Below are 72,089 nucleotides of genomic sequence, written 5' to 3' on the forward strand. Positions count from 1 at the left end.
ATGTCTATTCTATTCTATTTTATTCTATTCTGTTATATGTATGTTCTATCTCTATTTTATTATAATCTATGCCTATTCTATTATATGCATATATCTATCCTATTCTATATCTATTTTATTCTATGTCTATTCTATTTTATGCCTATTTTATTCCATGCTTATATCTATTCTACTTTATGCCTATTCTAGTATATGCCTATTCTATTATATGCCTATTCTATGTCTATCGTATACTATGCCTATTCTATTATATGCTTATATTTATTATATTCTATTCCTATTATATGCCTATTCTATACTATGTCTTTTATATTATAATATATGTCTATTCTATCTTTATTTTATTCTATTCTATGCCTATTCTATTCTATTCCTATTATATGTTTATTCTATATATCTACTCTATGGCTATTCTATTCTATGTCTATATGTCTATTCTATTCTATTTTCACATTAGTAAAGATTCTGAGACTGATTCTGTCATCAGCCAATCACAATCAGCAGAGACATGAGGTCATTTCCTGCTGCTTCAGAGTAAATTGGTTACATGACATTTCAAACCTGTTTCTGGTTTTAGACCATGAGGAAAGATAGCAGCAGGTAGGATGTGTGCTTCGCTGAACCAGTTAAACAAGTGACACTGAGATTAATGGAAAAGCTAACAGACACAGAGAATAATGAGGATGTTTGTCTAGGAACGTGTCCTACTTGGATAAATAGCACTAAACAAATTACAACAGATAATGAATCTGGAACATATAATTTGAAGGTTCGCTTTGTAACATTTAATCCCCAAAATATACGACTTTCTAATGTGAAAAAGAGTATGACATCATACATTAGTCACATGTGTTTATTTCAGCAGTTCAATCAAATCTAAAGTGTAAATAAACTCAACCAATCAATAATAATATATAGTCAATAATAGAGAAAGAACTGCATAACAAAACCGTTATAAAACACACTCACAAACACACGCACTCACATTCAAACGATGAAATCTCGTCTGATCTTCAGAGCAATAAATACAATAGAAAAACAAACAAATTGAGAAACGTTTGCTACCTCACTGATTCTCACAATTGAGAAAAATATCCTAATCACAACAGTAGTCAAAAACAGATACCCTTTACTCTTAATAAAGGTGCTTAAATAGTTTTTCACGCCAATGCCATAGAAGAACCATTTTTGGTTCCTCAAAGAACTATTCAGCCATTTATTTCATACATTTGTATAATATAAATAATTCATCAGATGCTAAAGTTTCTTTACAGAACAGTTCAGCCAAAATTGGTTCTTCTATGACATCATGAAGCATAAGTGTACATTTAATCTCAGATATTATTATCTGCAGTTACTGTAATATTTACTGCAAAACGGTCAGTTATTAGAGGAATGATGGGTAGTGAGAATGCTTGATAACTTCCATCCATCTCCTGATACTTCTAGAAGATCTCCTAGTACCTAGTTTCCTGTCTATGAATACATAAACATCACACAGCTACACATACTTTTTTCCTGGCAAGCTCATGAAGCGGCAGAAATCGAGTCGAGTGTCCGTGGGCGAGTTCTGTGCCGATCAAGTTTTGGTGCCCATGAGTATCTCACATCAATAAGAAGTCCAGTCCTGGAGTTCCACATATCCATACAACTGCTGTTTAGAAGTTCCCGTCTCCTGATGGATTCTCTCTAGCTCCTTAAAGCTTCTGTGGTGGTTTTGAGTTGAGGTTCTCAATTTGTAGAGGGGTTGAAGCTTGTGCTCACAGATTTGGATTGAATATCTTGGGGCTAACAGACCCACACTTAAATCCATGTGGTAGGGAACATGTGCTACATTTCCAATGATGCACTTCATCACTGGGGGACTCCAACGTATTCGGTCTTTCTGTGAAATAAAGAGAAATATTGGAATAAATATGTGATCTGGAAAGTTTATTGAAAAAGATCTGCTTAAGTTGTATTATTCATTTAAAAAATAAAGGTGCTAATAAGGATTGTGCTTTTTGATGCCATAGAAGAAACCATTTTTTGGTTCCCCAAAGAACCTTATTGCAACCTTTTGATATTTTTTATGGAACCATACAGGCAGATAAAAAACATTTTAGGAGTGCATGGTGTGGAAATTATATATATTAATTTTTTTCAGACCATTGCACATTGGATCTATCACCCCAACTGGCAGATAATAAGCTCACCATATGGACTGTGTTTCTGAATTAATTGGACAAGGCCTAGACAAGCCACCTGCCTGGAAACTGATTTCATTATTTAACATCTTATTGCAAACGCACACAGACACACACACAAACCTCAGTGTTGCATAACTTGACTGTCGGTTTAAATGCTGATTTACATCATAGCTTAAAGTCGCAATGAAAGAAAAATAAAAAACTGTAATTTGTTTTGTAATATTGTGGTTTTTTTTTATACAAATGACTTATCTGTGAGCTTCATTATTTAAAAAAAAATTCATGTGCCCTCATAACCTTCAATCAAAAACGCAAATCTCCTCCCCTCCTCAAAACGATCTCGCTGAGATTAGCAATTAGCAACACAACCCAACTTTAAATGATGCAATCAGATCTCGATGGAGAAATTCAAATCCAACCCTGCCTTATTTCATTTCAGAGCCCGGTTTTACTCGGATACACGTCACCACAGGGAAAATTAGGCAATTGATACTTCCGTTTCATGGCGACTTTAAATCGTGGAGCCATATTGCTTAGACGTTAAACAGTCCTTCCAGAAAAACACTGTTTTTTTTTGTGATTGTTGCAGACAAAAATCCTTGATTTTACAACAAGTTTTTTTAAAAAATGCGATGAAATATGCGGGATTTTTATGCAATTTTATGTGATGAAATTGCGTGAACTTGCAAAAACTGTGTGAACTTGCAAAAAACTGTTTGTAGTTTTTCATTGATGTTCGCGTCGTTTAATTACGTAACTTCCTAACATTCCCATGACAACAGGGGACATGGCTGCACATGTGTGAAGTAAATGCAAAACATTTCAACTTTCTGCTAAGATATATATGTTTTTTTGTTACGAAAATGCGGGGATTATGAAATCATATTTTGCGTGCAGAAATATGCAATTTATGCTGCAAAAGTGCGGTGTATTTAACAAATGCGGCCCCCGCATAAATATGCGGACTTTGGCTGATTATGCATTGAATCATGCAATCGCATAATCGTGTTTTTCTGGAGGGGCTGGTTAAAGCTATTTTATACAAACTTTTTCGCAAAATCCGTGGAGATCGGCATTGTATTTGTATCTGAAGGGTTGGACAAACACAGCTCTTCTGTTCACATGAAAGTGACAGGATGTTAATCGCCGTATGAAGAAAGAAAAGATTTGCGGACCGTCTCCAATACTATTCTGTGTGACGCCTCTGGGATCGTCTTCTGAATTCAGGTCATGTCTCTTGTGTAAAATGGGCATATGTAGGCCTACTCCTGGCCAGACTGGAGCCGAGAGCATGCTGGGAGATCGGTCTCAAAGCGGCAGGAGACGGATAGGTTAGCCAATCTTAACATAAGCTCAGTGTTAAGCTAGAACTTCAGTCTGCACTTGAAGTCAGGCGATATTTCATCCCCTGCAGAACAAACCAATTTTGTTTTGTATTTTCAGCTAGCCCCGATTTGCATTTATTCTGATAAAATAAAGTATAATTTCAAGCAACACATAAATAGCAGAAATGTCAATAATAAAAATGTTTTACTAGACTCTGTATGGACATGAGAGCCAGATGGGTCTCAAACATGTCCATAAAGAAATAATGCTCAAAAGTTTCATATCAATTGACTGGAATTATTCTCGTGATCTTAAAAATGGTTCAATTTGCAGGTGTATGCTTAAATGTTTGAAATGAGTTTTGTAGACAAAAATACAATTGTGCAAACATATTAGTGTCTTTAATTATAAAAAAACAAAGCGATAAAAATGTTTTTGAAATGGATGACTTGAATAATGTAGATAAAGCTGTAAATATTCAGAATAGATCTGAACTTTTCAATATTGTTTAAAAATTCAACTCAGAAACAAACCTCAAAAAGCAGAATGATAAAATGACAAAAGTACATAAATATACTTCATCCATATAAATCTGGATGAAGTGAATCGCACAAAAACTTACAATTATCATAAAAAACAAAAATGAAAACCCACTTCTAACCCAAACGTCATGCGGCGAATGCGAAACCTTTCTTTAACAGAAGGTTGCATCCTCCAGAGGTCGCATTTGTAGGCTGCATACTTTCATGATTCTGCCCTCTTGTCTTTGTTTACTCTAGTCTTGAGGCAGGATCAAGACAGTACCATGTTTTGTGTGGTAGCACTGAGGGGCAATCTTCCGATCTCTCTGATGAAGCCAATACGGAAGTGTTTTAAACTGTAATTCATCGACTGGCCACTAGAGGCAGGCTACAAAAGGGAGTCAATTCTCATAGACCTCCATGTTAAAATGGCCAACTTTACAGTAGAAAATATGTTTACAGCTTGGTACAAAAATAGTTTTTTGTCTGTATAGCTAATTTTTCCTTTGACAACTGTGAGGAGGGTGATTTTTTTGTAACTCATCCGTTTAAATGATATTAAGCCTTAAAGTTCTGCATAATTAAGGGCGTGGCCACTTGAGTGAGGGGTGAACAGCCACTGCGGTCACTAGAATCGAGCTAGGCGGGTGTGGTTTCAGCAACCAGCCACCTCATCTTCACCCACATCCCGCCTCTATACCCATTTTTGGATATACGCGAGTAATGCGCGGCCAAGATGGTGACGGCAGGCAACACCTACTTTAAGCTTCAAAAACGATATTCAGAAACCACTGGGTGACTTCACGGACACTACGTCCATCTTTTTTACAGTCTATGGGTAGCACATGGCCTTTTGTTTGGGCTATGTGCTTCCTGTCTCGTCTCCTGACCCCGCCCCCTTGTCTCCTCGTTAATTATCCTATTATTGTTTTTTAATGATTGTCCACTGTTCTCCTCTTGATTTGCTCCCTTATTTAATGCCCTTGTGTTTTTTTGTATTGTGCAGATTCATTTTCTAGTTACTTTAGTCACATGCCTGTTAAGTCCTGTGTAGTGAATATTGTCAAGAGAAAGTTTTGTCAAGGTCTTTGTTTTGTTAGTAACTATAAGTTAAGTTGTTGTCAAGTTCTTTTTGTAAGTTTTGTAAGTCCAGCCTGTTTAGTATTGTGTTTGTGATTATCCTGTTTTGCTCCCTCGTGGGTCTTTTCCCTGCTGAAAAAAAAACAATAAAACCATTACAGAAAATTCTAATGGTTTTATTGGTTTTGTTGGGAATTTTATTGGTTCTAATGGAATATGGCCCGAAACACACTACAGTGTAGTGGTTTTAATGGTAAAAGCTAATGGTTCTATGTATTGGTTCTTATGGAATGTCTTAATAAAGTGTGTATGTCTATGTCAATGTCTATGTATTGGTCCTTATGTTTTGTCTTAATAAAGTCTGCTAGTGTTCATTTAAGACTGCGCCTGGGTTCTCTCTCTCTTCTTTCTGGAGAAACATGACACGTCATAAAGACGGTCTTATTTCTGAATATTAATGATTATAAAGTTGATTATTATTCTTAGTAAATCGTAAATTGTTGTAATATGATTATGACTTGCGTATGTAATGCTCAGTAAAGTTACCAGGTTTGATAATATATGCATCATGTGCAGTGTTGGGTGTAACTAAGTAATTAGTTACTGTAAATGTAATTTAATTACTTTTTCTTGAAAAGGTAAAGTAAGGAATTACTCGTATTTTTCCAGTAATTTAGTTAATTACTTTTTTTGAGTAACCTACCCAACACTGATCCTGTACTGTACAGTATATGCGACCTAAGGAGGCTCCAGCCTTCTGTTTGAGAAACGGCCGAACGAATTTATATGAATTAGCTACCTTGTAAAGTATTTAAAAACTGTCATGAGATTGTGTTGGTATTGATGAAAATAATTAGAAATATTGATTGAATACTTGACAGATCTGAGTTCAGTTTGTGAGTTCAGTTCATGGAAACATTTGTGAGATTTCACAATCTTATTTTAAATAAAAAAATCTGTGATTTTTCATATTGAAATTTGCTATAGATTCGTGGTCACAACCCTGTTCCTGGAGATCTCCAGAGTTCACCTCCAACCCTAATCAAACCTGAACCTGCCAATCATGCTTTTCACGGCTACCCAAAAATTGGAGGCAGGTGTGCTGAAGCAGGATCTAAAGTAGGCAGGAGGGTAGATTTCCAGGAACAGAGTTGGTGACCACTGCTATAGATGAAAGCATCTGCCATATGCATAAATATAAAATGTTTTATCAGGGACTTTTCCAAAAAACTTACTAATAAAACAATGAAAAAAGCAAAATGTGTCTTTAATGAACAATAAAATCACATCCTGTTTACATTATAAAAGTTGATTCCCATGCACAACATGTCAGTCAAGCCAGCTGTTGCAGACCAAATACTGATGCCCCACTTGCCCCATGATTCCCCTGGGCTTCAGTCTTTTACTAGATAACAAACTATAAGAATCACATGCCATTTAAAGACACTGACAGCATTTCTTAGGCCAGCAGGAAGGAAACTGCACGTAGCTGTCAAATAAAAACACACTAAATGGGCAGAGAATGATCTGACCCGTATAAATGCCTTCATAAAGGGACTGAAAGCAGTCCCTTACTTCTATTTTAGTAAGGGAACCCAGTTTGGTGTTTTCTTTTTCAATCTTTCAGTCTTTCCTTTCTTCTTTCTTTAACAGATGTTCCCCTCTGAGCAGGGGCCAATTCTGCCATTTCCCACAATGCTCTTGGGGAAAGGAGATTTATAAATCTCCACCAGCAGACTTTGAACCCTCACACGATGGCTTATTCATGTCTGCAGCCAGTCTTAATATCACGCTGTGCCTTTTGAATGGCGACTCTTCGCTGTAAAGAAATGTCTGATTTAGAATAAACTGCAGAAGATGAATGTTTTGAAACTGGGAGTGTTCCATTCTTTTTGGCTTAAAAAAAACTTTTTATTAAGTCTATTTATTACCCACTATTGATTATTTTATTAGCAAACCTAAAGATAATGAACCTTAAGGCGTATGGATGAGGTCCCCACCCGACTGGTCGGCTTTAATGATGAATTTTATGCGACAGAACTCCGATCATCCACGACAACAATGCTGCATGCTGGAGTAAACATGTTAATTTCATGCATCTTGGAGGTATTATTAAAAGCTCAGAGCTCTTGAAGATATTTTATTGTCACTAAACATTTTAAAACTCAAGCATATGGATTTTTTCCAGCATGCTTGATGGACCAAATGTTAATGAGGCTCTTTACCTCTTCGTTGCCCACGTTTGCCCTCTGCTCATTTAGTTTGTGCAAAATCAGGGTCGCGTCATCATTCATCTTGCTGTTTCTGGTCCAAGTGTGTTTACATATCAGTTGAACCGCACCAGAGTTTGTTCTCGGTTCGCTTGTTTTTATGCAGACCAAAGTTCAGGTGCACTCAAATCGGACCAGAGTTCATTTAAACGAAGCATGTCAAGTAAGAGAAAAACTAAGAGACTGACTCTGTATCTTGTGGCACATCACTTGTTGCTGGTCGGTTAAACTCGGATTAACACGGAAGCATGGTAGCATGCACGTGTCAAATCCCAGCATCTGTCTGTTCGTCTCGCCGTGAGGTTGAACTCTATTCTCCTCTCGGCAGAGTTTCCGACTCCCCGAAGCTCTCCGAGACTCCTGTGATTGTTAATGAGAGGGTTTAGCAGAGACGACAGGTTTAATTAGACGGCTTTTCACTCAACTCACAAAGCTACAGTGTCTTGTTGTGACACTATAAGAGAACAGTGTGTGTGTGTGTGCACGCGCGCTTCAGTGTTGTCTTAGCTCCCGGCATCACACCCACAGATCCTCTGATGCATACTGCAGTCAAAAATGGCACGGCTGATCGAATCTAACGTTGCCTTTATCACAGGTTTATATCAGTTCACCAAGAAACTTTGGTTCCTTCATGGCATCACATCTTAACATAAGGGAATAGTTCATAATAAAAAAAATGTCGGCATATTGGCTCCACATTGGTACGCAAGACGTTTTTCGTTTATTGCGTGTCTCGTGCATAGTTATCATGTACGTACAAGGGCGTAGATTTGATTTTGACATCGGTGGGGACCCAAATAATGTCATTATATTAAAGGTGCCATAGAATAAAAAACTGTATTTATCTAGGCATAGATGAATAGTAAGAGCTCCGTACATGGTAATGTAACATCACAGTTCGACGTACCCCACAACATTAAATTAATTACAAAGTTGTTAAAATGCTAAAAACAAAGTTTTGACTGCTGAGTTAGTGCTACATGCTAATTAATGCTATATGCTAGCGTTAAGCTGAAGTTCTATTAGTTAACAATTAGTTGTTAAAATACAAGGCCTATTCTATTTGTTGTTTGTGTGTAATCTTAATAAATAGACACCTAAGATTAAAGGTGCCAAAGAATGCATTAAAATAATCTGTTAAATTGTTCTTTGATACATAGAAGGTATGTGGCTTTATTAAGTGCAAAAATTATCCAGAAACGTTTTACACGTCCATTTACAACCCTAGGATTTGTTATTTGAATGTAATGGTCTATTTTTGCCCTATTTGGAAGGGTCATGAATAATAATGTTGAGCTCAGCTCAGTATAAAAATGCTCTCTTTCTCACTCACTTACCGGTAGCATGCCTGCATAATCATGCAAATCGCGCCTCATTCAGTCTGAGCTTTGGCGCTTTTTACAAGCGCGAATGCAGCCTACATCAGACGTTAAACAAGTAAAGACAAAACCAATCATTAAGCGATGTAGATTAGAGAGGTGGGACTTAAGAAAGATAAAGCTAATCATATTAGCAATATGAGTTATGGAGGTGGGACTCATCCTGAATAAATTCACGTTATATTAAATAAGTAATAAGTAAAAAACACAAGAAACAGACAGACATCAGTTGTTATTTATAAATAAAGATCTTTTGTTTGGTTGAAATTATTGTTATTCAATGTTCCCTGTATATTGGTAGGTGTCCCTAGCGTCCCTACCCAAATTGACGCCCCTGATCATATACATTATGGCAAAATACTGTAGTCACAAGATTCGTAAGAACCAATGATCGTCTTACGTAACCGGTGTGCCACTGTTTTTAAGACTTTAAAACTTGGTCTTGAGACCGGTCTCGAGAACTACAACACTAGAAATCTGTGTAGCTCACGGCCCCCTCTGCTGGTGAAAATAATCATTACATGATTGCTCCGGTCTGGTCCTACAAAGACTAGATGTTGATCAGTTTTTTTGTGTGTATTTGCTGGTTGTTTTGGACGTGCTGTAAACAGGGACATTTACGGGGACGTCTGGTCACCTTACTCAGTAGAACAGTTTTTTGACTAAACTACGCCGACAAGAATATGTCAGTCACCAGCTAATCTAGCGGCAAGCTAAGCTGCTATCGAATCACAATGCACTAAACAAACTACACAATCAGAACTCGTTATGTTATTCTGAAGGAGGGACTTCAGAACAAGGACAGTTTTTAGGATAGTGAAAATAGTGCTATAAATTGTAAAGTAAATTGTGTGAAAAATACCGTGTTTTTTACACATGAAAACATGTTATATTGCGCACAGTAAACACAATCAAAGCTGCAAAAACACATAAAGAACGGGACCTTTAAAGCACTGTGGCTTTAAGTCCCAAAAATACCTATACTGATAAAAGTTGTGTTTGCATGTGGCTGTGCACATACAGATGTTGGTCTAGAGATGAGCTAAATGTGTAAACACCCTGATACATGTATACATTAAAGCACAATCACTAAACATCCCATTATCACTGAAAATAATACAGTAGACTATTGTTCCTGAATTCAGCATACATTTTTCCTGTCTGAGCGGGCAGCTCTAAGCCAGGATAATCTGTAATGTGGAGCACACTTGAACTTCATTCTCTGTCGGAGAATCTGTGTGTATGTCATCTTTTGATCATATCTGCCTTCACCAGAACACCAGGTCATTATTTTACACTTCTCTCTCATTATATCTCCACACAGTGATGCTCGACTTATTCAAATGCCCTCTTATTTGTCTCACAGATTTGCGATGCGAGCCCCCTTAGCCATTTTTAAAAATTCTAAGGTGGCAAAGTGGCTCAGTGGGTAGCGCTTATGATCCTTGGTTCGAGCCCTGGCTGGGTCTGGTGTGGAGTTCACTGTGTGTCAGCGAAGGTATGCTTCGGTTTCCTCTCACGGTCCAAAAAACATGCAAGTTAGGTTAATTGGATGCGTTTGGATATTAACTCATGTATGGATTAACTGGTTCTTGTCATTAATATAGCCATATATACTAGAATGGCGATAAGAATAAATAAATAAACAAAGATAGAAAGAAAGGTGGTGATTTAGGTGACATAAACAGAACAGCAAAGTTGAGCAGCGTTATGTAAATGCATAACGTCATAATACGGCAACTAGCGGTGCAGGTGCAGAATTTGGTACTGAGACCCTGTGACCTCCAGTGATTTAATCACCGTCAGTATTAATACTTTTGAAATGTTATATCCTGATCCTAAGAACTCGATGTCAGTAACAATTAATCAAAACTAATGTTCTTTAACATCTTGGGTGTAAAGTCAATGCACGTTTACAGATTCAATTACAGAATTTCATCATACCGATGCAGGATATTCTTAATTTTATTTTTACTATAACATTAAATTAGGACATTCATCCAGTTTAATACATTTGTCATTTTATTTATTCTGAAATGACCCAGATATGTTATTATGTTCACTTACTTGTGTGCTTGTTTATGGTTTTAGCCCGTAGCCTACATATCAGAATCAAGGACAAAACTGTAATTATTGTCAACCCAGTTCTGCTAACATATCTTGTATTTATGTGTTTGTTTTATACTACATGTTGGAGGATATATGTCTCATTGCCAGTTATGTATTAAAGCATCGTGGCGTTTCACCTGAGAGTTTATAACCATGGGTATCATGAATATTCACAATGCCAAAAAAAAACTACACTGATTTCTGTGTCTATTATAAGGATGTTAAGTAGTTTATATGGCGTATATCCAGAATGAGAAACTGGTGAACTGCACACTACACAGTGCGTAATATACACTCACCTAAAGGATTATTAGGAACGCCTGTTCAATTTCTCATTAATGCAATTATCTAATCAACCAATCACATGGCAGTGGCTTCAATGCATTAAGGGGTGTGGTCCTGGTCAAGACAATCTCCTGAACTCCAAACTGAATGTCAGAATGGGAAAGAAATGTAATTTTAGCAATTTTGAATGTGGCATGGTTGTTGGTGCCAGACAGGCCGGACTATTTCACAATCTGATCAATTACTGGGATTTTCACGTACAATCATTTCTAGGGTTTACAAAGGATGGTGTAAAAGGGGAAAAACATCCAGTGTGTGGGTGAAAATGCCTTGTTGATGCTAGAGGTCAGAGGAGAATGGGCCGACTGATTCAAGCTGAAAGAAGAGCAACTTTGACTGAAATAACTACTCGTTACAACCGAGGTATGCAGCAAAGCATTTGTGAAGCCACAACACGCACAACCTTGAGGCAGATGGGCTACAACAGCAGAAGACCCCACCGGGTACCACTCATCTCCACTACAAATAGGAAAAAGAGGCTACAATTTGCACAAGCTCACCAAAATTGGACATTTAAACACTGGAAAAATGTTGCCCGGTCTAATGAGTCTCAATTTCTGTTGAGACATTCAGAATTTGGCATAAACAGAATGAGAATCATGCCTTGTTACCACTGTGCAGGCTGGTGGTGTAATGGTGTGGGGGATGTTTTCTTGGCACACTTTAGGCCCCTTAGTGCCAATTGGGCATTGTTTCTGACCATGTCCATCCCTTTATGAACACCATGTACCCATCCTCTGATGGCTACTTCCAGCAGGATAATGCACCATGTCACAAAGCTCAAATCATTTCAAATTGGTTTCTTGGACATGAAGTTCACTGTACTAAAATGGTCCCCACAGTCACCAGATCTCAACCCAATAGAGCATCTTTGGGATGTGGTGAAATGGGAGCTTCGTGCCCTGGATGTGCATCCCACAAATCTCCATCAACTGCAAGATGCTATCCTATCAATATGGGCCAACATTTCTAAAGACTGCTTTTAGCACCTTGTTGAATCAATGCCACATAAAAATTAAGGAATTTAATTTTTATTTATTTTTTAATAAAGCTTAAAACTAATTTTGGCACCATGCATGTTCTGGTACACTTTTTGGCACAGTTTGCCTACTATACACAGTAACACAGCTGTTTGTGTGTGTTTGCTCACCAGGCCGTTGCCGTGTTGCGTGTGATCTGTGTCGAGCCCTGCGTTCCCTCCGTCAGGCTGTGTCTTGTCAGGCTGTGTCCACAGCTGAACTGATGATGGGACTCCTGAGGTTCTGAAGGTGCCGCGGGTCGGGTCGCTCCCGCTTCTTGTTCCTCTTGGGCACAGGCGTGCCATTGACTTCGGGCCTTTTTCAACCACCGTCCCCCGAGACCACACTTCTCCAGATACACCCTGCACACTTCATAGTTCATAGCAGAGTAGTATAGGAAGTCCACCGCTAATAGCACCAATACGAAAAATCCATAGATCCACACGCCGATTAATGCGGAGTAATTGCTGCGATGTGAAGAGAAGATAAAAGAAATTTAGAAGCACTTTATGTTTTATGTGGCCATAAACATAAGTGTCATTCAGCTATATAGAGTATTATCAGAAACTTGTTAACTCTTTCCCCGCCAGTTTTTTTTTAAAAAGTTGCCATTATCTTTTATCTGTTGCTAAGCATTTGATATTTTGTTTAAATGCAATTTTCTCTGAGTGCATGTCTGCAAGTTAACGGATCAAAACATTTTTTAACTCCCAATTGCAGACACCAGTCTTAGTTCATTGACTTCCAGCGTGCCATTATGAACCAGCTTAATGCACAATAAATCATATCAGCATCAGACTGAAAGCCATAAGCAGATGTGCTAATATATGCTGTTTCATGTCCTTGACTGTTGACTGTCTTTGACTCTCTAAAAGCATTTTTTAACCTCAGGCCATTAGTTAAGATCACTGGCTACATCCGACTGACCACAGATGTGAGTTAAATGGCTAAATCTCACCGGGGTCTCTATCCTTTCGATAACTTCTTGAAACGCTTCAGAGCGCAGTGCCACACCACGCCACTAATATATTTCCACATCATTAACTGGCATGAGACAATCTTACAAAGATGTCGTGATCTAAGACCAGTTCATATTTGACAAGCAGCGTGAGATGTTTGTGAATAGTAAACACAGAACAGATGTGATCTGCATCTTTGTTCCCTAAAGTGCTGTCAATAAATGTTGATAGTCCAGACTGCTTTGTGGGTACCAAGTGTAGGGGAGAGCGGGGTATGTTGTCACACTTTTCACACTGTCTAACATTTACTGAGCACCATACATCAAAATGGTATAAATCTCATACCAAATGAAAGAAGGAAGTCTTGGGCACATATGTTGTATTCATAACATCTTTATATCTTATCTCATTACAGAGTTGTAGACTGTTGAATAGTGACTGTGCACTTGTGACAATTTGCCCCATCGGAGGGTAAGTTGTCACACTAGGGCGGGTAAGTTGTCACACTAGATTATCTAAAAATAAGAACACAACTACTTAATTGTGAATATTGATTTTAATTTTTAAACTCAAACCAAACTGGAAATATAAACATCCGTGCCTGGAGAATCTGGAAAAACAATTATTTCAATCCAAATAATGCACATTTCAATTAAGTGGCAAGACCACTTTACTTTGAACTTTGGTTCAAATGTTCTATGGCTTTCACATAAAACCAGATAACTGAATGGAACGCTGCAGATAACTTGCTTAACTTAACATGTTTAACCTCTGAACAAAACAGATGCCCTGTATGACTAATAGGACTCATCTTCAGAATCACAATTCTGACACACATAAATTGCCTGGCCTGAGGTGCAAGCATCATGGGCCCAATTGTTGCATTTTACACATTTTACCCAGGTCTCCTTTGGACGACTCTTTGAAAATGGCTCTACACAGACGAGGCAGAAGCACTCTTCATCATCTGATGATGACTCTTGCATGATTTTTCTTCTTTTAGCTGCCTTGTTTTTCATAGGTCCAGATTTCTGCTTCCCTTTCTTTTGAAACAGCTTTTTGCTAGATTGAGGCTTATTCTTTTCTATATCATGTTTTCTGAGCATGTTCGATGTGTTTGTTTGTACAGGGGCAAGTTGTCAGATGTGACGACTTGCCCCAAAGTCATTGAGACAACTTGCCCCATACTGTACTTACTTGTGTGCTAATGTTGTCTAAATCTCAAGTTTAGCTCATCATATCACTTTAGCTAAAGTATCAAAAGACACTTTACGGTCTCCTCTATTTTGTGCAAAATAATCATTTTAAACATTCACACCTAACAAAGTTGTATTGCATAAAATGTAAAGTGATTTTTTTTTACTTTTTAAGCAGAAAAATAAGAAAATTGTGCTAACCTCAGATTACAGTGATCTTGACCACATGTGAACAGGAAGTTCACTATAGAAGAAGAAGTCACATAAAGTGGCTATTTGATTTTTGAGATAGAGCCTCTAGTGTTGGAGTTATTAACAGTGTGACAACTTACCCGTGTGACAACTTACCCCGCTCTCCCCTACTTTGTGGTGTACTGGCGGATCTGTAATACATTGCACTACAAATATAATAATTAGTCAAGTTTTTAGGCAAAAGTAAATAATTTTCTTTATGTTGTTTTTTTGTATGATAAACAAGAATCAACAGTACAATAAGATGTCAGAGAACTCACTTATGTGCGTAACCGTCCGGAGAGGTTGTTAGATTGACACCCATGACCGTCTGAAACTCGGTTTCGTTGCAGCAATATTTAAAGTCCGTATTGTTATGGTGACAGCAGAACATGTAGGTCTTATTATCCGAGAGACGGGGACAGTGGAATCCAAAGTGATAGCCTTTGTGGTCGGAGTACGGTTCACACACCCGAAAGTGCGCAGAGAAAGCTGCAGTGGACGAGAGAAAACACACAACATCATGACTTGTACGTTAGCTAGCACTTAAGACAGGAAATAAATCTTTAATGACTTTTCGCAATATATATTCTTTAAAGGGACATTCCACTTTTTTTAAATATACGCATTTTACAGCTCCCCTAGAGTTAACATTTGATTCTTATCGCAGTCATATTACGCACTGCCCCAAAATAGTCCCCTGCCATTAAAAGTTACTAAGGGGACTATTTTCGGCTGCTGCGTAATATCACTATGCCTGCTGCAGCCATGTTACAGCTGCAAATTCCTTGATTATTACGCCAGAATGAAAGTATAGTTCCTAACCATATCGGCCTAGAAAATTTGTTGCGTGAAAATTAACTTTTTTAATTTTCTTAGTACACGATGTAACTACAGAAGAGTCAAGTTTTAAATAGGAAAAACATTGAATCTCTTCGGTTATGTTTTAGCGCGACGCTAATGATCTAATCAGATTCTATAGATTGTGCTAAGCTATGCTAAAAGTGGTAGCGCCAGACCCGGAGATCGGCTGAATGGATTCCAAACCGGTAAGAATCCAATGTTTGACTCTGGGGGAGCTGGGAAATTTTTATATTTAAAAAAAGTGGAATGTCCCTTTAAAGGAAAATGCAGACATTTAGCTTATTCACAGTATCCCACAGAGTTAGATAAGTCCATACACACCCTTTTCATCTCCGTGCATCCTGTAACTCTGTCTGACGCACCCACTGCATAGTTTAGCCCAGCACAAAGACCGGAAGCAAATGGCTCCAGCCAGCACACTGCTCCCAATAAGTGACAAGATAACGCAAACATTTTCCTATTTAGGCCTACATGTTGTGATTTGTGTGGTCACAGTGTGTTCAAATGAAGGGTCATATGAGACCAATCTACACAGATAATCACTCCGCCCAAGTAGGATAAAGTTCCCAGTATGTATACGGTTTAAAGATGGCTTTGTCTCATATGATCTTGTTATTTGTAAATGCTATTACAATACAAATCACAACATATAAATAGGAACATTTTGGCGTTACTATTGGGAGCAGTATGCTAGCTGGAGCCATTTACTTCTAGTCTTTGTGCTACGCTAGGCTAGCGGTGCACTGAAAAAATGATTCATTAACATTTTTAAGGTAAGTGGTTGCAATCAATTTATTTAAAGGTGCAGTGTGTACATTTTAGAAGGATCTTTTGACAGCACTGCAATATTATATAGATAACTATGCTTTCAGGGGGTGTTTAAAGACATGACAAAACAAACTGTATGGTTTTTATTACCTTACTGTGGGTTTACACCAGATGCGAGGTCAACGATTTGCGCGAGTAGATTATATAGAAAGTCAATGCAAAGACACGATCAGACGCGTCCTCGCGTGGGGCGATGCGAATGACGCAATATGGGAGGTGCGATTGACGCAAAAACACGCTATTCGCCTCAAACGAATGATATTCAACTTGAGCAAAAAATTTACATGACACGAAGTTAAATCCCGCGAGTAATCTAGAGCGAGCAACGTGATGCGATTGCACGATTCGCGTTTGGTGTAAACCCATAGTTAGAATGAGACGTTTTTATCTACATACACTGCAGGTCCCCTTACATGGAAGCCGCCATTTTGTGCCATCATGTTTTTACAGTAGCCCTAAATGGACAAACTGCTCTACAAAGGGCGTTCATTACTACGTTGTCTCAGACGATGGCATGTTTGTCTTGTGACAGCTACCATATAGCTTCTCTGTGCAATATGCAACCTCACCTAGATGCCGCTAAAATCTATACACTGCACCTTTAAGTTACATTTAAACAAAAGTTTTTTTTTTATTTAATTTTTCTGTTTTCTTTTTATGTAGTTTAAATAAATTGATTGCAACCACTTATCTTAAAAATATGAGTAAATTAAATGAAATTTTTTTTTTTAATTGTGGGTGTGTCAGAGATAGGGCTCAGTCACACCAAAAGCGCTTTAAACGCTTGCAAACGCAAGGCGCGACGCACTGCCTTTTTTAAAAAAGAGCAGTGCAGCGCGGCTTTTCATAGTGCTAAGCAACCACCGAGTCAGCTGTCTTGTCAATCAAATATTGAAGCGTGAGGGCTCTTTTGCTGTTAACTGTCATATTAGCAGAAACTTTAAAAAGAGGGCGCTTGCTCTGACCTTGTTTGAGGATAAGAGGAGCACAAACACGCAGGAGAGAGTGAGCGAGTGGAGTCCGGTTCTTCAAAGCAACTGTAAACTTCCCTCGCCACAACGTAAGGCCCGCCTCTCCCCTCATTCGATTGGACAATGGAAGACGCGAATGACGTCAGGCGCTCCTCCGCTCTCAGCGCTCCTTCAAAAACGCGTGCGCGGCAGGCGGCAGAAAACCGCAAGGCGCTCGGCGCGCATAAACAGCGCGCAAACGCGACCTGCCCATAGAATATCATTCAAAAAAGGCGCCTGCAACTGCCATAAACGCTTTTGGTGTGACTGAGCCCTTACTTGACGCACGGAAATGAAAAATTAACTCTGGGGGATAAGGTAAATAAGCTAAAATCCCAAAAAGTTGGCATGTTCCTTTAAAGGAATATAGAGGCACATAGATAACTTTGAATCTAATTGGTCCTTGCGTGTCTTGTGACTAATTGTCATTTATCCATAATGTACTGTGTTTCATCATGACAAACGCAAGAACTTATGCTTAAATTTACATTGATCTGTGTCTACCCTTTGAAATATTAATGATAGGGTTACATTTTTGTGTGTGATTTACTATTTTCCACATAAAATCATCTTACGTAATGTAAAGAAGATGAAAATATAACCTTGGATAGTAAAGATTCAAATTGAAATCCAATGACTGAAATCAAACTTTGATATGCATCCAAGCCTTTTAAATTGCAGGTCACACATTTTAGTAAATCACTAAATATTAGTCATAATTTGTCCTCTTTTTTGATGCTCACCTATATTTAGTGAATCCCTTGAGTGGAAAAAAACTTAAGGAAAATTATCCTTTTGTTGTTAAAACATAAAACCAGAACATAGACCTGTCTGTGTTTTTTTTATACAGTATGACAGCCATAATTCTGGTTTATTTGTCATCTTAGAGCTGAAAACAGTGACAGTTCGGTCTGAGCGGCAAACCCATGTGAACACAGTTTACCCCAAACAACCAAAACAGAACAGCATGACATCAGCGTGTGTCTTAGGGAGACATCAAAATCACACTTTTCTTTCCCGATACGCTTGTCTTAAATTTCAGTCGCTGTAAGAGTTTCAGTCCAATTACTTCAGATACAATCAAAGTCCGTGAAGATGTAATGAGAGAAACAGTCATTTCCTCTCAGATGAAAGATGTTTATAAATCTGTGCTGCTTGACAAGACTCAGGTAGATCAATTGAGTTTAAGTTTCTATTTTTGTCGGAGTAAATGTGCAGGGAAAAAATATAACTTTGATTTAGTACCCTGCTAAAAACAATAGTAACCATCACAGAAATTCTATTGGGTTTAATGGTTTGAAAGAGAATTTTATTGGCTGTAATGGAAAATATAATGGTCTCTGTGGGTCTCTACCGGTATGTGTTGTCTTCTATTGGTGGGACCATTAAATCCCACTGGAATATGTCCCAAAACGCACTACAAAAATAAATGTTGTAGCTAATGATCTCTCTAATGCTATTTTAATGGAAACTATTACAATTTCAATGATGGTTTCTATTGTTTTTTCAGCAGGGTAGTTAGCTCAGTGGTAAAGCTATTGTGTTACCAGCGTAAAAGGTTGTGAGTTTGAACCTAGGGAATACACAAGAAAATGCATACCTTTTAATGCAATGAAATTCACTTTTGATTAAAGGGTCTAGCACAGGGGTCGGCAACCCGCGGCTCTAGAGCCGCACGCGGCTCTTAAGCGCCGCCCTAGTGGCTCCCTGGAGCTTTTTCAAAAATATGAAAATGGAAAAAGATAATGTGAATTTATAATTTTTTTGTTTTAATATAATTTCTGTAGGAGGAAAAACATTGTAAAAATGTGTATAATAAAGTTTTAATTTTAACATTTCGTTCAACGAAGATTTACGTCATAGCCTGCGACACGCGTTTCTGTCAGATCGGCGTGATACCAACACGTGATGACAAAAAACAAAAGGTGTGTTCGACATCGGCTGTGGCTGGATGTAACCGATCGGCGAGATTAGCCGCGTGCAGGCGGGGAGGAGCTGAAAACGGAGACGTGAAGTCGGACGCGCTGTGGTTCCCGTAGCTTGCTGCATTTACGTCAGGCATGGCTGATCACGTGCCGTTTGCTTGCTTAATCGCATTAAACATGATTTGTAAGATGTAAACTACATAAAAAGTTAATTATACTGTTTTGAATGTCCGTGTATGAGCATGAGTGGAACTGAAGAGGCTGTTTTTACAAGAATAAAGTTCAACATAAGCATATATTATTTAAATACCAATGTAGTGGGGTCTACGTTTTTTATCCATTTTATTTTGATGAAGATGACACAATATAACATCGCGACTACATGAAAAGAGCTTTAACTGTTATAAAAATACAGATTTGTGAGCATTTGTGGAACTGAGGGCGTGAAAATAAACACGAAATACACGTGATTGTTGTCATGTGGTGAATCCGACCAATCTTGAAACAGCTGTGTCGTCATTACAGCCCGTGCAGCTCCTCTTCGCGAACTGCGCTGGCTTACTCAGGCGGCTGATCTCGAACCGCTCTCGCGGTACTTAAAAACCATATGACACAATCACGTGCCTGCAGCGCCAGCTGAAGTCGGACAAAAATACTAACCGGAATGCACTGCTTCAAGTCAGCCACCGATTGGTCTGCGCAGCGCCGCATGAAGTCGAACACACCTAAACAAACCGGCGGGTGTGTCATGGGCCATGGATCCCAAGGCCACGGGGAAAAAGAGAAAGATAGCTGAGGAGAATAGAGGATTTAACAGTTCTTGGACCGAATCATTTGCTTTCATTGCCAATGCGGAAGGATTGCCTGCATGTTTGCTTTGTAATGAGAAGTCTCAACATCTTACATGCCCGATGTTGAGAAGCTGTCCAGTGATGTCCGAAAACAGAAGTCACATTAAACGGGTAATAACATAATCCTGTCATAGGCACATATTTAGGAACAAATTGGCGGTTTTTATAAAGTGATTTCTGATTTTTGTCAGTGAATGACACATACAGTAAGGATATTATTGTGTTTTGTTGCTCGGGTCCGAGGATGACTGCATTGTATTGTGCGTGTCAAAAGAGAAGAGGATGATGTCGCTTGCTTTATACGGTTTTAATGCACGTTTTATGCATGTTTAAAAGACTTTTCCAGCTCGATTCAAAAGGCTGCTGTTTTATTGCACTCTGTCTGTTGCCCAGATAAGGGGGAAAGAGAAGAGGATTGTATTGTATTATTTTGAATTGAAGAGGACTGCATTTTCTTTCCATGGGGAGGTCCGAAATTACAGTGCATGTTGCACATTGTGTAGTTTTTTCAAATCCTAAAATAAAAATGACATAAAAAATCTGATTTCTTTATTGCATTTCTATAATTTCATCAATTCAACGAAACATAATACATCAAAATTATAATGGAAGTTAAACTTAAAGCATCATACAGCCGAGTAGTCATTGGGTGGGTGCGTCATTCTCTTCAGGATGCGCTGAAGGAAAAATAAACATTTAATCACAAATGCTCCTTATGTATTTGTAGCCTACTTATCATTTTGAAAGGCTAATAATGCTAATATAGACACTAACAGCATGTGTTGCCTTCATTATAAGGCTTTTAATTTTTTGCGGCTCCAGACAGATATGTTTTTTGTTTTTTTTGGTCCAATATGGCTCTTTCGACATTTTGGGTTGCCGACCCCTGGTCTAGCAAATGCATAAATGTAAAAAAGTCTAAAAATTAAGGCTTAATACCCAAGAGGAGGTCAAAGCCAATATTATGGTCTTGATAAGTACCTGAACTAGAAATATAAATAGATTTTCACAATATGAATGTAAATAAATTGAAATTTCGGTATTCAAATTAAAAGTTGACATCAAACAGACCAAATTAAACACAAGATGTTCACCTGAATAGGTAACCATAGCAACGATATGTCTTTCCAGTATATTACACCTCAGTACAGATATACTTATCACAGCATTTAAATTCATATTCTAATAAGATGCCAGCTGCAACAGACAAACAGCAAATCATGATATAGCAGCATGTAACAAAATCCTATTGGCTATTAAAAAAACAGTATCAAATGTGATAAAATAAACAACGTCAAAGGTAAAAATTACAACTAAAACTGCACCTGTCAAGCAAATTTAAAGGGGCCTTTAAAGGGTACCCTGACTATAAACACGTATGGTTTAATAGATTAACAGTGGGATATGCTATGTAAATGTAAAGTTCAAAACAAATGTCATATTTTAATAAACTTAAAAAAATATTTTCACTTGTAGGCCGCCATTTTGTTGATATCACAATACATGACGTCAAAACGTTGCAATCAAAACGTGTTCTATTAACACTACAGCAAGGTAAACATGGTTAACAAGTCTTCAATCAGTAGTAAAATGATGTGAAACTGAAAATGAGAGTTATAAATGCACACATACGGTAGGTGGCCGTAGGCTATGTGGTCTTGACATCTGCATGCCATTAAAAATACAAAAGCATCAACGCCTTCTGTTCTTTCAATATGAACGGACAGTAATAAATGAAGGCATACAAATGAAAGATGATCAAAATAAAGACTATCTGAAGTAGGAGTGAAGAGTAAAACATTCTCACATAAAAAATATTGTATAATATTTACTATAGGAAACTATTGTACTATTTTGCGACAACCTTCACATATCGACCCAGAATGCACTATGTTTGAAACAAAATGGCGGCCTCCACTGGCTTGGGGGCGGAGTCCACGATGTTTGAAAAAATGCTTTGGAAAAGGAGACGGGCCGACTACCAAAACACACTTATAGCCAATCAGCAGTAAGGAGCGTGTCTACTAACCGACATCCTTGCCGGGTTGTGTATGTGTGGGGCGGGCCTATCAACAGAAGGTCCAGATTCTATTGGGGTAGGGGCGTGTTTGTTTAGGTGATTTCAAATATCAACATTGGCTTTCAAACATCGTGGACTCCGCCTTTAAAATGAGTATTACATGTTGGGTAGACGCATAAGTCGCATAAGTCATCAAGGTTTAATATTTCGGGTTTCATTTCAGAAAAGCAACCGTTACATTTCAAGGTAAGAATGAAACTACAATGCTTGTAAGTCTTAAAATAAATAAATCTTAATTTTCTAATGTGTTTTAACTGAAATGTGAGAACCTCGATGACGTTTGCGGTCGAGTAACGCGACTTCCGGAGAACGCACCCGAAAACATGTTCTGTACGTGTCCGACAGAACTGGCACGAATGGTCACCCTATTTTCATCAGTGGATTTTAGTAGCCAAATATAGCCTTAAAAAAGGCTTAGCTATAGCCAGTACCAGGCCTTAGACTAGGGATGGGCAACTTCGGTCCTGGAGGGCCGGTGTCCTAAAGAGTTTAGCTCCAACCATAATTAAACACACCTGAAGCAGCCAATTAAGGTCTTACAAGGCATACTAGAAACTTTTAGGCAGGTGTGCTAAGGCAAGTTGGAGCTAAACTCTGCAGGACACCGGCCCTCCAGGACCAAAGTTGCCCATCCCTGCCTTAGATGATGTGCAAACTAACGCTTTTATGTCGGGTCATGTTTTCAATTGTTTCCATTGGAAGCGCAGTGTTTTCAAAAAAGCCAGCAGCTGGCATTTTTTTGTACTGAAAGCCGTTGAAAAATATTCAACTTTGGGTGAAAAGCTCGTCAATGTCAGTTCTCACACGCCCGTCCAATCACAGTGTAGGAGGGGGCAAGACAAATATCACAACAACCAACCGGCGCATTGTACAACGACTGATAAACAAAGCAGAAGTATCACAGCAATCAAAGTGCTCAGCTGAAGAAAGCTGTCAGTCAGCTGATAAAAAGCTGGAATGTACCTATGGTCATGTAATTTTTTTATTTTTTTCGTGATACTGTCACAAATTCCCGTGTTTTTTTGTGATCGTATCACAAATTTCTGTTTATGTGTCGTTGTCGCGTGTTGGTTGCTCAACTGTTTTTTCCTATTTTCTTACCGTTTTCGCTTCGATTTAGGGTTAGATTTACTTAAATGACATCCTTACCCAAACCCAACTCTAACGCCATGCGACAATATTTTAAAATTTTGAAAATATAAAAAATAAATTAGAAAAAATTGTATAAACCAATACTTCAAGTGACATCCTAATGCAAACACCAAATCTAACCCTAATCCGAAGCAAAAATAGTTTGAAAATAGGAAAAAGCAGTTGGGTGACCAATACGTGACGGTGACACATAAACAGAGGTTCGTGATACGATCACAAAAAAACTTGGAAATTCGTGACAGTATCACGTAAAGAATAAAAAATTATGTGACTATAGGTACATCATTTTGTGAGACTGGGTAGGTTTTAAGATCTGTCAGTGCAAGTTATTTTCAGTTGAGAAAAATCTCAAACGTGTTTTATTCTAGCCTAAAGCCTGGTCTGTGAAGCCGTGGGACAAAGTATTAAAGCTTACAAGTCTTTAAACAAGTCTAGGTACCCTTTAAAGAAAGCAGACCCAAAGTCATTTTATAGGTCACACATTGCATGACTCTCCCATTTAACAAAAGTTACAGTAAAAGCGTAACTACAGTAATAACTGCTATTACCTTAAAAAAACAAATTAGTCACAGACATCAGACAAAGACTCGTGACATCATCCTTTTGTTTTTGATTTTTGTTTCAGTGCTGTCTGAACTTTACCCTCCACAGCAGACAGAATGACTCACACTTGTCTTTAATAATTCATCAGATTTCTCGCTGTGATCCGGCTTTATGACCTTTAATCCCATTCAATCCTGCCACCCGATCAATGTTATGGAATCTTTAGTCTCCGGCAGGAGTGAGAACTCACAGTTTGACGCCACCTAAAGCTCTTTGAGACACATATGGTCAATACAGGAGATGGACAGGATAGCTTTGGGATATGAACCGCCATATGGGAATAGTTTCTGATAAGTTGGAGCTAGGTGAAGCATTGGAGCTTTGTTTATTAAGGGAATTGTTTTTATTAAAATGTCATCTTTTTATTTTTATATGTAAGTTCCATTAAATTGGTTGTGTGTTGATGAATTCTTTAAGCTACTTTTCCCTACTTTGTTGCAACTTCAAACTGTTCAACTGTACAACCGCACAAGACAAATTACATTAAATTTGGCAGATGTTTTTATACAAATAATAGCAAACCATTTAAAGACTTGTAACTTCTGGTTAAACAATAAAAAAATCAGCTACATGAATTTTTTTGTTAAAAGTCTTTACCCCAATTTGCAAGGGTGAGAGAAAGTTATGGATTGCAACTTTAAAATGTATTGAGTAAATATATTTCATTTTTTTTACCAAAAGGTAAAACACAGATGTGGTGTCTTTTTGGTGTCTGAAAGATTGAATATTTCTCATCTGCTCATATCAGACAGTAGATGCACAATTAAATCGGTTACACCGGTAAGTACAACCAGAACATCTGGCCATTTCTTACCTGCAGTGGACAGGAGGAGGATGATCAGGATGTTGAAGGAGTGATGGTTGGTGACACTCATCTTCTTGTCCTCCCTCAGGGGAGGATGGAGACATGAAGCCTGACAGCTTCAGCTGGTTCCAGATGTCATGTTTTACCTCCAGCGTCTGTCCATGGCTCTGACAGTCTGACTGTACCCCTGTAGTTGAAGAAGGCAGGTGTTATGATCATGGAGAATCTGGTAAACCTGGTCTGTTCTATTATTAATGCTCATGTGTTTTGCCCCTAGACCGGTGTAGGTACTGCATACCAGTAGGGGCAAACTGGGTAATGTTTCACATCAGGTGCATGCCATTTCAGGGGCTGCAGCCTTCCAAGCCCACATGGAAAGAACCTATATGAGGATATATGCCCATATATGAAACCTATATGCAGCTTATATGCACATATATGCTGCATATATATACACAACATATATGCACATATATGATAATATATGTGCATATATGAAACCTATATGCAGCTTATATGCACACATATATATATACAGCATATATGCCCATGTATGATAACATATATGCTGCATATATGCTACATATAGGCAAAATTGAGGTGCATATATGTGCATATCCAGGCCATATAGGTCTCCTGTATTGCTTCTTTATATCCACATATAAGCCCTATACATACAAGATATGTCTACTATATAGTACAGGGGTGGCGAACGTCGGTCCTGGAGAGCCGCAGTCCTGCAGTTTTTAGCTCCCACCCTGATTAAACCTCACCTGTCTGAAGGTTTCTAGTAACTCTTTAGACCTTGATTACCTGTTCAGGTGTGTTTGATTAGAGCTGGAGCTAAACTCTGCAGGACTGCGGCTCTCCAGGACCGACGTTCGCCACCCCTGATATAGTACATGGCAGGATCTGGTCATTTTGTAGCTCATATATCACTTTGGCAACTGTCATACACGATGCCTAGCTAATATTTTCTATTATCAAGGCAATAACTAAGAACTAACAAAAGAAAATATGCAAGAACGTATGTATGTGCGTGTAACGTGTGGTGCTTTAAAGAAAGTGAAGGCGAGTAGAATCCATGTGCGAAAAGAGGTTTATTAATGTAAATCCCAAAAAGGGCCAGCAAACACATCCAAAGAGGGCAATCCACAAACGTAATCCAATATCATGCAAAAGGTCTGGGCAGGCAGAGAACAATCACAGAATCCAGAAACAGGCACGGGTCAAAAACAGGAACAGATACAAAACAGGATTCAGAACAACAGAGTAACAGGTCATAGGGTGCGCATACAATGTATTAATCAGCAATGCTATGGTGAACAGGAAGTGACTATATACAAAACAGACAGGAAGTGGGAAGTGAAACATGGCATGATGTATTTCAAAATAAAAGCCGGAACAGAACAGGGTGTCAAAATAAAAGTACAAAACACAACCAAACACAAGACATAACCCTTACACTGCGAACACGTGAAATTGGTATAACATGTAATTGGCATGTTATAAACATGGCAATTAGAGGAGATGAAAAGCTATGATGTCTACACATTTTCCTGAAACATTTACAAGGACAATTCTTTCTTATACGAAGATAGTGGAAAAGATTACATTAGACATTGGTAACTTATTCTGATAAATCAACTGGGGACAGCAAGTGTTGCAAAAAATTTGTACACACTCACGGGTTTGCTTAAATGCCTTATTTATAAGTGGATTTGGACAGAAGCCTCTCCAAAATAATTAAATAGCTACATTGAGAAACTGAACAAAAAAGTAAAATGTTTAGTTTTTTTGTTCTTTAACTTGGCTTTCCTGTAATTCACTACAAGCCTTGTTTGGCTATGGAGGCAGGCAGCTATGTGTACTTCGGCTTCATGGCAACGGTTCGCAATTAAAGTCCCTATGAAATCAAAACTGACAATTGTTATTATTTAATGGAATAATGCAGTGTTCATTATGAACTATTTATCTGCTTGGATCATTTAATAAAATTGTATGTGCCCTCATAATCTTTAATCAAAATCTGAAAGTGTGCTTCCACCCTCTTGTGCCGATCCTTCTTTAATAATATCAGCTAGATGGCTTGGCATCCGTTAACCCCACGCCTCCAACCCTCAGTTGGCTGCGAGTTCTTTTTCCTGAATAAAATGCCTACTTTTCTATATCCAATCAATTCACAGAAAACACAAGCCGCAACTGCTATTTTTCTCATGTGATATTCATTCTGACTCGGAAATGTGTCAACATATGTAAGTAAAAATGGATTGCGACTTCCTCATGTTCATGCATGGGGACTTTAAGTTAGATTTTGTCAGAGAAACCAATTACATAAATCTAATGGATTTAATGGTTATAATGTAAATTGAACTTGTATGTGAATTGAAGATGAAAATACAATGATTATTATATTCAGTGTTTACATGGGTTTACCTTTGATGAAGTGGTCACTGTAATTACTAATGTTTATTGATGGCTGCATTTGTTTCCCCTCACTAGGGACAGCACATACGTTTATGGCACATAATTCACAAATTCCTCCCTTTTCTGTTTTCTACTGATGGTAGCACAGCCCAGGCTCCTTGTCATTTATTGCTCTTTATTGCACAACAACTATTGAGAATCTAAAGGGGTCATGTTATTGAGATTTAAAAAAAAATGTAAAATAAGTCTTTGGTGTTCCCAGAATGCGTATGTGAAGTTTTATCTCAAAATACCCCACAGATAATTTATTATAAAATATTAAAATTTACACGTTGTAGGCGTGTGCAAAAATGTGCCGTTTTTGGGTGTGTCCATAAAAATGCAAATGAGCTGATGAAATGCAAACACTGATGGTGGTTTAAAATTGAAAATCAATTGTGCTGTCTATTATCTTTGCCTTGCCTTGCCTTGCCTTGCCTAATTGGCCTCCCTACCTCTGTCACAAAACAGGTGAAATCTGAACAACCTAAATTTCCACATGCTTGCACAGAATGGATTACCAAAACTCTGTTACTGGGTTGATCTCTTTCACATTTTCTATCTTGATAGAAGCACTGGGGAATAATAATAGCACTTAAACATGGAAAAAGTCAGATTTTCACCTCTGACCTCTGCATTTTACCAATCCCAGTGAGTAGTGAACACACGCAGTGCAATTCACAAGCACATACACACCTGGACCAGTAGGCAGCTATCACCGATCGAAGCACCCAGGAAGCAATACATAACCAATATAATATCATATATGTAGCCTTTCTCAAGCAAGCCAGTCTAAACATCCAAACTGCATTTGAAATCTGAAAGCAGTAATGTGTAAACAAGATATAAAGTGACTACTTTTGCCTGTGTGTGAGAGACGAGAGAGAGAGAGAGAGAGAGAGAGAGAGAGAGAGAGAGAGAGAGTGAGAGTGAGAGTGAGAGAGAAATGGCTTATATTTTTAGGTGACATAACTGAAGGAATAACTAAAACATTACATAATGATTGTTTGCCTGCAGTTAATATGATGGATTCGTGACATTTTTCTTAAGTTACTGCATTGTTTATTGAATTTCAGTGTTTTTATTTTTATTTGAAATGAAATGTTGACATTTATCGTTATGAATTGTTATTTGAAATAAAGAGACTAGGAGTTCTTGAGGTCAGAAAGGTAATAAAATGTGTGTTGAATGTTGTGTGTGGTATACAGAAAGTGATGAATGTTTTCACAGGTCTAGTAGTTTAAATCCCTGCAATTTTTAGCACCAAATTTGAATAAAGCCTCCAAAAAAATCAGGCCTTTGCCAGAGAAATCGTGAAAAAAAAATCCTTTGGGGACTGAAATTAAATGACAGTAAAGAAAGAACACAGGCAGTGGACCAAAACACTGTGAGGCAAGCGAGGGTGGACTCATAATTATTTAAAAACTTAATACAAATGCAAACAGGGCAGAAAAATAGGTTTGTTTTACTACTTTCCCAATTATTTAAAGTACATACAGTACCTTTAGATTATTTATAATACACGTGGTGTGTAATAATAATTTTAGAGGGGCAACAGATGGGGGGTAAGTGTCCCCCGATCTCCCCAGGATGTTTGCATATGTGTAAACCACTGGAATTTTTTTTATTTTTATTCATCAGGGAACATAAGTTAATGAACAGTGAACTTGCATGAACAATGAAAAACTTTATTACAATTAAAATGCTGTAAATTGTTTATATAAGCTAATGCATTAACTAATATTAACAACTGATGTTACCAATGTTTCATAAAAAAATTAGACTGACATCAACAGGATTTTGTCTAAGGGACCGTGTCTAATTTTACGGCAAAGTGCTGCAGGGATTCGTTTATCATGGTTTTTCTTTGATGTTAACCGAGAGTGTTGACTGTTTGTGGAAATGTTTGCACTAAATTACTCGCTCGCAATTGTTTCGCAGCAGATCTTAAATGAGTCTCATCGTGCTAAATCTTCATGCTGTGAATGGTTATTTCGAGTTGGTGATGAACGCGATGTTTTGTTGTTGAAAGTGTTTGATAATTTTGTCTCATTTAGATTAAGACAAAGAAAATATAATAAGGCTGAAGATGAATTCACATTTTGTTTTTTTCTGTCAGCGTGTTCAGGATCGCACTCTTTGTTGTCTTTCAGTGTTTCTGTTTTTCTTTTTTCTTTTTGTTTGATGATGGTGGATCTATAAAAATCTGGTTGCAAGACAAGGTGTTGCTAAATATGGTTCTTAAAACACTATACAGCTGCTTGTGTTATTGTTACCGTCAGATTAAGGTACTTTGGCTGGAGGCCTGCATGAATTTCATTGATTTAAGGTGCATTCCCAGCTTGACAATCTGAGTTTTACATGCTAGGCTTTAGTTTGCATTACAAGTCTGATGCGCTAAATGAAATTGAAGTCAAATTCAGCATGAAACGCTGTTTGGATGCTGTTTAATTTCTTTGATCTAATGCATTTCCATGTGAAACATGATATTCATGAAGAGTTTTTAGGTATCCTTTAAGTTTTTGATGAGACCGGTGCCAAATCGACAGTTTTAAAAAGTTTCCAGTGTCTATACTTTATACAAGAACCACAAAACCATAGGGAATTACATAAAAGAACAGCTTTTATATTGAACGAAATATCTGTATGAATTTTCTGACACCACATGAATGCAGTATATTTTAAAGAGCACCTATTTCTTGCAAAAAAAAACAACTTTATTTTGTGTATTAGGTATAATAAAATGTGTTCGGGTATGGTTAAAAAACACATTATTTTCCACATACCGTACATTTTTGTAACTCCAGATTTCCCTCTCTTCTTAAAACGCACAGATTTGAAAAGCTCTGTGTCGCTGATCGGCCAGCTAATCCGTACGTTATGATTGGCCTGAATACCTCTGACGTCAGCTGGAAATGTGACGCTTCTTATCATGTTTGAAAGATTCTGTCAAAATGCAATGCTAACAGGAGTTTACTTACAGGCTGTGAGTCAGAAGTGGGAAAAATTATGATAATGTCGGTCTTGTCTACATCACCAATCCCATGAAGTAAACTGTTGCCTACAATGCGTGTGTTTGTTGTAGTCCAAGAAAAGAGATTTACGTTGGAGACGATCACTCACGTCATCGTTTACTTTGGGGTTTGTACATTTTGCATATCGTTAACATATACTAATACACACTTACACACCAAAGGAAATTTAAAGGGACACTCAACTTTTTTGAAAATAGACTCATTTTCTAGCTCCTCTAGAGTTAAACACTTGATTTTTACCATTTTGGAATCTATTCAACCGATCTCCGGGTCTGACGGTACTACTTTTAGCATAGCTTAGCATAAATCATTGAAAAATCACAACATTTAATTTTCCATCAGTCTTAGTATGCGATGTAACTACAGAAGATTCAAGTTTTAAATAGGGAAAATATTGAAACTCTTTGGTCATTTTTGAGCGAGATGCTAATGGTCTAATCAGATTCAATGGATTATGCTAAGCTATGCTAAAAGTGATTCCGCCAGACACAGAGATCGGCTGAATGGATTCCAAAATGGTAAAAATCAAGTGTTTAACTCTAAGGGAGCTGGAAAATGAACCTATTTTCAAAATATGCGTTCTTCAGTGATCTTGCGTCCTCGTGTTCTCGCTCTACGTCATCATTAACAGTCGAAGTTCATTCCAATTCTCAATAACGCAAGTACAGAGGACGTGATATCGAGGATGCATCGAGTGCAGCCTTGCACGCTGAAATCGCTTCACGCCCCAGAAGTCATTGCTGCAAAACAATGGCGGAGGTCAGGTGACCAACAGGAAGATCGCACACATCTCAATTCTCATAAGTGCGTTCTGTGTTCTCGCGACCTTCTGAGTTCGTTCTTCCGAGGTCGCCTGGCAAGTTCGATCTCCAAGTGGACGCAAGTCCGTTCTTTGCGTTCTTGGAATTGAGAAACAGCCATAGTGTCCCTTTAACTAACGATTATTAATTTGGGGTGCTGTGATGATGCTTTTTACATCCGTTTTGGAGCACCAGAGGGAAATATTTCAATTGACAGCTTAGGCATTTAAGTGGCACCGAAATGAGGCATCAAAATCTGCATTCTGATTCGGTCCGATACATACCAGTCATTTAGGTATGGTTCTGGTACCCAACCATAGTTTTATTGTTTGAAATGTGCTCATTACATTCTAGAACACAGATCGATGGATTCAATAAAGGGTCAAAAAGTCGTTTCAGATGTTTATGATGCAAACGTCTCAAAGCCGAGATATACAAAAATGTAGCACAGTAAACAGAAATGCCAGGGAATTGTACCAAAAACCATTGTATGTGTTTAAAATGAACTTTAAGGTCAACAAATTCCTGAGTATTCATCTTTAATTTAGCCAGAAATAATTATAAAAATCTTGAAAGAACATTCAAATCATCTCTTGAATAGTTAATAAAGAATCTATTAAAAAACAGTGACTTATTTTGCAAACTTTTATCTCAGTGGCAGAGTTTAAATGTTAACATAAAATATTAGACTTTGGTTGTCAGTGCGTCCGCTGTCTCCATGAGAACATTTGTGCAGAGAAGCTCACGGCGTCTTTCCGCTGATTATGAACAGAGCAAGAACAAGACAAGAACGTCATGTAATATTTTTAGCATTTTAATTTGGTGTCGAGTGTCAGAAAGTGGCATTTCTCTTTTGTACAGAATTCATAACTAGCTTTCTGTTCCTCTTCCTCTGGCTGTGATATTTTTGTTTTACACATTACTGTAAATGTTCATCATATGCATCCATAGTTCCATACGAGTATGAAAATATGGGTATTTTTACCACATGTATGTACCATAGTAATAATTGTTTTTCCTAAAATGTCAAAAGTGATGGGTACATATAGATGTTACAAATGAAAACTGTTTTGGCTATTTTAGGATGGTTTGCAAGTTTGTCTCCCAGCCCAGTGAAGCCTAAACCAGCCAAGTGGTTAGCTGTTTTTTTATGCTTTTTCTGCAATATACTGTGGTGTTTTGTTGAAAGGTAGTAAAAACCTTCTTCGGTTATGTGTTTTTTCATTGTTTTTCAGTGAGCAAATTAGCCCCCCACATCCATTTAGTCTCTTTTCCGGTTCTAAAATTGGTCGGTTCCACCCCCTTCCTCCAGTATTACAGCTTCTCTGTGCATTGTTGATAATTTTGTGTGATTCAGCACCGCTTCTAAATATACAATAATTACATCTCAGCATAAATTGATTGACTTCAGTCTAATGTAACACACGAGCGACAGCCGCACGTCACAAACGCTTTTAAACCACCTCTGTCACGATGATCCAAGACACAACATCCCTGTTGACTAACCATAATATCACGCTTTACTAAACTCCAGAATAAACTTGTAGAAGTAAGCGAGACACCCACCCACTCATGCAAGACTCTGTAACCTCATGCTTGTTTTTTTATTTGCGGCTATATAAACGGCTGACTTACAGTGATGTGCTTAATCACACTTTCTTAAGTTGGTGTCACGGGTCGGATTTGTAGATGTGCCCTCTATTTGTCAGCAACCCGGGCGCTGAGCTTCCCGATTAGCATTCGGTGTATGAATTATCATAAATTGTCTCTATTATACACTAGTTCATGTGCTTGTTTTCTTGTTTTCCTGCATAGGCAGAGCCAAGGAGGTAATCACAGCTTAGCATTGGTTTGTGTCAATGCATGGGCGATAATTTTCATTAAAGATAGACGGTACTTTATGCAAACCTGTTGTTATGTAACATTATTATAATTAATTTTAAGAAAGGTTCTTCAACACTTGACAGTCACATTTTTTATTTCCATATGACTCTTACGTAAGAAAACAAACTTGCTTTTTTATTCATAATGCACACTTTTAAAATGGTACAGGCCCTTCAGTAATTTTTGTATGTGGGCTGAAGTACTGTAAGACTACGGGTTGTCTAGCCGTGTGAAATGCCGACGTGTTTAATGAGAGTAATTTTTATCAGTGGTGTCAGGCAGGTCCCTCTCATTATTGAGCTCAAAGCAACGCCACATTCGTCTGGCTTCTTATCTGGGCTGTGTGTAGTACACGCGGTTGCAGGTTTGATTTGGTCCGTAGCCAGCACAGGATGGTCGGCCGTATCCTGATTAATGACCGTCTGGCTCATCGGGTTATTTAAATATTTAGGCTGTGCTCATTCAGGGTTGACTGTTAATCTGTTCTTTTCATAGCAAAAGTCGTGACTGTGAGAACTTTAAGTGTTCTTATATGAGGCATGTCAAGCTACTTAAACAATGTATAGCGCTTACAGGTTACAAAGAAACACCCACGCAACAATTTAACAAGTCAGAAAGTCTTGCCTGAGACAAAAAATACTTGCAGTAATAAATTGGATAAAGTTCAACCACTTTTCATGGTCTACCATGCATGTTTGCAAGACCCACCCTTCTGAGATATCTAGTATACAATTTAAACACAAGAAACAAGTGGTGAATGGGACGTGTCCTGTTTTTCCAGCTTACATTCTTACTTGTGCTACTTTGTTATACTTTTATCAAAAGAAAGTTACTGGAGAGAGCTGCCATGCATGGAGCTATATGGCTATTAGCGTGAAATGTCTTCTGTAGTTAGTGTTTTAATTCAGGTCAACTTGTGAAAGTATAAAGAGAATCTATTCAGGTTAGATCTTTTATTTAAAATCATCATTCATGAATAAGACACGGCACACATGTGAATCTCACAGACAGATGTGTATTAGGTGTTTGATGTAGCTGACACGAATGGACTATGTTTCCATCATCATGATTTGATGCGCATTTTGAAGTATCGCATCAAAAACGAGTGACGGAAATGCAAATTTTTGATTAAAAATCACGTAGCCCCTTATGGAACGACTGAAATTCCAAAAGGGGGGGCCTATTTTTTCCTCAGACGTTGCACAATAAATGTGACATCCGAATATATCATTATAAATCGTGAATGAAAAGTGAGATTCAAATGAATGTCTGGTACTGTAGTGAACTAATTGTATACAGTATTTATATCGTAATTCGGTCAGAAACGTCAACATTGTGAGGCGAACATATCGTTTTGGATTAAAAGGCTTGGATATTCCATTTCCTTGGACTTTTGGGGAATTATGAACAATTTGTTTTGGACAATTTCACCAAAGCGGATAAAGGGAAGATTTTGAAGGTAAGTAAATATCCTCAATCGGCCCCGCCCGGGTTCAGGTAACTAATAACTAGATTATAGTTTTATGACTACTATAAATCATATTATGCTTAGTGTGTGCGCTTAATGGAATCCTGAGAGTCTAAGCTTTCAAACGATGTGCCGCATGACCGTATATTTTGAAGATTTAATGCTTCAAAGTTACAATGATGTTTATGCAGCCACATGTCCGAGGAAGGGGGTGTGCCGTGTACGGCACAGTGATCCTTATCAGGTTAATTCACAAAAAAATGTCACGCTTGGAGAAACGCTGGGAGATGGAAACGCATTTGCTGAATTAATTCTGACGTAGCGAAAACATTAAACCCACGGGACTAGCCATTTAGCTGTTTCTGCTGTTGTTGTCTTTACCATATATGGGGCTCGACGTCTTCTTAATGTCCGTGCTGCTAGTGCCTTCATCAAAAATGTTGCATTACTTCTTCTATGCACACCATTCAGTTTGACAATTACAGGTTGCACTGCTAATAAATTAATAACTTGCCCCATGGTGACTACATGTAGTCCTGTTGGGCAATTTTAACGTGCCTTGTTTTGTTAACTGTTGGTTACTACCAATGTCAACGTCATTCGCTCAAACAACTTGATGGAAACGCACCTAATTCGCATTTATTTGTTTTTATATTTTGCGAATTTTGAAAAGATTCGTTTCACGTTTGGATGGAATCCCAGCTAGTGTTATGAAGAGCACGTGCTGGGCCGAACCCACAACCTCTGGTAACCAAAATTCAAGAACACATCCAGTGCATACTTTTCCCATCATATTTGCATTTATATAGCGTCTGAATGTTAAAAACATTATGAATAAATGCACTGCGGAGTTGAGAACATAATAGAATACAACCTTGAGGGTATAGCATTAGTAAGTTTCAGCAAGATGTTTTTGCCAAACAAAACTAAATCTTCAAAGTTTTAAGGAATTCAGTAGGGGATTATTTTAATTTTAGTTTACTTTGCAAATTGGAACCTGTACAACTCGTTTTGCAACATTTATTTCCTATACAGTTTTAAATAGCAACAGAGACCGTCAACAAGCTGATTTTAAGGTTTGGTTTTCAGCACCATTAAACTATTTGTTGTTACTGCCTTCGTTCTTCTATTCTCTGGAGCCTGAGGCAGTTCACAACATTTATAATTATTTCAGAGAGAAAATACTGATCTGAAATAAAGAATGTTTCTTCTCCAGTAGAGTTAGTCTGATATCAGTGTTTGGAGATTAAAAATATTTAATGCCTTATTACCCAATGCTTTATTGTTTATCTCTAAAGAATATTTTGGGTTACTTTAAACTTCGTGTATTGGCACATCTGTTTATGAAGTCAGTAGTTTTTAGTAGTTTTTTTTTTTTTGTAAACTTGCAATGTTATTTGTTGTGTAATTTATTGTTTTTATATTGTAGGTAGGGATGCACGGATATTTTCGTCCAAAAATGGCATTATTTGTAAGCGTGATGCGCCACTGCCTGTGATTTTGCTGTAATGTGTCTCAAGCGTTAAGACAAATCGATTTGCATTCATGAGGAAAAAACAATGTTATGGATGTGACATTTGTAAAATTATGAAAAATTATATTTAAAAAATGCTTTAAAGAGCACCTATTTCATTGCTAAAAACAACATTGTTTTGTGTATTTGGTATAATACAATGTGTTTGAGTGGTTATTGTTAAAAACCACATTATTTTCCACATACCGTACATTTTTGTACGAAAAGTTTGTGCCCCGGATTGGTCAGCTAATCTGTACGTTGTAATTGGCCTGAATACCTCTGACATCAGCCGGAAATGTGACGCGCCTTACCATGTTTAAAAGATTTTGTCACAATGCAATGCTAACAGGAGTCAACTCACAGGCTGTCAGTCCGAAGCGTGAGGAACTATGATAATGTCAGTCTTGTCTACTTCACCAATCCCAGAAAGTAGTGATTTGTCTTGTCTTGGCCTCAGGCAAGATAAATCGATATGGTATTTTCCGGACTATAAGTCGCACCAGAGTATACCAATCAAAAATGCGTAAGTAAGACGAAATAACATATATAAGTCGCAGTGGACTATACATGGCATTTATTTATACAATTATTTCACAAAATCCGTGCCGACGAACACACATTTCATCTGGATAGGCAAGTTATTCAACTAAACAATAGCACACAGAACAGCAGGCTGAATAGATGCCTGTATGTAATCGTAACATTATCAGATATTTACGCGATAAATAGCATCAGAACATACTTGGAAGGCTGAAGAAGATAAATTAACCGAACAAGCCGACTAGCATTAAGTTTGCGGACTCGTCATTCAACATCACTGAATCCACTGAATTGCATAAATACAGAAGAAGCATATAGCGGACAAAATTAATTCATTCTGATTTACAAGGCGCTCCTGAGAATAAGACGTAGCACCAGCCAAAATATGAAAAAAACACGACTTATAGTCTGGAAAATACGGTAACTAAGATAACACAAACTATTTAAGAACTTTTTATGTAGCCTATTTTTTTGTTTTGGTTTCAACCCAGAATTTTCATTTTTAGTGCATCACTAATTGTATGCATTGTTCAGTCTGTATGCAGTTAGCAGCAGTACATTATTTTTCAGACAGATCCAGTGCTTTACAGATGGTTACATCATGTCCCTTCCTGTTTTGTTATTTGTAAAAATGTCCTGTGAAAGTTAATGGCGTGTTCAGTTTCAGCTGATCGTGACATGAGTTTTGCACAGACATTGTTAGTCCCAATCTATCATGTGTTGTGGTTATACAGTGTTGTTCGAAACACTAGTTTAAATGTTTACTGTACTTCTGGTGTTAGCCACATGTTATTAGTGGATGAGTTCACATTGTTTTTATGTTGTTAATGTAAATAACTAAGAATATTATGGAAAACCTGTATATGGTTGAGTATGGAACTTTTTTGGTCATAATCCATTGTTGCGCAAATACATAAAACAAAACAGTTCAAAACTGTATTTTACCTAAGCATGATTTACAATGGTAAGCTTATGAGAATTTATAAATTTGCAATTCTACGCAAATGTCAATCTTATCATTAAAACGAAAGTTTTTAACTATACTTATATCTCAGATGTCAATATTTGGTGGTTTAAATTCCCATGGAATGTCTCTGTTTTTAGATTTCAGCTATTGTCCGATTCACGTTTTTAGATTTCCTTTGGTGTGTAAGGGCCCTATTTTTAAGATCTAAGCGCATTGTCTAAGTCGCACGGTCTGAATGGGTGTGTCCGATGTCACTTTTGCTAATTTAACGATGGGAAAAATGGTTTGTGCGCCATGCACACGGTCGAAAAGGGTTGTTCCTATTCTCCTAATGAGTAATGGGTGTGTTTTGGCCATAACGTGCAATAAACCAATGAGAGTCTTATATCTCATCCCCTTTAAAAGGCACTGGCGCTATGCCGAATCCCTATTTAGATGACGGGGACTTTGTAAACTGAAAAACTAAGCAGAGGAAGAAGACCCCCAGTTTAGGAATAATGTTAAAAAATTTGTTGTTTTCATTTTTATTGAAATTTTATTTTTTGGATTAAACCTTTAAAAGCCTTTTTCTTTCAGTCATAGAAGTACAAATAGCAGGATTTTAATTGCTGTAAATGTATAGATATCCTACATAAAATAAAACAATCATAAAATAATTTGCAAATATGCAAGAAAAGGTTTAACGCTAAAAATACAAACAAGAGATAAAGAATTTACAAACGTGCAGAGAAACTTTTCAGCACTCGGACAGCACCATGGGATTTTTAAAAAGCATTACTTAAAATGTTTCTCATCTCACCATATCCACAGGTATCCATTCATGTATGTGATAAGCAAACCCGCGTTGTTGTCCCGTTTATAGGCGCATATTACTAATGCCCTCTTTAAATAACAAGAAACTTATTTTAGTTGCCTCGAAATAGCAACCGCCAACAATGCGCCTGAACACACCTCGTTTTCAGACCAGAATGCCCATGGGCGCAATATTGGGCGCAAATGCATTTGCTATTTAACCATGTGGCGCTAAACGTGAAAATTATTATTTAGCCGGGTTGAAACTAGCAAAAGACACTTACGTCGCGCATTGTCCTGCATTGTGCCGAGTGTACAATAGAGCCCTAAGTGTGTATTAGTACATGTTAATGGTATGCAAAAGGTACAATCCCCAAAGTAAACTATGACACGAGTTATCGTCTCCAATGTAAATCTTTTTTTTTCTATTATATATCTGGCGGCGTGATGTGTGGCCGGTTCCCGCAGCCCGTTGGTCAAACTGTGTAGCCTCTCTGATCAACAAAGTATATAAAAGTGCTCAACCTGTTCGGCAGGTCCAACCATGTACAGGATTTATAAAAATACGTTGATCAATGAGCAGTTCCTCCTCAAATGGCATAGCCTGTCGTCCTTTGATGTAAAAAGCCGCCGAACACCTGTTTATTGCAGTATGTATGCGGTCGAATCTGAGTGCACTGCAGCTGACCGCTGCTTCTGCGTGTAAAATGATCGTGTGATTTGTTATGATCGCATAAACAATATCAAAAAGCATCCTTTTATTTTACAAAACAATATATTTTAGATATTTTTTGATAGACTGTATTAAGGATGTTTAAAAATCTTTAGCCTGGTGGTCAGGACATGAATGGATCAAATCAGCAGATTTGCAAAGTTTTATTTATCTCCAAATATATCACAAATAATAATTAGCATGGTAACTTTGTAGTATACCACATTATTTATTTCCTACGATGTATATATGATTTCCATATTATATATGTAAGTATTAAACGGCAATAAATGTCTCATCTATCTCTATGGCTCTGGCTGAGTCTTTCTCCACTTCTCCCCAACGTGACGTCATCGCCGGATTGCATAAAAAACGTTAATACCAAAAACGTAAAAAAAGTGGTCTTTAAGACCATTTTTGAGACATTTTAAAAATGATATACATATCTTGAGTGATTTATGTACCCATTAATCGACAGTGGTGGTTAACCTGCAACACGCCCTTTAACTCCTTTTAGCATTGCATTGTGATCAAATCTTTCAAACATGGTAAGGAGCGTCACGTTTCCAGCTGACGTCAGAGGTATTCAGGCCAATCCCAACGTACAGATTAGCTGGCCAATCAGGGACACAGAGCTTTTGGAATTAATGCATTTCAGGAAGAGAGTGAAATCTGGAGCTACAAATATTTATAGTAAATGTAAACCACGCGAACACATTGTATTATACAAAACAATAACTTTGTTTTTAGCAATGAAATATGTGCACTTTAAGCATTTGTTAATATCATATTTCAAGTCAAATTTCACAAGTGCCACTTCCAGGTTTTCTCATAAATGCAAATCCAAAAAATACAATTAAAATAAATTAATAACTTGATAAAAAATTTAACTTCTCTTTTTAATCTTGTATAGCTAAAGTAAAGACCACCATTGGTAGGCTCCTGTCTGTAAACTAGCGTACACCCAATAAGGCAAGTTTCTTCCCTTGGATACTAAATTTAGGTTTAACAAGTCCCTTGTGATAGTGGATGTGCTTTACTCAGGAGGAAGTTTAGAGTTTATCTACCAGTCATCACACATACAAACTGAGCAGGACAGTAAAGGTTAATGTGATCACAGATGATAAACCTACACTCCTCAAATCTCAAACTCTTGTGTAGTTTTGTTTTAGGCTCTGGGTTTCATCTGGTTCTGTTTGTTTAGTTTGTGCAGTTGAAGTGTTTGACTGCAGTTTTTATCGCTGACACAGTGACACACCGTCTACGCAGGTTGTCGTCTACACAGCAATATTCTATCTGAAAATTTCCTTTTAATGTTATCAAAAAAGAAACCAAAGGGAAAAACAGTGATTATAAGTAAACAAACGTCGATGACTCATAACAGAGCTGTGATTAATATTCAAAAATGAATCCAGGCAGACATACAGGGGGATGTTCTGAACAGTATTAGTCTTCTGTTTACATAATTCACAGCCATTACAGGCTACGCATTAAAAACACATTATTTACTCTGTGTTAACAAGCCTCGTAATAGTCTGGATAACCCTCATTACCCCAAACCCCTCGTTCCCCCACCCCGATCCCTCTGTTTAATTCAGTTCAATGTCTCGGGATATCAACCCATCAAGCTGTTGAGAGCGAGATCTTTGTGGTGAGGGTTCGAAATAGAAACGTGAGAGTTAAGTAATTAAGCTCGCGTTCATAATGAACATGGATTAGATTGGATTAACAGCGTGTGACTCAAAGTGGTTTAAATTGAATTTGCATGAATCTGCGTCATTCTACAACTACATACATACACAGGGTCTGTTTGCTTTTAGTGGCGACTTGCTACTTATTTAGGTAGAAATGTCGTTGTGTGGCTATAATTAATTCAATGAGGGTGCAATTGGTGCTTTGTGAATATTTTAATTACCTGTAAGTGTTCTTAATGGAACAGTTAAATGTACAATAAATAAGTCTTGATTTGGCACAACGTAAGGGTAAGTACACAATTACATTTTCAGTTGAACTGTTTTTTATTTATAAGCAATATTCTGGGATGTTTACAGCTTAAGTTCTCAACGGCATCTGTGGTCTGCTGTCAGTTACCACAACAATTGCAAATCATCATTACCCATTAAATGGAACATTGCTAGTTTGGTGTGGGTGGTTGTCGGCTAGCGTATCTATAATGTATGTGTCTGCTATAGTACATCGCTAAGTGGCGTTCTGGGGGATTGTGGCCCAAGTCAGAACGATATGATGGTATGACTTAAATTGCTTTCTCGGTAAGGCTAAGAATTTCTCAGAAGGGTAATAACATGTTTGTGATTGTCGTCCTGATAAATAGCCCTGAGGTCGATGTATCGCCCATCCCCGTTCATTAGATAGGAAACAGTTAGCCGCAACGTCACAATTAAGGGCCATGCGAAAGGAAGGATTTGTATTACTAAAGCATTTCCCATAATGCATTAGCAATGCTTTTAGTAAGACGGATAAGTGGTTGATTGACGCTGGGTGTGCAGTGCCGGGAACTCATGTAGACCTTTAATAGCTATTAGGAGATATCAATGTCATACAGCAACCATTAAAGGAACAGTTCCACTTAAAATTAGAATGATATCGACGTCATCTCCAATTCTCTTTTTGTTTCACAGAATGGGAGGGACTATAACCTAACTTTAATCTTCCGATGAACTATTCGCTTTAAATGAGGCATTCGTCTTAAAAGATACGGCTAATAATATTCACAAGATCACGCTCAAATGTAAGTGCAGGTCAATATCCTGCTCGAGCTGTGTTAGCTGAAAACATGTGGTTCTTTTGCCAGTAATGATGTTAATGTGACAGACAGCTGGAGCCAAGATATCTGATCTCAAAAGCATTTCAGCATTAGCTGTGGGATACTACATAATGGATTGTGAAGGTTTCAGAGCCCTTCCTCTTTGACAGGTGCGACCGTGATGATTTAAACAGTTTTTAATGGCTTTCTAATGCATATTTGGTATGGCTACTTTGCAAAATGATAATAATTGATAAATTAAAATAGGAAAAGGTGACAATTTGGGAAATCATACTATCATTTCGAAAACACTCAGAATCAGCATGTATACCGCTGACAAATTTTTCCACGAAAACCATAAAATATTCCACTGATTTTTGGAGAACAACAGCTTCAGTGGGCATGAATTATGTTGAGCGAATGTTTTGATTGGCTGGAGTGTTGAGTGCTGTCCGCCTCCAGACTCATCTATTGTTCATCTCGCAGATGGGTGGCAGGTCATAAGAGATTGACTCATGGCCTTCTGTAATTCCCATACATGCTGTGTGTGAGTGTGCTTATTATTTATTGGTTTTGGAGGTAAGAGCCAAAGCTGTGGGTTCAAAATTGATCAAGGCTTTCTGTGAGGTCGTCATTGGTTCGATGTTTTGTCTTGGAGCTGAAGATTGCCCCTCTGAAAGGTCCATCTATAGCTTAAAGGTGGAAAATTCTAGTTACTATACTGTAAAAAAAATCTGTAGAAATTACAGTGTTACTTGCAGCTGGTTGCTGGTAACTTACTGTAGATTTAAATTTATGTTATTTTCTGGCAAAAGTTTGTTCAAAGTTAAATTAATTTTAAATATTAACAAGTGAAGAGTTTCGTTGCAAAATGAGATAACTCCGTTTTGAACATTTTTGTCAAAACATGTTTGTTATTATGTTATCATGTTATTATTTTGTTTTATGGTGCTACTTAGCTGTTTTTTAAGTTATGAAGGTTTAAATCAAAATAAACCAACTGCAGTTGAATTGATATAAATTGGAATGCACAACCAAAAAACAAGATTTCTGAAAAATTTTAAAAACTTTGCAGAATGAAACTATAAAATAAAAGCCTCGGGCAAAGCATTCTGGGAACCAGAAATCATCATCAACCTTTTTCTGTTTTTTTTTTGCTTCAGATTTTGTTTCCCAGAATGTTTTGCTTGATGCTGTTTTTTTAGTTTTACTACAACGATTTGTAAATGTTTTATGTTCATTTAACTTTGAACAAAATGTTGCCAGTAAATAACATAAATTTAAATATATGGTAAGTTACCAGCAACCCAACTGCAAGTAACACTGTAATTTCTATGGAATTTTTTTTACAGTTTTACACTGTTAAAAATATCTATAGAAATTACAGTAATAACTTACTGTAGATTAAAATGTATGTTATTTACTGGCAACAGTTTTTTTTTAATTAAATGAACTTTAAACATTAAACAAGTCTTTATCTGTACAGAATAAAACTACAACTTTGAACAAACTGTTGCCAGTAACATACATTTAAATCTACAGGAAGTTACTTGCAAACAGCCGCAAAACTACAGCAAAAGTTTGAAGAGTATATTGTAGGTTCTGTTAAAGAGTAAACTATCTGTGCTTGAACCCAGACGGGGGTGTATTTGACCTCCAATGTGCAGGCTGATCACTAAGGTCCTTAACTACTATTTTTGGTCATCTGATGTTACCCTGTCAAAACATGTGAGTCCTAATGTTCTTGCTCATATCACACTTGTCACTTCAAGTAGGATAAAAGACCTTCCTCTAGGGTCCATTGTGGGTGGGAGACCGCCTAAGATGTGTGACCCTGGCTACTTTTTTTAACCATGTGTTATGGCTACTTTTAATCCTATATAAAGTTTGGAAAGTGGTCGACTTAGCCATGGCTTCAAAATGATATAAATAGGGTCAAAAAGGGTTCCGTAAGAAGTTTGTAAAGCTTTGTAAAGTAACAATAACTTTTTTTAAATCTCTTAAGACCCACAGAGCCATATCAAGAACCTTGGTGTTGGATAAGCAAAATGTATTTTGGTGAACTTTCTGCACCAACCATTGAAGAACCGGTGGTTTGAAGAGTGTTTGGTATCAGTTGGAAGTGAGACACAAGAATTGACACACTCTCTCTCCCTTGAGCCCTGTTAACCCCGGGACATCTCCATTGGGACTGTCCCTGCACTTCATGTTCTATCAGTCAGATGATTAAAGCATCTTGCTTTGGACAAGAACCGATCTTAAAAGATAAATCGCTCCCTTTCTCCCATAACACACTGACATTTAAAAGGCTTATGAAGGGCAAAACAAAAGCACATACATTTTTTATTAGCTTATGTTATTCTTTAATAATGTATATATGTCATTTAAACGGACAGATCATGAGGCCTATTTACCTCCATAGTCTTTATTACTATAGGAAGTGAATGGGGCTCATGATCGGTTTGGTTACAAAACATTCCTCAAAATATTTACCTTTGTGTTCATCAGAAAAAATAAATCTATACAGGTTTGATGACAGAAAAGATGACAGAATTTTCATTTTTGGGTGAACTATCCCTTTAATAATCTTTGTTAAAGGTGGGTCTTAATGTATTTCATGCATTTAATTCAGTGGTTCTCAAACTTTTTCCGCGTGCGGCCCCCCTTCTGTACGGTGCATTCCTTCGCGCCCCCCCCCAAAGAAAATTTATGACAAAAAACTGTTCTAAAATGTAACATTTTGATTAATCAAAACATATTAAGTTATACAAAGTAGTGCTGTTGGTTAGTAGCCTTATTTTTTAGGTTTTTAGATTTAATTACACAGAATTCATGATAAATGAATGTATTTTATAAAATGTCATGAAACTGCGGTCCCCCTGGCACCATCTCGCGGCACCCCTGGGGGCCCCGGACCCCAGTTTGAGAACCACTGATTTAATTTGATTGATTATTAACACAGTTAAAGTGTTGCATTACTCATGCTAAACATGAACAAAGATTAAAGACGAACATTTGAAGATTTTGGTTCAAAAACACAATAAATCCATTTTGACAAATTTCGGTAAAAACGTGTTTTCTAAGAAAGTGACAAGATGAAAACCACTTTTTTCTGTTACAAACTTTCACATAGCATATATAAAAACATAAACAATTCAAATCCATAACTTGATTTTCAAAGATTTATTATAAAAATGAATTATTTTTTCCACAAAAAATGCAATAAATCCATGACAAGTTTTTTTTTCAAAATGCTATAAATCTATTGAATCAAAATGTGCATTCATCTTTGCCATGTTATATTCATTTAGTTGACTAGTGGTATACACTGATTAAAAAATAAACATTAATGGCATTAACCAAAACACTTATTTTGTCATATAAAGAACACTGTCATTTCCGCGGTTATATATGGGGCATTGTTGCTTAACATTTTTGACAGCGATCAGCTGTAAAATGTTTTGGTCCTGGTCGATTTTTGTTGACTTTGAGTAAAATTCCCCTGGGGTCAATGTGTTAGCATGACAGAAGCTTGATGCTGTCGGGAGAACAAGCAACCGGCAGGGTTTGTACAAGTTTCAGACATGTTTTACTGAATCTGTTGCAAAAGTACAGTGGAAGTCCTTATATGGGCATGTCACACTGAATAGCGCACACACACAGACACACCAACCAAGAGCCGACACGAAATCAACTTAGCCAATGAATTGTGTTGTTGTTTGTGAGGGAAATTTAAGCTTGTTCAGCTTCCCAAAGAACCCAGCCTTATGAAAAACATGGATATATTTTTTTTTACTCTGGAGTAGCAGCGGAGTGTTTGTTTAAGGCTGGATTTCATTAAAATGGGGTGGTCCCAGTGATAAAACATCCGGGCCATGAGTCGCAGATGCAAGTAAAACGGTATCATGTGCATGTCTGTGTTTTGTTGGCAATCGAGCGTAAGTGCATATAAACGTATCCAGTTTTGGTGAAAGTTACTTTTAAAAGTAATGCATTACAATATTAAGTTACTCCCCAAAAAAGTAACTAATTGCGTTACTTTATTACTTTTCATGGAAAGTAATGCTTATGTTACTTTTAAGTTACTTTTGCGTTACTTTTTCTTGTCTGAGAGTTGATCTCTTTCAGGCCTTGCCTGTGTTTTTTATGACTGAAAAGTTCTGCATTCAGAAATTGCATATTTCATTACAACAATCTAATCAAATTAATTAAACTAAAAAAAAACGTGCATTATTTTTTTGAAAAAAGTAACTCAAATATTAATGTGCAAATTTAAAAAGTAATGCGTTACTTTACTCGTTACTTCAGAAAAGTAATATTATTACGTAATGCACGTTACTTGTAATGCGTTACCCCCAACACTGGTAATGAATCGTAAGTTATCCAAAGATAATATTTTGTGTGCTTGCTCGTGACTCGCTCCACCCATGGTACATGTCCAGGAGCTCGTTTTTCTTCTGGAAAGTAGCGGTACAGCTGATCTGAAATTAAAGACTTTACAGAGATATGAAGGATGCAATACTACTTTATATGTACTCAAGATTAAGATACGATAAGCATAGTCTGAGCATATCTTAGTTTGGTTAGTTTCTCGCACAAAGTTTTCATAGTTTTGAGTTACACAAAATAATGATTGAAAAATTATTCATTCAATTTACAAAATTTTTTAAGGTAAGTGATCGCAATCAATTTATTTAAGCTAAACAAAAACAAATTAGAAATACAAAACAAAAAAAACTTAATGTATAGCTTAAATAAATTAATTGCGACCACTTACCTTTAAAAAAATTAGTAAATTGAATGAATAATTTTATTTCAGTGCAAGATATCTTGTTTATAACATTTTGGCTGGTAGCCTTGAAGAGCAAGAACTATCTTTCTGCACAAATATTTTGATCTCTTTCTGTATATTCACACTGGATGTTATGGCACTATGTCTGTTGTGTTTACCTCCACCTGTGTATTTATTTATTTATTTATTATTTTTTTACTTGTGTATTTATGAGGGCAATGTGATCTCTATTCAACAATCTGTCTCTTTCTCTCTCTCTCTCTCTCTCTCTCTCTCTCTCTCTGTGTGTGTGTGTGTGTGTGTGTGTTTTTTGGGACGCCCACTGTGTTGTTTTGTGATTAATTTAAAGAAAATAAATCTTCATCCATCAGCACACGAGCTCATACTGAGAAGTTAATGAAAACTTCAACACTAATTACATCACAAACTTTGTCTGAGAAAGTGCCGCTAATTTCAGATTGACATTCCCAAACACACACACGCCCACACACATCATTAAATCACTATTGGCAAGTTTACAACACTTAACTTAACCATTAAAACAATACTACCATAAAGTTATTGATTTCTTTGGGTCAAAGCAGACGCTTGATCTCGCTCGCACCGTCACCTTCATTCTTGTGCTGTGCTTTTATAGACGTAGATGCTGTGATGACCCATCATTCCCGACCGTGCTGATTTACAACCTTAGCGTGTGATGTTGATTTAACCCCGTTAATTGTAGTTTGATCAGACCGGAAGTGTAATCCGTCTGTTTGTTTTCATAGTTTCACTGATGTAAACACTTTAATGTGCGATTAATAATTAATCCAGCCGTTTCTCTCTAAATGAGTTGGAATAAGTAAACAGGAGGCTTTGATGAATAATAAAAACAAACCCTTTCGTGGACCGATCGCATCGTTCTGCTCAGGAACACAATTTATTCGACTAATACAACGTGTTCCTTTGTTTTTTCATGCACATTTGCACATAATTCAAGTGCACACACAAACAACCCTATCATTACCGCTCTCTTTCACACACACACACACACACACACACCGGTATGGTGGAATGCACAGATATTTTTCCCTTTATTTCCTCGGAAGACAACTGCCGCCCCCCTCATCCCCCATGTGCACAAGTGTGTGTGCGCGTGTCACTGAGCGCTCAAACATGCCTGTTTCTAAGTTACCAGCTTGGCTCAGCTGTCTGTGTGATTTTGAGGCACCTACCCTTACACAAATGTTATTGTTATGGTTCAGTAATATTTTCATGGGAACTGCTTAATTCCATTGCAATTAAATTATACTGTAAGGTTTGTCAAAAAATATTACTGTACAATATACCACTGTACTGAACTGTACCATACTTAATGTTCAGTGGTGTTATAATGTGCAATTGATTTTTTTTAAAACATGGTACTACCATAGTACCATCTATAGTATTATAATTAGACTACCGTATCCAAGAAACCATGCTTTTACCATTATTTTAATTTCCACAAAACTCTAAATTTCATAAATTGCATAATCAGAAATTCTTTATCAATAAATGTGTGATGAAACAAAGACGATGCCAAACGGTACAAATGACCCCTCGGGTCTCTCATCTAAAGTTCACGGAGATGACCGCCACATGATACCTCACAACAACAAATCCAAACACGGACAAAGTCTCTCTTCATCTCTGTTTGATCTCAACTGTCTTTGGGTGGGAAATCTGGTTTCTCCCACATGAAGGAAATACTGGTTGTTTTTTCAAGTAAAAAACACAATCAGCACTCACCTCCGTTTCCTTGGGTTGGGAAATCCCTCCGAAAGAAATCCCTTCTCCACTCGCTCTCTCTCTCTCTCTGTGTGTGTCTCTGTCTCTCGCTCAATATCACTTTGTCTTCTGTTACTCCAGGAACACTTTCACTGCACACTGAGTGGCCGTTAACACTGAGTTTCTTCTGATATGTTTAGTCCCTTGATGTGTCGAAATATCAGAAGAGAACCAGAGCTGAAGATCTTACCGATGAATCCAAGAGCTCCAAATGGAGAGAAAGAAAGAGAGAGAGAGAGTACAATGTGAGAAAAGGAGGGAGGGGGAAGGTAAAGCCAACAAGACACGAGAGAGAGAGAGAGAGAGAGAGAGAGAGAGAGAGAGAGAGAGAGAGAGAGAGAGAGAGAGAGAGAGAGAGAGAGAGAGAGAGAGAGAGAGAGAGAGAGAGAGTTGCAGAATTGGTGGAATTGACTTCCATTATAGAAAAGAAAATACTATGAAAGTGAATGGTGCCCCAGATTTGTTTGGATATTAACATTATTAACAAAAAAAATATCTTCCATCTGTGTTCAGCTGTATACAAGTTTGGAACAACTGAAGGGTACGTACATGTCGTACATTCTTTTTTTTTCGTGAGCTATCCCTTTAATTTACCAGCAAAATAATTTTCAATACAAAAATGATTGACATGATAAATGAAATAAGTCAAGCGGAAACTTCTTCTAAAGAAAAAAGCAGTACTGGTACAAAGGCAGTACCGTACATTAATTCAGCTCTGACCCGCTGAAAGAGAGAGACCAAACCGTAAATCACAGATGTAATATGACAGCAGGAAGATGTTTACAAAGTGAAGTTCTCTCTAGTCGGTGAAACATTTGTTCCCGAGTGAGAAAGCTGAAATGAGCTGTCGAAGCAGAACGCAGTCGACCAAATACTGTTGTTCAGGTTACGCCTGTCACTGAAAATAATGAAATTTAGGTCACTGTGAGCGTTTGGTTTTGAACGTGTAAAATACTGAAGATTCAGACTTTGTGAAAGAACTGTATGAAGAGTTGATGTTTGCTAAAAAGAAATGAAAAACTTGAAATTACTTTACTTAAATAAGCAAAATACTGCATGGCAAATCGCTCGTTAAATGTCTGTATTTAAGTTTGTAGTGTAATAATGTTTGAAAGTTTATTTGTTGTTTATATTGAATGATTATTTCGAAGTATAAACCAGATTAATGGTCTTTAAAAGGTTTTCGATTACATGGGAAATCTTCTGTAGTGCACATGGTTCCATAGGGAAATGTTTTAATCTTTGTTGTTTCAGTACGTTGTGGTGCTTTTAAAGCCTTGGGCTGCTTCCGAAATTGCAAACTGGAATTAAATGAAGTACCAGTACCTACGCTGTAAAAAAAGAATATGCTACTCAATAAACGCAATGGATTACAAGCAATATCATTAACTAAATTCAACAAATAAAAATTGAGTTAGAATTATCCAATAGGCTCCTTAATAGTAACCCATTCAAAAAAGATAAACTGCAATTTGCAAGTGTTGACAATGTATGTAAAAACGCATTTTGTTTGCGTTTCTGTTCAGAATCAAGTTTATTCAATGACTGACTTATAGTCAGTCATGAATTTTATGTTATAATGCCATTTATAACACTAAAAATGACTAAGTCCATAGAACTATGTTAAAGAAAATGACAAGCAGTAAATATGATTTATTTAATATTTTAGGACATCAAGGTTCAATTTAAAAAAAAAAAATTACATCCATCACAAGCTGCTCAAGTCCCGCCTGTTCTTCATTATCCTGCAACATTAAACAGAAATTATGTCTTAAAACCTTTATAATACTTTTATGAAATGTATACAGCTTGAATATTGAAATAATGCATACATTGAATTATTTGATGAGGTCAACATGTTCACCAAGGTATTCTATTATGCAGCGGATGACTTCCTCTTGTGTCACATCAACAGAACTTGGCTCATCCTAAAAAATAGAGCACCAAATAGTGGTGCAAGTGGTGGCAAATCTTTCTCATCCAATTTGTAACTCCAGCAATAAAGAGAAATCTCTCAAGCTATTTAAAAAAAGTGTTTTCCCTACATTTTTGCTGTCACACCATGGGACATTTATGCAGCGGATGACTTCCTCTTGTGTCACATCAACAGAACTTGACTCATCCAAAAAACATAGTGGTGCAAGTGGTGGCAAATCTTCCTCATCCAATTTGTAACTTCAGCCATAAAGAGAAGTCTCTCATGCTATTTTTAAAAAGTTTTTGCTGTCACACCATAGGACACATACTGCATATTTATTTGTCAACTACTTTGAAAAAGTGTGTTTGTGTGTGTGGGGGGACCCAATAGGAATACCAGTATTTTTGTGACCTTGTGGGGACATTTTGAGCTCCCCATGACAAAACAAGCTTATAAATCAAACAGAATAAAGTTTCTTGAAAATCTAAGGTAGCAGTTTTCTGTGATGGTTGGGGTTAGGGAATGGGGTAGGTAAGGGGAATAGAATATACAGTTTGTACAGTATAAAAAACATTATGTCTATGGAATGTCCCCACAAAACATGGAAACCAGAATGTGTATGAGCAGGCACGTAGTGTTTCTTTACAGAGCTATAAATCCAAACAATTAACTCTTTCCTCGCCAGCGTTGTTAAAGTTGTAAGCAAGCACCAGCACAAAAGTTTAATGACTTTTAGAAAATGTTCTTATTTAAATATATAATCATATAGCAAATGAAAGAACAGACCCTCTGCTTTCAAACAAAAAACCTTCATATTTTTCATCTTTTATCACCTCTCAAATATGGCTAGGTTTCTTCAACAAATACCATGTCACCTATAGAATGACTCGAATTTGTAGCAGAAGCTTGTCTAGGCTAATTATCTTCAGCCGATGTGCACTAATATTTTTAATACTATTATTCATAATCGTTAATGACTTTTTAAATGTTTTAATAATTTGTGCATAATGAAATATTCTTTTTCGTATTTAGTTAGGAGTCGTCCCACTGCGAAATGCCCTCTGCATTTCATATTTTAGTTTAAATTATTATTAATTTTTGTTTTTATTATCTATGTTTATTTATTATTATGAATTATTGCATTGTAGCATTTTGTTTTCTTTAATTAGATGCCATTTCCCTTCAAAACAATTTTTAAATGAATTATGGTGTCAGGATCCCGAATGTTATTAAGTGTATTTTGTCTCGTTTCTGGTGCCGGGGTCCTGACACCCCCGTATTCGTGTTTGTGTGGAGAGTCATGTGGTCTGTGTTTATGTTTTGTGTACCGCATGCTCTCCTGTCTTAAGTCTTGACCCTGCCCCCTCGTTTCCTTGTTAATTATGAATGATTAGTTTGCTCACCTGTTTGTTATTGTCCCCTAATTAGTTTCCCTATTTAAATGCCATTGTGTCTCTTGTCTTTGCGGAATCATTGTATGTATTTGTGTGACACCGTCAGGAGTCTTGTCTTGTTTTTGCCGTGGTTTTATTTAATTCTTGTCTTGTTTACCCCCTCAAGGGAGTTTTTGTTTATTAATAAAAGTCGTTTGAGTTGAGAGCTGTCTGCACTTGGGTTCATCCACCTCCATTCCTGACATATGGCATCAATCGGTAGGAACCATTTATCAGTTTGCTGGTACCAACTTTTACTAAAATACAAAAAAAATTTACCAACTTCTACCAAATACGTTTTCCTTCTTTATTAATTTATGTTTAGTCATTTAAATTTGATTTCTCATTTGAATTTTAAATATATTATATAAAATAAACAAATAAGAACCCAATAAATAAATATACATTTAAAACATTACATTATCGTCATTGCAGGAGTGCAATTTGCTGGTTGTCCTGCAGGTGACCTTGTAACTTTGTTGTCTTACGATGCACTTATGAATTACCGATTACTCCAGAGCACCCGTAGATCTAAAGCCCGATTTAAAGTCATGCGTAAGCTCTACGGCGGAGCTACGCCGTAGGTTATCCGTAGCCTGACGTGCACCTCACAAAAATTTTAACAGCGCGTCAGTTCTACGCGGACAGCAAGCGCTGTGATTGGTCCACCAGAACCCCTATGGTAAAAAAACTGCGTCATAGGTATTTCCGTTTGCAACGGTGAAAACAAAGATGGGCCAAGCTGAGGAGTGATTTAACTAAAACTGTGACAAAAGTGGCTCTTTATTTACTTCCATCATTGCTGGTCATCTCAAATCATACACAACAAGTTGCTATTTTTTCTTCGTTTGTGGGTTAACTTGCCAAACTTCTTCTTCATTGACGGTAGCGCTGCTACTGTGGTTAAACACGTGGATACTGCCTACCAGCGGTCATGCACGTTGATGCGGATGACGACGCAAAAGTATAAATGAAAACCGACGCTGAACCTACGCCGTAGGACCTATGCACAACTATAATGAGCCCTTAAGTTGCTTTTCAAGTGTTACCTAAGTTACGAAGCTTTTGAGAAACGGCCCGTAATACTAAGATGATTCGTATGATCGTTTTTACGATCTACTTAGCCTTTACGATCCTTTTGGGAAACCTGGCCCAGATTCATAGCAATCATCAAAACTTACACAGAGTTCTTACCGTTTGCCCTAAGGGGTTGCTTCTGGGTTTTATAAGTTGGGTAAGGGCACCACCTGATGGATAATAGCGGAAATACGGATTGCTGGAAAAACTCTTCATTGTCAGTGAAGAGTTTTCTCTTAATTGACGAGTTAACTCTATGTAGAGTTAACTCGTCAATGGTGGGAAAGAGTTAAGGTGGCAAAATCATTGAGTTTTCAAAAATCTTCACATTGCCCACGCTGACACAGGGAGAGCTGATGTCATTTAAATGAACAGCTAAAACATAAAAAGTTTCCTGTTTTTGGTTGTGTAAATGGCCCTTTAGTTGTTTGTTTGTTTGTTTGTTTGTTTTTTTGTGTAAACTTTACTGTGATTTTTGCTGTGCTGATTTTTTTATATACTTTTTTATATATTCTACTCTTATTAAAGGAACAGTATGTAAGAAATTTATATTAATTAATCATTTCAAATACTTATATCACTGACACCAGTGGTCTGGCCAGGGTATTGTCATTTAAAAAGTGGAGTTGCAGCCCTCAACTGATGTTGATGTTGTCATTTTGTGTATTGGCCACCAGTTGTGTGATTGCAGTACCAGTTTTAGCCACAAGTTTTGTGATTGCAATACCAGTTTTGGCCACAATCCTACATACTGTTCCTTTAAAGATAGTTATGTGTTTTGAAAGTTATTGCAAAGCTTTAGTTTTATTTGCCTTATAAGTAGCATTTGCTGACGTTCTGCTCTCTCTCTCTCTCTCTCTCTCTCTCTCTCTCTCTCTCTCTCTCTCTCTCTCTCTCTCTCTCTCTCTGGCAATTCATTACACAGATATCCACTGGCTGTATCTCCCAGAAGGTAAAGTTACCTCTCTAATTTAACTTTCAGAAAGATAAATTAAAGAGTCTGTACAAAACAAATTAGCTTACATCTAAACCTCAGGCTGGATTACACTAAATCCATCCAAAATAAATGTCGAAAACACTTTCTCAGTACACTGGGGAGAACCTGTGTGCTCACGGAGTGTAATATAGTTTGTGAAACGTCACTGCCCGGATCAGTTTTGCTCTCTGCCCAAGCAATTATGGATTTTTCTCTTGTGCTGAAAACTCAGAGCAATAAACACATCAGTACCGGCAGGCTGAGACCTGGTGGTCTGTCAGAGAGAAGTGCCATTATTGAATAAGTTATTATTGGAGATGGAGTCTTCTGATCGGATCATTACATACTCGCGCACACACACACACACACAGTACGGTTAAAGTTGAACTCTTACTGGCAGATACCTTGAGGAGTTTTTAGTGTCAGCTGTAATGTGGAAACGTCATTCATTCTTGGTTGTCTGCGTGGAGTGTCCTGTCGATCAATTTGAAATAGTGGGGTCCAAAGTTATGAAGTAAAATAAAGATATTTATTAACAGTACAAGGTCATTAATCAAGATGTACGCTGAAATTAACTTGTTTTTTGAAACACACAAAATGTTCTTTGGTACATTTTCAAGCAGTGCCATGAAGATATGGATTATTTATTTTTACATTTATATAATAAAAAATGCCATTTAAAACATTTTTATTAGTGGCCTCACGAATTTGGACCCTTCTGTACATTGCACAATAACTTTTCAAGACAAAATGTTATTATTTAAAAAAAAAATTATATTATATTGCAGATCGTATTGGCAGGAAAACAAGATCCTGTAGAGGAGAACTGCTATGTTGTGTCTGGTGTCCATAAATTCAATCCACCAGGTAGATCAACTGTGCTTTTCTTGGCCAGATCTTTCCCCTCATTCATAATATGCCTCTTAACGTCAGTTCTTGTCAAACGTGATAAAATACACTTCTAATTCTGGGACATGACACTTTAAATCATCTTGTTTTGGCCGATTTCATCAGTGCCCATTTGATCACATTGTTGGATGGTGTCGTTTGGAATCACTCCACAAAAGTGAAAAGAATGCCAGTTTCAAACAACCCCGGCAGTATTAATCTCTGTTAGTTGATGAAGTATTTATGATCTGCCGCAGCAGTCGTTTCCTGAAATGGATCATTTGGAATACTGCGAAAGCAAATAATATCAGCTGTGAAACTCCAAAACCTGACACGACTAATTACAATCTGAAGACTAAAGAGCTTTTCCCAGACATATTTTATAGACTTGCATCTGTTCCAGCATTTCATACAGAATCTGCTCCAGTTTTCTGAAGAATTTTAATGAATTTCATTTATACAGTGTTTGGTTTAAATAGTTGACGTGCATGTAAAATGCTTAGCAAATATTTCAGCTTTATATATTTACTCTTAGCTCTATTTAACGTGTTTGACTTTTAAATAAAAACATATTTTTCTCTTTAAGTGTAAAAAACAATCTGCAGATTTTGTGCAGGCGTAGTAATTATTCAACTGATAATTCATTAACATTTTTAACTCGTTTGAAGGCTGTCGGGCGAATTCGATAATAATGTATCTGACAGATGCTTCGTGACATTAGGAGGGTGAATTGTTGACAGTAATCTTTAAAGCTGTATAATATCATCACATACAGAGCATTGGATGGTTTAATTTGGATTTAATTTGGATCTCTGTGGGGAAGCCTCCAGCAGGATCTCTGTTAGCAACAGATGCCAGATATTTAGAAATGTTGGGGTTCTAACTGTCAATCAAAACGAAAAGAGCAGAAGAATCACATGAAATATCAGCTTCCTAATTGTGTGTGTTTGCTTTGTAGATCTTCTGTATAGCAGGTTATCTGTTTCTGCCTAGGGCCAGTTTTGAGTTTAATAGATTTACATGAGTTAAATAGATTTAGCACTAAAGATTTTAGAATTTAGTGACATATTTTATTACAGGAGTTTAGAGACAGATTTTTCAGTTTGCGGGATTTTAACGACAAATTTTACAGTAAGCAGGAGTTTAACAACAGATTTTACAGTTTGTGGGATTTTAACGGCAGATTTTACAGTAAGCATGGGTTTAACGACAGATTTTACAGTGATACAGGAGTTTAACAACAGATTTTACAGTCACACAGGAATTTACAGTAAGCAGTAGTTTAACAACAGATACATAGGAGTTTAACGACATATTTTACAGTAAGCAGGAGTTTAAAGACATATTTTACAGTAAGCAGGAGATTAATGACAGATTTTACTGTGACACATGTGTAACAACTGAGCCAGATCAGACACATAATAACTTCTTATAGTTCATAAATATAAGTGCAGACCCTCACTCAAAAGCAGGCTAAGCCCAGGGGTCCGTAACACTACCCCCCAAACTGCTTTTAACACTTCAAAGCAAAACAGATCTCTCGTGACTATGGCAACACATCAAGATTACGAGTTTTACGACCACAAAAGAATGGGGGAGATTTTGGGACAGACAAAGAAACTTTCTATTTAGTCATGCATGTATTCACTTATAAATGTATAAGGGAAATGTCTCAATCAACTACTTCTAATCTCATCCTGGATTATGTTCTTGGTGTTTATGTTATATTAGTATATTAACCCAAACTAGTTTAAATGAATGTTTAGTATTACTTACTTAATCCAAATCATTAGTGATGGGAAGTCCGACTCTTTTTTGTGAATCAGTTCTTTCGAACAGTTCGTTTCAAAGAACTGGTTCAAAAAACCGATTCATCAGTTCTTTAACGTACTTTACGTAATGACGTACGTCATTCGCATCTAATTCTATCATCCAGGAGGGTAAAATACATTAAAAAAATTCAAAAATTCCAACTAAAGCACATTCAAAAACTTTTAACAGAAATCATGATCAAGCTCATAACAACTTAAAATATAATCTGCACACACACACCTAACAAATACATTTTAGTCAAAACAGTGTTTAAAGGTGACATATAATGATTGAACGGAGTATTTTTCCTTGTTCTGTGATGTGACATGTAAACAAACATTTTTTTGTTTGGGTCTGTAATGCCTTAGAAGCTTCCTAAAAACCTCTCTCAGATAGCTCTATTAGGGTGGGGGATTTCAACAAGTGGTTTTGCACCTATTTGGCTCCCCCTACTGGCTTAACTTGCAATCTCATTAGTGATTGGCTGACTTTGCTGCCACTCAAAAAATGCAGCCAATTATTTTAAAGTGGAGGGGCAGTTAGATGCCTGTGATGTCATTAGCATCAGTTTTTCAGAGTGGGCTGTTTTCTGGCTGATATTTCTAAAAGAGGAATTTCTATGAGACTGAGATGTTTAGCATGTTTAGCACTTTTTGTATGTTTGTGAATGTGGGTAGACTACCATTATTCAACAAAGACAAGGTAAAAAGGGTTTTTCATTCTCTGTCCCCTTTAACTCTTTCACCGCCAGCGTTTTTTTTAAAAGTTGCCAGCCAGCGCCAGCGTTTTTCATGATTTTCACAAAAGTTTAATGCCTTCCAAAAAATGTTATTCTTCAAATATATAAACATACAATCTACCAAATGAAAGAACAGACCCTCTGCTTTCAAAAAAAAAAACGTTTCATCCTACCTTCAGTAGTTCTTTTGTAATCAGCTTTTGAATATGGTAGGTTTCTGCAAAAACACCACATTTTGAGCAAAAAGCTGAGATAATTCCATTTTTGTGACGGACTTTTCATAGAGATCCCATTCAGAGCGATCTTTAAAACAGACACGGACATGCAGCAGCTTGCCATAGGGCAATACTTCCGGTTTTAAAAAGTTGCGGAATGGCGCCACGTAGTAAATAATAGCGGTATTGCGGAAAGACGGAAATACTCGTCATTGGCGGGGAAGCGTTTTCTCTTGATTGACGAGATATCTCGTCAATGGCGGGGAAAGAGTTAATATAACTGTTCCATGCATATTTCCCGTAAGTTTTATGGTAAAATTAAATAAACTTACTTTATGTCTGTCTATCATCTTAGTTCATGTAGACTATAGTATTAGCACAGCAACTCACTGATGTCCGTACTGTTTGGCTCACGCTAGCTCAGTATCCACAGTTCTTTGATAAGTTCTTTGGAAGCGTCCGATAGAAACTGTTCTCAAATCAGTGAACTGGTGACTCCATAAATGCAGCAACCTGTTCCTGACTCGAGAGTCGCTGTATCGTGCTTTTCAGTAACACATGCGCAGTATTAACGGCTCATCAAGTCGGACGCGTCCGATAGAAACCGTTCTTGATTTAGGTATTCATTTGATCGGTGACTCTCTGGAATACCAGTATGTTTGTTGCACATGCTCAGTATAAAATTCACCATGTCTCGGTTCAGTGATACTGTTGGGGAGAGCTTCTACGAGTTAAGATACGGATTACTCTCTCTTAATTAGAATCGGAATGACTGTCGAGCACATCTGAAAGTGAGTAACTTGTGGATCATTGCTGTCTTGAGACACAAACTTTTTAAACGATTCAGTCCGATTAGGTGTACTGATTCAAGTCGTTCACTGAAAAGAACCAGTTCAAAAGAATGATTCGTTCACAACCTGGACATCACTACAAATCATATCTAGTCCTTGTTTGGTATCTATGTGATCCATTTTTGATTTCCTGAATGATAATATGCATTATGTTTAGGAAACTCTTCTTCATATTAATATTATGAAACTCTCTAACATTTCCACATTAACATCGAATCGAATCAATTCCATATGCAAAACAGCATGTTGGAAGACAAAGACCGTTAACTTTCCCTCTGAAAGTGTGACCTCTGATTGGGTCAGACACATCTTAAAGGTGTGACCTCTTCACAGCTTAAAAACCTCTACCCAAGAACACAGGAGTTTGCTGAGTTCGGAGTTTGGACAGTTCTGTGGTTTTTAATGCGAGATGAAGTTTTGAGGAGTTGGGAGTTGTTATCTGAGTTATTTTCTGAGTTTGGTGTGTGCAGCACACACATCTCTAAAGTTTTTCTTTCTGGATACATTTGAGTCCTTTCAGGACTCTCATCAGAATGAGGATGCGAAACTAGACATTTCCAGCGTACCTCTAAGTTTGTGCCAGGCCTTAGGCCTTGTCTTTTTCATTTACCAAGGATCATCTGCATCAAGCTGGTTCATGCTCATAATCTGGAGTCACTAATCATTAAAGGTATCGCTATCTGCTCTTAAAGCTGTTGGATCAATTTTAGGATATTCATCTCCTTAGCCAACAGAGCTATATCCTAATATAGTCTATAGTGTCTTACTAAACATTCGCTGGACGAGTTTTGGCCAGATACCCAAGACCTTTATTTGATCCACATACTTATAATTGATTACAATCCATTGTAAGTACTTTACATTTGAGCTTATGTTTGTTCTTGTATGTGCATGTCAACTAGATGCTCAATGTACAGAAAATCAATTTAATAGATTTATTCAAAACCTTTCCCTCATGATGCATAACAGACATGACCCCAATTCGGACAGCTGGCTGGAGATTCACTGAGCATGTCAGCTTTACACAACTCCAAAGAACAGTGTTGTTCAGAGACCTACTTTGTATTTGTCATATGACATTTTGAGAGAAACATCTGAGACGGAGACAAGACCAATTTTGAAAGTAAGACGACCGAAAGGTAAATTTTTAGTGAGGTTTCCGTGTCAATGCTTAGGAATATTTGAGACATCTCATTTGAGTTTTATATAATTCCATTCCGTAAAACATGAAGTTCTTTTCATTTATATCAGCTCTCAGTCTTAATTATTTGCTACTGAAGGTTCTGAAAATTATGTTAAACTGTCTAGCTACTCACATGTATGGCATATCTCTCTGTCTCACCGCCTGTCTGTCTGTTATGCCCTGGAAGAGAGCGAGTGTGTGTTTGTGTAAGGTCCAGGTGCGCACTAATAGACTGAGGAGAACCTCTGGCAAGCAATGCATTGAATTAGATTGGATTTGTCATTCGTACCCAGAGGAAACTCACACACACACACACACACACACATGCTTATCTTCATCCATCACACAAGAGACAAAATTACATGCATTCTGCTTTTCAGTAGATATAAACATTCCTGGCAGAGGTGTCAATATGATCTATAGTTCAGCATAAGTGCTGTGTATGATTGTAAGAAGACCCAGAGGATATTTTATTGAAGTTTCTTGGGAGAGATAAAATACAAACAACCACCCATGTATTTAAACACAGTAAATATATACAATACAGTTAATGTGAACAATAATTCATACTTAAATCTCTGATGTTTGATTGCAGACTCATGAAGATGCAAAAGTCGCTAACTGACACCACCCTCAAAAATTAGAATGATATTAACTCTCAGAACGTATTATACGTTCTTCATATATAAACAGCATATTTCCCTTGTCTATATTCATACTTGATCCTGCACCTGTTGAGGGTTGTTTAAATGTGTGTATCTTTCTCTTTTATTGAAATTTGCTATTTTGGCGAATACAGTTTAATAGATTGTTGAGATCTCTCCTTTGGAGACGCATGTCATCACAGGGGTCTTTTGAGAAAAAGTGAGTTTAAGTTTCAACATTCAGCACTCAAGCGATGTTCAATGCATAAAAAATATTCTTCACTTTGAAAGCCCACTTTTGGCTTACATATCTGACCACGTTTCTGTTTCCTGTTGTGCGTCTGCATGTCCACCATGTACTAAAATGACCCGTGCACGTGCTACACGCCGACCCATACCTCCTGGTGCTCACAGATGAGCTGTGCAGAAATCAGAAAATAATTCTCGTCGACGAGAATGGAAGCTTTGATCTTAATAAAAGCAATGTTTGATGTCTGTGGGCAGGTTCATCAGAGCGGGCGAGTTGCCATGGCTAGCCTGACGTCAGACGGGCCAGAATACGGTCTCTCTCGCTCGCTGTTATTTTGAGCTCATTGTTCTCCTCGGTGGGTAATTGGGTAGCTAAGCCTCTGCTCACAGCCGTACTGGACCACAAGGCACTGCTGGAGGTGTCGGTGGCGGGGTGAATAGATAGAGAACTGATGGAGGGGAATGGAGATGACAGCAGGTCAAGAGTGTAGCCTTGTTGGACTCCATCTGATGCGGGCTGAATCGCCAGTCCTGACAGCTGGTCATGTCCCTGATCCAAATCCAGTGATGAGAACCTCATTACTGTACAGCGAAATTTTGACTCTGTGTCAGGTTGTCTTTTATAAAATGTCTGGTGAATCAGTTTTTAGAGATGCATCATGTCAACAGCTTGTATTAAGTTTATGTGACATTGACCTAGACCATTTACGCGTTTATCCAAATTGATATACGGTGCATTCGAGTGACACTTTACTTATTAATACTGTATGTGTGTCCACTGGAAATCAAACCAATGACCTTTGTGCTGCTATCACAATGCCCTAAATGAGCTACAGGAACACAGTGGCTCACAAACTTATTACAGGGATACACATTGGAGTAACCTGAGTTTAAGTGTTGTGCTCAGTTTTTCAGTAGGCTAAACCATTGCAACAGCTCCATTATTTTGGAAAGATCTCAGTCTTATTATCAAAAATGCAATCTGCAGTCTCATTGTCCCGGGAGAGGATTTGAGATCAGTGAACCATGTAAACCATGAGGTCTCTAAATAGATGTTGAGACCATGCAGGTAGGCCGCTGGCTGCTTAGATGTTGGCGAGGAAAGAAATCCAGTCTTAACCTGCATGTTCCACCTGTTTCATGAGTCATTTTGCCTCAATTGGTTATTCCCAGAGTTATGTAGACCAGAGATGGTATGGTGATGTACCGCGGTCCTCTTGTAAAGCTGTCAGAGGTACAGGAGTGGATAGGAACAGGACATCTATTCTGGTGCTTTCATGCGATGGAGCCTCAGGCATCAATTAATCCTGAAATAACATGAACCGCTGGGCTTGGGCAGCACGGATGGCATTTAGAAGCAACACCTGTTTTCTTGCAGTTGGCACACAGCCACGCCAATGAAGATCTAGCGAGATGCCAGATTCTTGGTTTCTGACTGAACTTTTTCTTTAAATGATTGAAATAAATCATTGTGATGCAAGGGTTTAGAGAGCTAACCCTCTTTTATTGCCTATATAAACTTACACAAACATTATTTACAATACCAATTTATCATCTAATGGGTATGGTTTGGTCAGTTCAATCCAAATGACATTTTAGCAAAGTGGGGAATGCCAGTTTAATTCTAAGTTGAATTTACATTCACTTATCTGGCAGACACTTTTCCCCACGCAATTTGCATGACAACGTATACATTTTTATCAGTATGTGTGTTCACTGGGGTCGAACCCATGGCTTTTTGCGGTGCTACCGCAATGCTCTACTACTAAGCTATTATGTAACGTATGTGGATATACACACTCTAAAACAAATGGTGCTTAATAGCACTAAAAGTTTGTAATCATAGGGGAACCATTTTTAGTGGATCATAATGAAGACACATCTGGGGATTATTTACATAGACTGTAAAAAAGATGGACGTAGTGTTCGTGACATCACCCATTGGTTTCTAAAGATAATTTTTGAAGCTTAAAGTAGGCGTCGCTTGCCTTCGCCATATTGGCTGCGCGTCATCGCGCATCACTCGCAGATATCCGAAAATGGGTAAAGAGGCGGCACGTGAGTGAAGCTGAGGTGTCTGGTTGCTGAAACCACGCCCGCCTGGATCGATTCTAGTGACCACAGTGACTGTTCATCCGGAAGAGGAGTTACAAAAAAATTCACCCCCCTCTCAGTTGTCATGAAGGGCAAACTCAGCTTTACAGAGCAAAAACTATGTTTGTACCAGGCTGTAAAAATATTATTTTCTACTGTAAAGTTGGCCATGTTAACATGGGGGTATATGGGAATTGCCAGCCTCTTGCGGCCAGTCGATGAATTGCAGTTTAAGTCACTTCTGTATTGGCTTCATCAGAGATCTGAAGGTTGTCGCTCTGTGATATAGCACCACTATAGCACCAGATATGGTTCTATATAGCACTTAAAATGGTTCCTCTATGATTACGAGCCAGTGAACCACTTTTAGTGCTATTTAGCACCGTTTGTTTTGGGTGCAGGACTTTCAATCCAAATTACAATTTAACACCATGTGAGCGTAGCCAGATCAATCGAAGTTCCAATTCAACATTTGGTGGGGTGGCCAGTTCAATCCAAATTCCATTTTAGCATCATGTGCCCATGGCCAGTTTAACCTCCTTAGACTCGAGCTTTGGTTTGTCTTTTTATCAGATTTCTTCCAGCTATTGGGGTGAGGAAGAATCAATAAATATAATAACCAAATATTTTTATTTTAATATAAAGCAGTGTAATTGTCCACGTTTGTGTACAACCGGTTGCAGTTACACAGAATTAAGTATTATGGTGCAAACAACAACAAATGTGATATCCACATACAGGTCTTAGGAGGTTAATTTAAATTCTATTTTAGCATCGTATTGGCGAGGCCATTTCCATTCAAAAATTATATTTGAACATCTTGTGGGCGTGGCCAGTTTAATCGAAATTCCAATTCGTGAATTAAGATGAATTCGGTTGTTTAAAATTTCCCCATAGCCGCATGGAGTTCATTATTTCAGCGGCAACTTCTAAATGAACCACTTATATGAAAACAGGAAATGGAGATCATATAGTACTTCTCTACCCTGATTCATTATTATGCTCAAATTACCGGGAATACAGAGGGGAGGTGTGTGAGAGTGAGTGAGTTCAAAGCACATGCAAATCTAAACCAGCTGTACGTCTCATTCTCTAGGTCGTAAAAAGCATTTTTTTGTATTTTCATACTTAATAACTGGGCTTCGTGCCTCGCTGTAATTTGCACACATGCTGTGGATATTATCAGCAACAAACATTCAAGTAGGTAAAAAGAGAAATACAGTCAACAGGCCACTGAAACAGTAATGATGTGTGTTTTACAGGGGTCACTGAGAAAATCGATCAAAACCTCACCATTTTACAAATGAGTTCCACCTAAATTTACTTTGTGAACTGGAAGGAAATTTGGAAAAATTTGTCAAGAAGTCCAGTGCAGATTTTATTTCAAAAATATAATGACCCTACTGGAAAATCCAGCTAAGACCAGCTTAAGCTGGTAGCTGGTTTTAGCTGGTTTAAGGCGGCAATAGCTGGTCTAAGCTGGTCCTCCCAGCCTGGCAAAACTGGTCAAGCTGGTGGGTCAGCTGGTCCTCCAGCCTGACCAGCTAAGTCCAGCAAGACCAGCTTAAAGAGTGACCAAAACACAGCTCGACCAGCTTAAAGAGTAACCAAAACACAGCTCGACCAGCTTGAAGAGTGACCAAAACACAGCTAGACCAGCTTGCTACTCCAGCAATACCACCAAGCTGGGAGACCAGCTAAAACCAACTCACCAGCTTATGCTGATCTTAGCTGGATTTTTCAGTAGGGGAAAATGAAAATATATCATAAAACCAGTAAAGACTATAAGGGGCCGTTTCCCTGACAGGGTTAAGATTAATCCAGGACTACTCTCTCTCTCATATATGAAATGTCAAACTGACGCTTTTATCTAAAGTGACTTACCATAGTTTCAGTATTGTGTTCCCTGGGAACAAACACATGACTTTTATTTGCGAATGCAATGCTTTATCAGTTGAGGTACAGGCACTCTGGTTCTGTATTTGTAGGGAATCAGAAAAGCATGATAGTTTATATTAAAGATATTTGGGCTTCACAGTCCTACTTTGTGATCAAACGCGTCCCCTCCTCCAAGATAAGTCCTGGCTGTTTCCATAGCAACCTCGCTGCCATCGACTGGCAGACTCCCAGAGTAAAGCAAAGCCGTAAGTTTGGGGAGTTCTCCGTTCACGAGCTACTTGCTTCTCATAAACACTAATCTGAAATGATGGCTTTTATGGTTTGAAGATAAAGAAAAGAGTAAACACTTTTGGCAGGACAAGACAGAATTTGTGTCGCGCTCAGCCCGTTGGCCGAACTGACTGGTGTCAGACAGAGATCGATGCATGTCCATCCATGCCAACCGGTGCCCATAAGGAGATGTTTTAGTTGAGAAAATGGCTGTCAAAGCACCAGCATCAGCCAAACTCATGCACTAAGTGTAGAGAGACGTTCTGGAGTTGGCAAGCGGTCGCATTAGTCATTTTACAGTAACACTGTTAAAAAATACAGTTTTTTGTTGTTGGGCTTATGGTTCCATACAGGACTTGTATCATCCACAGAATCTTTGTATAACCAATAAGATTCTGAAGACTATAAATAAAGAAGGAATGATTCTTTTAAGTGTCTTTTCCCCTGGTAGGTTCTTTTTGGAACCAAAAATGTTGCACCTTTATTTCTAAGAGTAAAGAGTGATGTGTTTGAGCTGGTTGTTACTCATCATTCTGAATGTTCTTGTCATCTGGTTTCTGTGCTCCGTTGTCTCAGCGTGCAGCGATGTCCTGGGGGAGTCACTTAGATGTAGGTCAGATTTGGATGACAAATCTTTGCCCTACATGTTTTTTGATCATACAGAGTAGTGAATAAGCAGTGTTTATGTGTAAATAGGACTCAATTTCTATGCTTATTGGGGATTGATGTCCAATTACTGTGATCGGACAATAAACTTGTGAAGAACTCATAAGCAACGACCTCCTATCAATGAACATAAAGTTAGTGAGCTAGAGTTAGTTAGAGTTGAATTATCTTGAATTATCTCCTCTCAGCTACGTAGTGAAACGACTCACACACCCATGCCAAATCCCAAAACGTTGTTCTGCTGGGGGGTGGGGACCTGTATAACTCAAGAGGTTCTCTGTCATGATCTTCACCTGCTATCTGAAGGGTTTCCATAGCAACACGTGTGTAGCAGAAGCTGATGGATTTGTTGGCAGACGGCTCACATGAAGAAGCGAGAAGAAGTCCCTTTTTGTTTTGTTTTTTCTAATGGTTGCACAATAAAAAAGTGCTTGAAGATGCTCTGTGCTTAGCTCACAAATGTATTATATAAGGCACAATGCTTTTTCTACTGGTCCGGTCTCACTTGCCCTGCCACAATTTCCATTGACCCTACCTCAAAAAGCACTAAAATAAAATAGGCCTTATATTTGTTTTTGGCATTTTTCCCCATGTAACCTTCATAAATAAGGTTACGACACTAAAAAACTACCAGCCGAACTCATAAAATTCAATATTGGTGAAGAAAAGTAAACAGTCAGGAATAAAATAAGAACAAATAATATATCACAAATAAAGAACAAACATACAAATGAAATTAACAGACTTGTCTAACTGTAGGGGAGAGCGGGGCACAACCTAACGCTTTTTGGTTTTGGCTCAATCATTAAAAAAATATTTGAGTTTGATTAATTATATTTTTACACAAGCAACACACACACATATCTGCTACAAATGACCATTTGAAGTTTGTTTCTTGTACTTACCATTCTTGGACAATTACACCAAACGTGACAGAAGTGCAAACGTTACAACTTACCCCAGGTGGGGTTAATTGTAACAGACAGGGGGTTAGTTGTAGCTAAAATTTAAGTTTGAAGGCAAATATTTCAATACTATTTTGTCTATATACTTGAAGTGGATATTGTTTATACTGTATATTTGTCTATAATAGACAGGTATTTACATTATTCATCCTTCAACTAACAATAGTTCAATTATAAATGGATACAACTGTCTAAATATGTGAGAAAATAAAGCACAATTATGACAAAAAAAATTATATGTAACACAGTCTGTAAAAAACATACTAAAGTCTCAAAATCTAATTCTGAGATAATGAAAATCAAAGTCTGATTTAAGCCATTAATTTCATTATGATTTTAATCTTTGACGTGACCTTATTCAATCAATATAAAGGATATGAACAAAAATTAATTTTTGATAAGACAGGCACATTTATTTTGTTGGCAGCCAGCAATCATTTGTGTGTAGCCTACAGTATTTAAAACAACAGCAAGAATTACGCTGTTGTTTTCATATGGTTAGTGCTGAGGGGTTAGTTGTAACACAGCGTTACAATTAACCCCGCTTTGTGAAAATACTTTCAAGCCTACCAAAAAAGTTGCTAAGAGCTGTAGACAGATTTCAAAATGATGCTATGCTTTAGTCAACAAGACACTGATTAATATGACATAGCATTGGATTTGGTATCTTACACACCCAACTCAGAAACCGAAAAAAAAAACATAGCGTAACTCTCCATTCACATTATAAGCGACTTTGTCGCTGGGTTTTGCTAATCTCTTTCATTTCTAAATCTGGTTGTCATAAACACGTGAGTACCGTCCACTCAGTTATTATCGAGAGACGGATGACGTGGAGTCCACTGCTTCACTCTCATTGGTAGTCGCTCCCGAAAGTCGCTTCTCATTTGCATAAAGTTCAACTTTTCTCAAATTTGTTGCGAGAATGGACACGCCCTATCCCGTCTCCAACAGTCACTGTCGCTCGTGTCGCCGGAAGTCGTCAAACTTCTATTGAAATAAATTACATCTGCTACTGCTAGTCCGAATGCAGCATAAGGTTGAGTACTGTGGCTTTCTGTCTGTGATCAATGATCAGGTGAGATATCCTGGCAAACAAAGGGGTATAAAATCGCATCAGAATTTATGCTGTGTGATTATTTTGAATTGGTCACAATGACAACAAAATTGCAGTGTGTATGGTCTATTCTTCTAGGATTGCATGACATAATCATTTAAATCAAGGAGTAAAAAGCAAAACTATCAATATCTATTAGTATCTGTAAATGTCATTTAAAGTAATGAAATACAGATACCAGCACAGTTATTTTGTATTGTGCATCCCATATTTGCAATAGATTTCTGTGACAAAATTGAATCCCAAGTCTCAACTTGTGACTGGTGGGTCATAACACTAACAGTTCTTGCCATCTGAGGCCTATCTTTATATTTTTCTAAACTTTCTGCTACCTGTCATGTTTTTGATGCCATTAATAATGTTTGCCCTTCAGTGTTTTGTTTTGGGACAGGACTGTAGTCATTTGTAAGTGTTGAGAGAGCTTAGGCATATAATTAAGATAAGATTTTAATCGTGGAAGATTAAAGATGCGCTAAGCATTCTTCATTGGCTGTTTACAGTGAAATGCTTGCAAGATGGGCAGAAGGCAGAGAACGTGTTAAACAACAGTGACAGACGGGATATGTTATTCCTTACAGCTTTACCAAAAATCACGAGGACATCAGACATGTCTGTTTATCTGACTAACTGTCTGTATTTACTGTAGATATGAGACTTGTTTTGTTGAAGAGATACATTCAAACTAAACTGTGTCCTGAAATGAATATATTTGTATTTATATATGAGGTTCTGTAAAATAACAAATTCCCACATGAATTTCTTTCTTCCATAGAGCTTAAATAGGGCAGAATGTGAGTGGCAGCCTCTATGGGGAAAAAATAAGCAAAAAGAAGCATGATAAAGAAAATAATCATGCATTTAGCCATTTACAAAATTGATGCTGAAGACAGAAATGTTCTGCATAATGGGACTGACCTTTATACACAGCATTAGGAATTGAAATATCCGTTTATTTTTGCATCCTTTAGCATTCATGATCAAAGGCCGACCTGTTTGAGATTCCTGTCAAACAGGGGACTCGTGCTGAGCTCGACCTCCGAGGAAACAGTCTTAAAGGGCAGCCGGTGAGGAAAGTCGCTAGTCATAAAAATGCATAATGATTTTTCAAACCCGGCACCTCATAGTAAAGAATGAAGACAGGGTGCTGAACCCAAGGTCTCATCAGAAAACGTGATTAAAAGAAGTCAAAGTGCATTTTAATGGTTGATGATACACCTGTCAGTGGATAATTTTTTATTTCGCCTCTGTGTCACGAAAATTGCCTCCTTTTCTCTCTTTTTGTACCGTTATGGGCTCAGCATGACCCCTGATCAATAAATGGCAGTGTGTTTTGTGACTGTTTATTAATGGCTTTACAAGGTGCACATCTTTATTGTACGACAGAGCGAAGGTCTGGGTGTTTGGTCAGAGAGCCAGACCCAACTTCCATTGGTTCACATTTTGCAATTCGTAAGGCTTTCCAAACAATACATCTGATGCACAATGCTTATTTCATTTTTCGAGCAAAATAAACCCAGGTAAAAAAGTACTACAATCGCATAATGAACTCTATTTTCACACACTAAGAGCCAGATTTGCTAAACGGGGCAAATTAGCGCGAGAGCGATGGGAGTGGTAAAAGGCGCAAATTAAAAAACATGGCGATCAAAGTCATTTTTTTATGAGAATATGATTTATGTATTTGGTGTCTTTATCATGGTTATACCTGTACGAGTGTGGAACAAAAGATGTGTGTCACTGATCAAACCAAACCACCAATCACAGGTTTGAAGCCCAAAGTCTTTAAAGTAAACTTGACCATCGAGTGAATGTTGTGCAGTTACGAGAGCACAGAGAGAGTCGAGCAAGCGCTCATTCCAGCACTTGTGTGGCTGCATTTGTGCGCGCTGAGCAGAGGTGCGCTGTCCCGTAGAGTTTCACTCATGAAGTAGCCTATATGTGCCCTCGCGAGGATGCGCGCAAATATAATTCTGCGTGCATACTAACGCATCTCTCGCTCGTGCATGCTTTATCCGTACCTTAGATTTGGGTCTAAATAAACGTAACATACGTTCTCACACCTTGTGGCCAGTAGGGGGCCCCCCCAAGCCCGCGGGGCCCCACGCAATTGCTTGGTTTGCGTGGTGGGTAAACACGCCACTGGTTACATGTTAAAAAAATCCTCGTCTGGCCTTTCCTACAAACTATTTCAAGCGGAAAACGATTTAAGACATGCTTTTTTCAATGTTAAATAATGGTGCAAATACCAGTATCACACGCGCAAACATTAGTAAATCATGTTGCGAGAATCATTTACATATTCTCCTCCCATATATTTTGCATCTAAAAGGAGGATGTCCCGATCTGATATGCTGGATCGATATTGGGTCCGATCCGGGCTTTTTGGCTGGATCGGACATCGGATCGAGGACCAAGAACATGACCAATTCAATTCTGATATGTGCGTTAGCTGTGGTTGTTACTGACAAGCTATTAAAAGGGCAACGTATTATAAAAGCACCATAAACGTACTATAAGTCTTTTAATACACTCAATAGCTTCATGTAAAGGAACAAACGCACATTTAAAGATCTTTAAGTTTACAGAAACACTGTAACTTACTCGCAAACTGAGTTAATGATCCACTGGTGAAGCGGACGGATGAAACACGTCATTCAAACACGCAAACACAGGATAACTGCAGGCTTTATTAAATATCTGATTTTATAAAGTCTCAGTAAGCCGTCGAATGGATGCAATTCACACGATGCTTCTAATCTCTTTGTGTTTTAACAGTTATAAACTTTTCATTGCGGTGCGAGGATTCCTATGAGAGGATGCTTCAAGGGCATCATTTCTGCACCCAGAAAGCCCATAAACGACCAGAAAGCCCAGTATATGACTTAGGCGCATCAATTCTGCACCCTGAATGTGCATAAAAAGTCCGGTAAAGTGCATAATTCCCAAAATAACCATCTGCACTGTCACAGGTTAACCTGTTGACTGTTTAAACTGGACTTAAAAACATACCACCATATCACTTGTACTGTGCATTGCCGGCAACTTAACATCTGTGTACACATCAGGAAAGTGTTATGGAGTTTTTGTTTGGTTAAGTCTAAGTTTGTTACTGTTGTGTTTGTTCTAGTTTTCAAGTCTTATAGTTATTGACACTATTTTTCTAAAATAACAAAATGCCAGAACACACAATAATTCATGTATTACTTCCCTTTATTTTTACAATCATTTTTCACCAACCTTATTGCAGTTACACTTCCCGGACCACACTTCTTACAACCAAACCCATAGTCTGGGTAAAACTGTTTTTTAAAGCAAACAGCCACATCACTTCCTGTGGAAGCTACCATTTTGGGTGACCAGAAGGGGAGAATTTAGAAACACTTGGTTTTTGACATTTAATTTGGTGTTTAACTCTGTTTCTGTTAATGGTAGTTTTTTTTACTAACTGTTTAGAAGATTAAATTTTGTTATGTTGATTGTTATATTATTTAATATGACTGATACAAACTTTTTAATTTTTCATGACAATATGGTTTGCCCTGTAGGTGGGGCTTCAGCCTATAAATAGGCTTGCTTGTTAGAATACATTCAGTTATGTTTTTCATTGTGAACTCTTTGGAAACTAACTAAGCAGTGTTGCAAACTTGGGCCATTCGGTTTAGCCAAAATAGCACATTGTTGCTCTTTATTTTCGTTTTTGTACAGTTTTTATTTATTTTTGTTTTCTCATACACTGTAAATATTTTTGCACCTTAAAATAAAACACCATTTGGATCCTGCATTAACTTTTTAGTACAGCACGTCATTTCCTTTTTTCTACTCCAACTGGTTGGCTCCCTTACATGTGGTGTCAGAAGTGGGATCCTCTCACCAGTGAGTGACGTGTCTGTATTAATTACTGCCCTGCTGACATGCCACCCAAAACTAGGAGTCAGCCTGAGGAGGGCATAAATGCAGAGGTGGACCAAGGTGCTGTTGGAGGTGCTGCCGAGCAACCATCTTTGCCTATGGAAGTCCCAACCCCTGGGGGAGAAGCTGCTGTCACAGCGTTGGCACAGATGTTCCAGTCATTCATGCAGTATCAAAGGGACCGTGATGAGAGGCAGGAGAAAGAGGCTGCTCGTCACGAGCAAAATTACAAGGTCCTCAGCCACCAGGTCATACAAATGCAGCTAGATATGGAGCGGGCAAGACTTGGAGCTGCAGGAAGAGCTGCAATGCGGGTAGTAGACCATGAACCTCGAATAGCCAAGCTGGAGGAGAGTGATGATATTGAACACTACCTAACCACTTTTGAAAGACTTGCAGAGGTGTATCAGTGGCCAAAGGAAGACTGGGCCGTCCGCCTTATTCCCTTGTTAACAGGCAAGGCCCGAAGTGCTTTTGTGGCTATGAACCCCTCACAAACCAGAGACTATGACCAAGTTAAAGCTGCAATTCTAAAAAAATATGAAATCGGTGCAGAGACATACCGGTTGAGATTCCGGTCCCTTAATACCCTTGCAGAGGAGACCCCTACTGAACTTTACATCCGACTGAAGGACTTGTTCACCAAATGGGTGCACTATGAGCAAATTAATAAGAGGGATATTATGGAGACCCTTGTGCTGGAACAGTACTTGCGAGTATTGTACCCGGAGGTGAGAACGTGGGTCAAGGAAAGGGATCCTGACACTGCTGCAGATGCTGCAAAACTGGTTGAGGCCTACATTGCTGCACGAAAGGGACCCGGATCTACTCGATATGCTGGCATTCTACACTCTCCGAAGGGTAAGCCTGAAGGGTTGGGGGTGGGTTCAAACTCTCAAG

General features: G+C 37.7%; 1 protein-coding gene across 1 annotated transcript; it reads right to left on the minus strand.

Annotated features, from left to right (window-relative positions):
- Positions 1 to 837: 837 nt before the first annotated feature.
- Positions 838 to 48,515, minus strand: shisal1b (shisa like 1b). Its single transcript, XM_055192830.2, has 5 exons — positions 48,246 to 48,515; positions 24,752 to 24,929; positions 14,906 to 15,116; positions 12,370 to 12,705; positions 838 to 1,885 (listed from the first exon to the last, which is right to left on the minus strand). Coding segments are annotated over exons 2-5 (609 nt in total). The 5' UTR covers positions 24,813 to 24,929; positions 48,246 to 48,515; the 3' UTR covers positions 838 to 1,884.
- Positions 48,516 to 72,089: the final 23,574 nt, after the last annotated feature.

The sequence above is a fragment of the Misgurnus anguillicaudatus genome, chromosome 6, assembly GCF_027580225.2.
Source record: "Misgurnus anguillicaudatus chromosome 6, ASM2758022v2, whole genome shotgun sequence".
Lineage (NCBI taxonomy): Eukaryota > Metazoa > Chordata > Actinopteri > Cypriniformes > Cobitidae > Misgurnus > Misgurnus anguillicaudatus.

Excerpts from the sequence above, each read along its gene's own strand:
- shisal1b (XM_055192830.2), bottom strand. The coding sequence starts at position 24,812 with ATGAGTGTCACCAACCATCACTCCTTCAACATCCTGATCATCCTCCTC. Across the intron at positions 15,117-24,751 it reads CCTCCTCCTGTCCACTGCAG|CTTTCTCTGCGCACTTTCGG; the intron begins GTAAGAAATGGC and ends CGTCCACTGCAG. Across the intron at positions 12,706-14,905 it reads CCGGACGGTTACGCACATAA|CAATTACTCCGCATTAATCG; the intron begins GTGAGTTCTCTG and ends TTCACATCGCAG.